Source organism: Pyrgilauda ruficollis, unplaced genomic scaffold (genome assembly GCF_017590135.1).
Source record: "Pyrgilauda ruficollis isolate IOZ18807 unplaced genomic scaffold, ASM1759013v1 scaffold55, whole genome shotgun sequence".
Taxonomy (NCBI): Eukaryota; Metazoa; Chordata; class Aves; order Passeriformes; family Passeridae; genus Pyrgilauda; species Pyrgilauda ruficollis.
This window is the reverse complement of record NW_024527155.1, coordinates 8,778,509-8,850,597: the sequence shown is the minus strand read 5'-3', so window position 1 is coordinate 8,850,597 and position 72,089 is coordinate 8,778,509. Positions and strand designations below refer to the sequence as shown.

Below are 72,089 nucleotides of genomic sequence, written 5' to 3'. Positions count from 1 at the left end.
ACAGCCGTTCCAGTCTCCCTCTGCAGCACGCTCTTACACCAACAGAGAACGGGACCAGCCTCTTACACTGAAATATTGGGAGTTTGGAACTTGAAGATCTGTGTTTTTCCACCAGAGCTCACGTCCCTCAGAAATGCCCTGGAAGGGACTTGCCCCCCCCCAGGCAGACAGACCAGGCAGCATTTTGGTTTCCTTGGAGCACCTATCCAGAGACCTTCAGCAAGGGACTGACCTCTATCCCCATCTCTGCCTGCAGCTAAAAGGGAGGCATCCACACTGTTAATCATTTACCTGGCAGGGCCTTAACATCCACCCTGTGGCCTACTGTGGTTTCATGGGTCCCTTGTAGCAAGGAAGAAATAGGTTAAAAAAGAACGTGGGGTGCGCCACAATGAAAAGGTGGAGAGCAGGAGAGGCTGAGCCCCGGCCATGGGTGTTGAATCAGGATGTCAGCAGTGCCCCAGCACAGCCATGCCTCTCCTTCCTGCCCTGGCTGTCAGGACACTGGGGATGCATCCTGAGGGCACACAGGAGGCAGCACAGTGGGGTAGACCCCAGCTGCCTTCACCCAGAGCTTGGAGACCTGTGGTTGCATGGGCTAAGTGCCCAGAGGCTTATCCCATGTCCCAGGAAGGTTTGGCTGTTGGCCACGTACACACAATTGGAGTGCCACCAGTACCTGAACACACCAAATGGGAGCCACTTGGGTGCAGCTGCATGCCCACCTGGCACACTCTCTTACCACACAGGTTGTCTACCTTGACAAGATAGGTGCACAATTGCCCAGTAGAGAGGCACAAGATCTGATCAGATGTTTCAGTTTGTCTGTCAGGGTGACAAGCAGTACCATGCAAAATTGTGCAAGCCAGTCCAAACACCAGAAGCAACATCACCCTTAAAACAGAGATCCACCTAATGATGTAAGAAGCTAGCCCTGCTAATTAAGGAGTTAAACAGCCCTGGGCAGCAGGTGAAAAACCACGGGGGATGGATTTCTGCTGCACTCTGTGTTGTGCACAGGCAGTTCAGCAGAACAGCTGTGCTAATTTTGTGGCCACCCTGCTTCCACAAAGCCTGTACCCAGCCTGGCTGCTCAGGATGACCCAGGGCACCTCAACACTGCACCCTGTCCTGAGTCACACCTGAGCTAAACTTGTTGGCTCTGACATAGGGGAAGCCCCAGGACATCACAACGATTTTCTTGAAAATACAGCTCTTACCAACATCACCATGTTCCTCACTTTTTCTGCTCATTTTTGAGGAAGATGTATGAGATGTACCTTGCAGAGGGCCTGACTGCACTGCATAACCCTACACAGTCCATGCTGGGGTGCAGCATCCCTTTGGTGGGTATCACAGGGTTTGGGTTACACGCCTTAGAGCCCCATCTTCATGGTTTGTATTCTGGCTCATGCCTATGGTGAGGGCCCAGAGGGAGGTGGGATGGAAGGAAAAGCATTGACTCCCAACACTGAAGCTCAAATAACTCACCATTGACACATTTAATAAAAAGAAATAAACATCCTCAGTGTAGGTACATGGTGGTTGAAAAAGTTAGGACAGTGAAGCGTTAAAGTGAAGCTAATTAAAGAAGCAAACACTGCTGAAACTCAAGTTGTGACTAGTTTACAATAGAGCCAGGGTTTTTGTTAGCCCCATAAATATCCTAAATTAGACACCAATCCAAACCTCATTTAATGGGATGTATGGAAATACTGCAAAAAGAGCCTGCCAGTGCTCCTGACTTTGGAGAGTTTGAAAGTTATACTGCATGACTGATTTTCCCCACCATGTTTGCTCTTTCAATCATGATTGAAGCCAGATAACACAAAAGGTATGTTCAAATGTTTTTTAAAAGAAAGCTTTTCTGAACCATTATTATATTCTGAACCACTTGTTATGAGTGAAGATTTAGTCTCCCTGAACAGGTTTGTTCTATGCAGCAACCAAAATTAATTATTTTCTCAAGTCTCGTTTTAAAGGGCAAGGAATGAACATATTTTCATTAAAGAGGAAATGCACAGAGACCATAGGCTGCTCTGATTTATGGCTGGGCTGTCTGGCGTATGTTATGGCTTGGATTGACATGAAGCTATTGTATCTTAGAGTAAACTAAATAGGGACCATAAATGGAAAATATTTAAAAGGCCATTACATAACTGAATAAATGGGCTGAAAATCTTGTCTGCATGCCTCTCCCACACACATTACCTGGGGATGACGGTTTCACCTGAGATTGAATCTCATCTGTTGCCGCTATATGGATTGCCAGGCTACAGCAAATATTACTAATCACAGCTAATTATTTTTGAAAGAGCAGTGAAGGAAAAGAAATACAATCAGATAAACTTACTCCTTTTGCAACTTCACCAAGTTTGCTTTAGCATCATTGCATGTAACATGGACAACAAAATGTTGGATATTAATAAAACTGCCTTTTTTATGTAGAAACTGAAGGGGACACTTACCTGGGCATAAAGCTTTGCCTCCCAGGCACTTGGCTTCACACCCACATTTCAAGGTAACCATTGGGTTATGCCACCAGCCACCAATAGAGAAGCCAAGTATTTTGTAGCTCACATGGAATGAAAGCAGGGTAAGAATACAAGGGACTGAGAAAGAAAGCCATTAGCTATGCCTTCTGCCCAAAGCCCTGTCACCTCTGGGAACATGCAAGACTACAGCCTAAAAACAAGGGAAACAAAGTCACCACAGGAGAAAACTGCAGCTCCTTTTGGCTACCTGACTCAAAGCAACCACAGCATTGCTGAGCAGGCACTGGAGGACAGGGACAAGCTTGTGTGACCTACGGGGACTCTGCCATACGACCAGCAAGTACCCAGCCTCCACCAGGCACTGACTCACTGCTGGGATGTTGTTCAGAAGCATTGGAAAGGCCATAGAGATCCTAGTATTACTCCTGGGCAGCTCCCTAGTGACCTGCACTTGCTTTCCCAAATCTTTCCTCCAAGCCTTTAAAAAGCAGTTGTTTGCTGGTATTTTCTTGGGGAAAACCTCTCAAATGCTTGATCACCTATGTTTATTTATAAAATTCTTCCACTGCTTCAACTACCTGAAAAATTTCACCCATCTGCCAGGTTTTTGTTTAGACTATATTCCTCTATATGATGAACAGAAATGTATCGGATTAACAGAAACAAGCCACAGGAATGTCCTCATGCTGGCACTGCCTGTGTGGCCTGGGACAGCCCCAGGTCTCCCCTGGGCCAACATGCAGATCTGCCCACAGAAAAATATGCTGTTCTTCTCTAGGCCATGCTGAGTTATGTGATGTGTGCTGGGATGATGGTTGTGAGGTGCTCAGTTATCCATGTGTCCCATTTATGGATGGTTTTTTTTAAAGTTCAAGTATCAAAGTGCATTGCCTGGCATCTCTGTGCACCTCTTCTTGTCAGCTTCTGGGAAGGGTTTAATGTTTCTCCATCAATTGTGATGACTGATTCTCCATGTGCCTCTTCATCTTCACTTTACAACAACAAAGTAAATCTGTTATCAGCTAATAATTAAATAAATATTAATCTAAGGTGCTTCATATGAGTGCAAATAGCTGCTTGTGAAGATTTCTCCCATAACCAATTTGGCATGCCTCTTAATTTTTATTTTTCCTGACATCTTCATTTCACTGACAAATTCGACTGAAATCCAGTCTGAAAAGCTATATCACATCCTAGGTTCTGTAAAGAATAAAGAAAACTCTTAGTGAGAGAAGTTCCCAGTTTCTTTGCTACAGTGATTTTACAAAGCTCTCAAAACATGGCTGAACTATCTGGTATGGCAAGAGGGAATCCTATTGATTCATGGTTAACAAATTGCCCTCTTCCCAGAGAATCAAGATCAAAGTGTGCTTTCATTAGAAATTTAAAACCTTGGGGGGTGTTGGATAACTGAGCAATGAGTAATTGGGATATGGAATCTTGCACCTGCATCAGTCAGCTCCTATTCACAGCTCATGTCAAGAATCACTAAAACTTCTTGCTGGATGGTGCCTATGCAGAACCATCATCCCTGGAGCACCAAGCTGGTGCCTAACAGGGCTGCCGTCTCCAGCACCATCTCTCCAGCCCTCCTCCTGTATACTGCAGTTGAGGAGGGGTGAGGCAGGATCCGATTTTAAAATGACAATAAAATCTACAGAGAATCATAAGCAAAATTTTACCTTTGCAGTTTCTGGACATAAAACATTTTGTGCCAAAATATCATGATTGCTTCTGGTCTCGAGCAGGGGAGGACAGAGTTATTCGCAGGCTATGGGGTTTTTTTTTTCTCAGAATGATGGAAACATTCAGAGAGTCTTAAAGCTATATCAGAACCATAAGCAGATCATTCTGCCACCTTTCCTACATTGCTGAAATCAACAGCCTACCCATGAAGAGAAACAGCAATTCTTTGAGAATTTATATATTTGTGATAGCTCTGCTGTCTTTTAGCTTTTAAATTCTTTTCATTGACCTTTTAGGATTTCTGTAACTTTTTTTCCCCCCAAAGAGTGAGCATATGCAAATTTTTTTTCTGCTCTATTTCCCTCATTAGTAATATCTAACTCTGCAGGCTTGTGTATTTAAATCCACACCTATAGCATAGTTTGTGGTCAAGATGCCAACTTTTCTTTCACATACTTTTAATTTCCTGGGATGAAATGCTGATTCAAGTGGACTTAATAAAGAAGTAAATCATTTAAGCATGGAAATGAAGCTGTTGCATGCGAGAGATCTTCTCCAGGCATCTCACCAGTGCATACCAATGGTGCAGTTTAATCTCTACATCTTTTGTTTGGTCTGATTAGGCATATCCCAGTTCCTATTAGGCATCAGGAAGAGAGCGAGTTATCCTCAGAAGATACCAGCATGAGACTGAGTCCTTGATTCCTGATATATCCAAGCCCGGCATCATTTCATGTACCTGAGGATGACAGAACCAAGTGCCAAATCCATTTTGCTGTGGTCTGGCAAGTGCAGAAAGATGCTTCCCTCTTGTTAACTCTTGGGTCATGTCTCTCTTTTGATTTTGCACTGGAATTCTCCAAATGCCAAGGTAGAGAGAGCCTTGTTCTAGGTAATAGAATTAACTTAGTAGTGCTAAGTAAATTAGTCATTAGCACTTATCTGTTGTTGCTACAAACTGATCTGATACCGCAGCCGGCATAGGCTTGCTCTTTCTTTGCATAGGATTTTTACTCTTCCTGCAGCGTCGTGCAGAGTGTGCTGCTGACCTGCACTGTTTGCCTGCTGACTCTCCCAACACAGGCTTTGCAAATCCAGCGTGTCCCAAACCCACATGCAAACACAAAAATTGTTCATTCACTACAGAGCATACTCAGATAGTTGACCTTACTAGGCTGCAGCCAGGCTTTTGTTACTACCTTCCTGCATAGCAAGTATCACTCAGCTTAGAAGATGGACACCAGTGCATTTTGTTTCTATCAGCTGCATTTTGGATAGCTAGATCTCCTTTCCTTGGTGCTTCATTGATAGTGATATGTAAGTTCAATGGTAAGATTTCTCAGCTTTTCTCTTTAGCTGAGAACTCAGCTGAAGACTAAAACTGGAGAGTGAAACCAGAGAACGAAACTATTGCAAAAGAGGTGATCTACACATGAAAGAAAAAAAAAAAATAGCACAAACTCCTTTAACTTGTTCTGTTTCTTTTGAAACAGATTCCACATATTCACCTTTCACTGGGTGTCTACGGCTGGTCATCAAGAAGAATGGGATTGGCTAAAAGTTTCAATTTTCATGAAACAAAAGCCAACTACGCAGGCTGATTAACTGTATGGATGATCTTCTTTGTCAAACCAGAAACATCTATGTTACCTTTCATTTTTTAAGGTTAAGAATATTTTTCTGACAAATAAACAAAACCCATTTAACCTTATTTTCTAACACTTTCAGCAAAAGCATTTCACTAGAAATAAGAGTGCTTCATGACAGCTAAATGAAAGGAAAGGACAATCCCAGCACAGGGCAGCTGCTTGTACCTGGCAGATGCATTTGGATTCAGGATTTATTCATATGTCATTGAGGAAGTTGATTCAGCTCAAGTCTGCACAGGCATGTACATAAGCATCTCAAAAACACCAACTAGAGACTGGCATTCTTTTGTGTATAGAAATGGTGTGAGGATTATTGTACTTTTGTTTCTGGCAAAAAATATTTTGAAGACAGGATTGAAAGGTATTTTAGGATACTGCAGCAGGATGGGGGATGAAATTGCATACAGGAAATTTTTCGTTGCATCTTTTTGTAGATAGGACAGCAGTTATCTGCAGCACATGATGCTGCCAGTGTACAGACCAATCTAGGTTAATGCTCTCCACAATGTAATGAGAACAACCTCTCAATTTCTTTTAACATTAGAACTTTCATTATCACTCACCTGCAGGGAAACAGTACACAGTAAACAATTACCTAACAGATAACAGGTTAGAAAGGTGAGGCTCAAACATGACTCAGAGTAGGTTGTTGTGAGCTGTTCTCCCACTTGTCCTCTGCACCCAGTTTGAACACTGCACATATTTGAATTTAAAATGTTTGTCCACATGTTACTCTTCTGTCCAAGAAACACCTATAATTTCTTGCAAAATATAGAAAAAAGTGACCAAATACAACAGTGAAATCCTAACAAAAGCCAACTTCATGAATTGTCAATGCATGTAGCTTGGTCAGAAAAAAATATTTGAAAAAATATTTGAAAAAATATTTTTTTCATGGAGACATTTGTGTTTCATCAATGCTTACATGATTAATGAAGACATATTGCAGAGTCATAAAATGCCAGGCTGGAAAAGATCTAAGATGATGCCAGTTCATCCCTCACCCAAAAGAAAGATCATCTGCACTTATGTAATTCCCTAAGATGTTGGTCTAACTTGTTCTTACAAATGTCTGCAGTTGGGACTCCTATCCACATCATCACAAATCTCTTGCGTACATGTAACCTAAATTTCATTCATTATAATTTCGGCTTGTTATTTCTTTTTGTCTCACTAGTATTGGGAAAAGATTAATCTTTTTGTCTCTCACAACTTTTTACATGAAGACTTCTACCATCCTTCTGGAAAATAACCCTGGTTTTCCAAACTTTCTTCATAAAACATCTTTATTCGCTCTCCAGTCCTTCTTGCTGCACTACTGGTTTTGTTTGGGGTTTTATTTTTTTAATTTTAAAAGAACTACAGTGTCCATAGCTGAACATGTTGCTAAAGCTAGTCCCACTTCTGCTGAGTAGGCTGGAAGGGCAGTGTTCTTATCTCACAGTTGTCACACCTATTTATATGTTCTCATCTATTTTTTTCACAGCAGCATGGCACTGCCAACTCGTTTATAACCAGTGATCACTGCAACACTGCATTCCTTCTTTTTACAAAACAACCATCCAATAAGTCATTTACCACCTCATATTTGTGCAACTTGCATATTTGTGCAACATATTGAGCCACTGCTCTTGCTTTTGTTTGTCTGGAATGGCCTTTTACTTATCTACTTATCACTTTTCTAGTGTATCATCATTGTCCTGAATTTTCACCCCTTCCTTCAAAGGGCTGGCTGGCATGACCTACAAACTCAGCAAACTGACTCTGCTTTTCTCATAAGCAAAGTCATTAATGAAAATACCAAATAGTACTTAGCCCATGAAAGATCACAGTGGAGTCACATTTAATTCAACTTAGTTTGACAGTGAATCATTAACAGCCACTCCTGGAGTACAATTTTGCAACTAGTTTGAGCACAGTTTAGAGTAATTTCATTAGGATCCTGTTTTTGTACTTTGTTTATGAAAGTATCTATGAAGCAGTCAAAAGCCCAGCACAGTAAACCTAACACGTTTCTCTTTCCTGTTTATAAAGAAATGTCAGCCTATCACGATAACACAGCATAAAAGTGGTTGGGATTGTGCTTGGAAATCCATTGTGGCCTTACACATGTTTTGCAAATAGAGTATGGGTAGCAATTTTGGAGAAGCTGCAGTTACACTTTCTGACCTACATTTGACTTGGTTCTCTTCTTTTCACCATCTCCTTTTACAGTACAGTTTCTGTTTTTACATTTTCTGTTTACTATAGCTCTGATTTTCTTCTTTGAACACACTGTTAGCTCAAAGATCACCTCAAACACCTTCCTAAACCATTTGAACAGATTTTGGAAAGACCTGCTGATGTGAAACATTCAGTTCATATTCTTTTAGCATTCCATTCTGAGGTGTAATTTCTTTTTTTTCTGAACTTAATTTTTGTAGGCATGCTGATCAGGGGTCCAACCAAATTTCCAGTGAGAAAATTTCAAAAGGCTCTCACTAGTCAGATGAGTACAGAAAGAAAAAAATGAAAGAAATCTAAAAAAAAAAAAAAAAAAAAAAAAAAAAAAAAGCTTTTTTAATATATTGTACTATAATTTTTTTTAAATTTCAAGATATTTTTTAAAAATAGTATGTTAAAACTTTAGAAGTCATAAGTCATGGTTGCTTTTACTTATTTGCAACATGATTTCTGGATAAAAAATAGGCATAAAACCAACCCAAAACAAAAACCACTGTAATTAATTTAAGAACCTAGTATTTCTTTCCTTTTTTTTTTCCCCTGAGACATGCACCAAAAAACCTTACTAGCAGAAATTTTCCACTTTCATACCATGCTCAGTACTTAGGTTATAGTTTCTACATGGTGAAAAAAAAAAACTGACAGGCCCAAAGCAGAGTTAAAATTTATGAGAAAAAAACTCCAAAGACCATTACCCAAGCTGTCTCATCTGTGGGCTGTATTGAGTCCCTGTGGCAAACTATTGCTTTCCCCACATTAGAGCAGAAAATAAAGCTGTATAACAAAGCAAAAGGCATTGCAGAAATGGTCTTTTCAAACATATCATACTCGAGAAATAATTGGGCAAGAATAGGTGTTGCAGCTGCATCTCCCACACAGACATTTGTCATAAGCCAGCTTTGTGCTTCAGCTGCAATCACCTGAAGCACTGAGAAAGGTTTGTGTCTGAATACAACATGGCACAGTGATGAACTGCAGAGTCTATGTCTGGAATCGTTGGCACCATCCACTACAAAATCCCTCCAAGTGACTGAAATCAAAACAGTTCTTTTTATATTCCTGTGCACACAACAAAGTCTTTTAAGTACATAGCACGTCACAGAGGTATGAGCACATCAGCCTGTTTATCAAAAGCAGAATTTAGGAGAAACACATTTACAATTAGACTAAAGGAAAGAAGAATGAAGCCATTATCTCAAGACAATAGCCAGAGGGAAAAAAAAAATCAGCCTTTGCCAGTGAGAAAATGAGAGGACACATCCTGAATTGATTGGAAAGTTTGGACTCCATATATATGACAATTTCTCTGGGAACCCACTCATGTATGAACACATGTGACACATGGGTCATGGGTACATTTCCACATCCAGGTCATGATCCAGCTCATAGTTAGGAATTATGCTTTATTGCATTTGGTAGATATGAACCAACATATTTCAGAACATCTCAAGACAGTAAAACTTGAACTTTCAATGCTATCCCTTTCCACTGCAGTGCATGGACCTGCCTTCTCACCAGGACATAGCAGGAAAAGGAGGATGGACGCTGTTACTGCATACCTTGGCCTCCCCAGCTGTAAAAGGATCCACCTTCTGCTACCCAAACGTTTGGACCACAGACCTCTTAGTACCTCAAGCACGATATAAAACGATACTTGTAGCCATCTTGTTTCAAACCCATAAACTTACCTGGAGTCTCATTTTCTTTCCTAATTTTCCTGGAAGGAAGCAGCAGCATCTATCCCTCACAGGGCAGCACCCATCTCCCAGTGTCCCCCACCCGAGGCAGAGAAGCATTGCTGTCTCCACATGACCTCTGTGCCCAGAACAGATGTCTGGCCTGGACACCACACCCAAAACCAAATGTGTAGCTGCTGCTCAGCATTAGGTAGGAAATACATGTTTCTGCTTCACTCCTTTGGGCAGATGTGTAAGCCCTTGGAAGAATCTAGCCAAAATAAATTAATTTTCTGCAACCAAGCTTTTGCAGGGGTGTGATGATCCACCCCACTTGTGGTTTCTTTGGGTTTTTTTCCAACGGGCTGAGGAAAGAAGGTATGGGAACTGGCAAAGGAACTGAGCTGCGTGGGGTGACTACAGAGGTTTTGTTTTTTTTTTAATATATTTACTAGCATATCAGGTGAACACAAATAGTGCAATCCCAGAAGTCTGAAACCGGAAAAATATGTAACAGATCACAGCTATCCTATCCTGCTGGTAGCAGTTTGTTATCTGCAGTTTATTTTCCATCTTGGTTTTTCATGGATAGGTGATTGCTCACTGCCTCTGAAAATCAGGCCCTACTGGTGCTCAGTGACAGGGCCTCAACTACTTCTCTTAGGAGGGATGCGGTAATTGTTCTCAGATATTAGTAGGCAAATGCAGCATCCAGAGTTCAAAAGGATTGATGCATCACACTGCAATTTCAGTCATAACAGTTATAATAGTTTTTAATTCTGATTGTGAGCTGCAGCATAGTGAGCATGGAGCAGCTCTGCAGACCAAGCACCTCCAGTTACTCAACCTGCCCTTCAGAAGGACAAGTTTCACATTCAAGAAGTTATTCCCAAAATTCATCTTTGCAGTTTCTCTTTTTAAAGTTATATTCCACCACTTATATCTCTTTATCTTGGTGATACAAATAAAAAACACCAACATCATCCCAAGCCCATTTATCAGTAGTTTTGAATCCCCTTTCTTCCCTCTCTCCTCAGGCATGGATGCCAGACTTTCAGAGATCCTTGTGACTCGTGTGACCTCCTCACCTGTGAGGACACTCACTAGTGGGAGGTATCTTTCTCAAACAAATACCCTGTGTTACAGACTGCCTAGAAAACTTGGCTGTGTTGCTCAGCAGAGTAAGTTTGCAATACCCTTGGATTGCCACATATTGTTTTAAAAGAGTTTCATGCCCCAATCTCACTGGTCCCTGGAGATTTGTGCTTTGCTAAGCACACAAAAACACTCTTAAGGCCAGAGAAACATCATCATAAAAGTAAAGCACAAAATTATCTCATTAACATATACAATTAACAGAAGGGTGTTGCTAATTTAGATATTTACACACTTCCTAGGCTCTCACACACATGCACAGGAAGTTTCTCCATGAAGCAGGTGATCACTTGAGGTTTCACAAATTGACTTACACTGATCTAAATGAAGGAGTTGCTAAAGGGATAGGAAGTCATCTCCCACTCCTGTTCCTCTGACTGCAGGTTTCCAGTTGCTCCCTTGAGCTGGGACTAATGATCCTGTGGCCTAAGTATATGGAGATCTAACAAAAAGACTTACCCTTTTTCATTTCAGAGTAACTTCTGGATCTAGCAGTGCTGGTACAAACACTAGGCAATAAACCGGCACAGAGAAACAAGACAAGGGAGCCAGAGCTGCCCTTTCAGCAGGATTTCAAGTCAGCTCAAACAAGCTATGACTATTATCTGCAATCAAGCTCAAGGTGTTTCACATGGGGAATGAGCTGGGACATATGTTCATGATAAGGCTCAATTTTCAGCCTTTCCTTCCTCCAAGCTGAGGAAAGGCTTGCTGGTGTACACCTTTTTTGGGGTGGGGGATCTGCTTAAAGCCTCTGTGGCTACGGGTCCCTAGTAACTCTTAACCTTGATACCCAAACAAAATACCAGTTTTTAATAGCTCTCCCACAGTATTGCTGGCTTTTACAGTGTGTCTTCTTTTTCTGAAACATAAAGAGTCTTTTAAAATGCTGATGACCCTTGGGCGTAGCTGCATGGAGTTATTATCTTGTGAAACCATTTATTTAAGGTGACAGCAAAGCTTATTAGCTGGCTTTGTTCTCAACCTGAGTATAAACAAATGGGTTATCCATGCATAGTGAAGTAAATTCTTTCTACACACCAGAAAAAAAAAGTTTTAACACCACCACATAATTTTTCATTGTATGTGTATTTAAAAATTACATCAGATGAAAAGTCTGGGGAAGTAGGAGGGCAAAGTATATTGTGTGTCATACAGTGGCAGCAAAGCAAAAAAATTGGATTAGCTGTATCATCTGATGCTAAACTTTCTTGAAAGTAAGTATAACTTTTATTAACCCTTCACCTCCAAACCTACTGGAAAACGTAAAATGTGTCCATAAGACAAATGTGATTGCAGGGCAGCTGCTGGGTATGCCATGTGTCCCCACGCAGAGTGCCCTTCTCCATGCAATGCCTCCTGGCATGCCAGTGATTTCAGTCTGAACATGCTGAAATGTTTCACTCATGAGCTATAAAATACTGAAAAATATTGGTCTGGCATGAATAACTGGTGAATCATCAGCATTTGTAATTGTTTGGGGGTATGGAGGTAGTCTTGGCTTATTTGTATTCTGATTTCACATGAGAACATTGATATGAAACAGCAATAATTGAATCTGATAAGCTCTGGCGAGCCTTTCCCCAGGAGAGGAGGTATGATTTAGAGAGAGATATAGGTGTACAGAGGGAATTCTAGAAGGATGCATGGAGAGTTGCAGTTTGCCTCACATCACAACTCCTAGATTTTATATAGTCCTAAAAGGAGTGATCATCATCTCAGGCAAAGCTAATTACCTGAGACATTATGATTCTATCTGCTATGAGCAGAATGAAATTCAAGGTGATCTCCTCTTTCATTTTTTAATTAGTTGTCTGTCTATTTAAGCTTTCTTTGAAAATGCAGGGATCTTAGACAGCATAAGATTCCACTCTGTGAGTATTTGGTGGTGAATGTTGTTTCTCCTTCTGTCAGTGCTTGGGCACAGGCTTCACAGGATGACTGTGCTGAGAAGTACCACAGTCCACAGGAGGCTGGGCAAGATCAGACCTGTGGGGTGAGCCTCCATCTTCTCCAAATTTCAGCAACTCCCTAAGAGAGCCCCTGGTTACAGATTTGGGTTGCGCTTTTGAATTTCCCTACTTTGGCAAATTAACAGCCTATAAAGATGTGAACTAGAGCCAGAGGGTTTGGTCTTTGTCCATGAAAGCCGACTCAAAAGACAAAAACTTTCTATCCCCTTCCAGGGAAAGAACAGTTTCCATGGGTACAGCCAGTGATGTTACATCCACAGCACTCGGGAAAAGGGGATGTGAGAAAAAAATGGGGACAGAAGCTGACAAATAGAGAGCAAGACTAGCAAGACTTGAAGAAGGGAGAGTCCCCTTCTCCCAGACCACCTCTCCAGCTGGTAGTTGTGTCTTAGTATCCTCATGTCAGCATCACCTCCAGGGACTTCAGCAGTGCCAGTAACCCTCTGACCTTTCTGCAGCGCTCACAAAAACATTTGGGATGCATTCTTAAAAGTCTCCAGCCCCTCTTTGCCTTGGCACATTGAGAAAGGCAGATGAAGGTGCACAGTGGCTCTAGACCTCAGTACAGAGCGAATCCTGCAGTCTCCAGAGGATGCAGCATGGATTCAAACACAGCACTTCTCCTCACCTCTGGTTGCTATGAGGCCATCCTGCGTGCTCCCTAGTGGGCTGTGAAGTACAATAATCTCCTTGCCACACAATGCTGAAGGCTTCATTATTGTCCAAAGCTTTCAAAACACAGGCAGGAGCTTTAGAAAACAGGATTTAAGGTGTTCAGCCTCTCAACATACTCATGTATAAGAAGGGGGCTTTCACAATCTTCATGCTCCGAAGGTCTCTTCTCCACTCCTGCACAGGGATGGGGAGGCTCCTCTGCAAAATTCACAAGATGTGTCACTGATACTGGTATTTATCCCTAACTTCATATCTTGTTCCCAGGGACAGTATAAATGGTAAGTAAGGAACCAAAAATTTAGAAAGAATAAGCTACAGTTTGCCTATTTGCTTTGAAATACCTGCTACAACAATACAGATCATCCATCTCCTTCATTCCCTGTGTTGAGACTGAATCTTACTGTAGAATTTCAAACCAAGATGAAAGCAAAGAGGGTATCACACCATACTGAATACAGAGGGGAGAAATTCTTCAACAGAAATAATGCTTCAGTCATTTTTCATAATTAATTTTTTTAGGTACACAAGATGATGCAGTACACACAGGAATATTGCTATAATTTCTTGTTCTTCTGTAAGTTGTAATTAAACTTGTAAACACTAATTTATGTTTAATTTTTGCAACCAACCTGTGATGTAAAGACTATAAATAGATTGACTTGGATGTTATTAAATTTTTTTTCACATACAGCCTTTGTATTTCCACACAGAACTTTTGGTGCATTAAGACCTGGTCATCTACCCAGTCACTTCTTCCTGCTTTATTTGTTTCTTTCCCTATTATCTTCCTTAACACCGAGGTGACTGAAGGAGTTAAATACCTGGGGAAAAGGTGGTTGCTGGAGAAAATTCTTGGCTTGCACAAAGTTTGGGACTTAGACTGCATTGTGCAAGTCTTCATCAGCAAGCGAGCAAGTAGTGAAAACCCAGATAGATAACCTATCTTTCAAATTATTGTAACTAACCCGTTTATTGGAAGCTATTAGTATTGGTGACGCTTAATCACCTTTTTTTTTTTGCTAGTACCAGATTTCACTTACCTGAAGCAATTCTTACTTGTCCTTGATGCAGATATGCACCCAAATTTATATAAGGTTAAGATGTAGGTAGACTGTTTACAGCACTCCTCTTATTTTTTCTCAATTTACACAGGATTTGTAAACTGAATTTTGCCTTGAATTTTTATTTCATGTGGCCTTAGACTGCAACTGAAAGCTTCAGTTTTCCTCAATTTTAAGTGACAATCAAAAAAGAGTTAAGAGGTTTGATTTGCTTGGATTTTTTTGCGGGGTGGGGGGAGTTTATTAAGTGTGCACTTATTTGCATGTTTCCAAACAATATTCTCATCTGTATTTGTCGCAAATATTGGCCTCAGCTTGCTTGAAACAAAAGCCCCAACCATTTGCTGGAAAACCAGTTGTGCTTATTTAAATCTCAGCCTGAACTTGCCTGAAATCTAGTTCCAATTCATTTTGAAACCTACTTTGGGACTCCCAAGTTCTCAAACTATGACCACTCTTGGAACACTGATTTTGCATGCTAAACATGAGGTTTGTAATTGTGTTCAAAATTCAAACCCATTCTCCTATTTATGTGGACATAGTGTTGGAGCCCTTCTGAAATTCCAGGTTTAAATATAGGGCTGATTCAATATAGACTGAACACTTCTAGAGCCACCGTCCTCAAACACCCAAATGCATCATCTCAAGGGCAGGGGAACCACCCACTTGCTTAAAATTATGCACATTTGCAGATGATAGAGTGTGATGGTGTGGTTTATCCTATTGCAGTGAAGCTCCTGATTGAGATTCCAGCCCAACTCCAGGTGTGCTGGCACAGCAGCAGGCTCAGCTCTCTGTCAGACTGGCTGCCCTGCACCACCTCATGCTGCCAGCCCGGGACACCCAGCAGGGCACCACAGGAGCTACAGGATGGCCACACACGGCACCCTCGCACCCAGCTGGCACAGCCACAGCCCCTGCACTGCAAATGCCACAGGAGTCTGCCTTGACTTGCTTTTAACCATAGGCATTTTCACCTTTTTACCTCAAGCTGAAGAGTAAATCAGGAGAGATGTCCCCTTTTCATAGCCACCACTTAGATGGAAAAATAACATGAAGGACAGGATTTCTTCGTTTTAGCTGCTTTGACTCAGTAAAGGAAACGCTCGGTTTGAGTAATGGCATCCTTAATCAGGCTAGCCCTTGCACACACTTCAAAATACCTTGAAGTTAAATCAGTGCTGAAGTCAGGCCTTTGTTAAGTTTAGCAGCCAAACGAGAAAGGCAATCTAGCTGTGTTGACATAATCCATTATTTCGGTGAGGCCTGTGAGACATAAAACAGGTTTGGAAACCAAGTATCTTCACAATAGATCAGGTATTCAACATATTAGTAATTTTAAGCTATTGGATTTTGTTGTAGTCACAGCAGTCGTTTCATAAATATTAAAATATTCTTCAGTACTGAAGGAATTCACATTAGTCACTTCCAATCACAAGACAAAAAAGGAAGATAAACATTAATCAAATATATTCTTTCATGAGTGTTTTATTTGAATTTGTATCATATTCACAAAAATAGAAACAGTCTTTAGAACCATTTTGTGAATACATTGTCTCCAAGCTGAGATTTACAATGGCAATAGTGAAATATCTAACTTGGATTTGTTTCCACACGTAGATATTGAAGACGATGCTGTGAGAAGCAAGCAGGAATTATGCAATGTGCTGCAGAAAGAAACATGAAAATGTAACTAAACATTTTAATGTCTATGTAGTTCAACAGCCTACATACAGTTTCTCAGGATGTTTTTAGAGCAAGTTGCTCTAATTTTGTGCAGAAAATATTGAGAGTGCTCATGCCAACCCTTTGACGTTGTGATTTGCATCTGACTGTATAAATACAATATACTTTCCTATCTAGAGCTTTATACATACGAAAAATTATGGTACAATAAAAATCTATACACATGGTGCTACCAGTTCAGCAGCTGCTAACTTAAAGGATACATCTAAAAATGATTGCTCAGCCTCTGAAACACAAAATAAAAGAGCAATCAGAAATGCTTTTTGTTTAAATAGCAATTTACATAAAATTCATCTCTTCATTTTCTCCGTTTGCTTAGGTCTGGTAAAAAGACTTTTTGGTTGGTTGCATCTGTCTTGGCAAGAACTGTAATTTTAAACAGTCCTTTGTGTTTGTCTTAGGCAAAGGTTTGTGAAACAGAGTAAATGTTGGCTGGCTTCTATTCCAACTTTGTGCTATTGTAATGCAGAATGACAAGTACCTACAACACTGCAAAGTTCTGCAGGGTGGAAACAGAAACTTGCATGTATTCCACGTGCTGAAAGATGTGACAGTGGAAGAACATTTATACTGCACCCCAACATAAACCACTCTCTCAATTTATACAGAATGCTTCTAAGTACGGGTTCATCTTTCAAAACCTTTTAAAAGCAGGTTGAGCTGCTGCTCAGCAACCAAGTGGTGACACACATATATCGCAGGTTCATTTTATCTCCCAAGAAATTTTGTGAGAGATCAGGTAGAAAGCAAATTCATGAAGTATTACAATTCATTGCTATAAGATAAATGTTAACCTAAGATAAGGTACAACTGCATTGCAGATCTGTGATGGTACCACTGATCTCAGATTTTCACCCAGGGTGTGGAGGTGGTGTGAAGAGCATAGAGCAAAGGGCTACAAACAACCATCAGGTAAGGGGAAGAAATGGTCTTAGGAGCAAAGTGAAAGTGCTCTTCTCATCTGGTGGCCTGATCCTTGTTACATGAACTACAAAATGATGATAAAGGAAGTGAAATGTAGCAAATTAAGCTAAAAAATGAAATTATTGAATTTGCAAAAGCAAGCAAGGCTAGCACAGACAGTCAAAAAAGAAAAAAAAAAAAAGAACCAAAACCAAAGAGAGATAGACTGAGAGAAAAAAAAATCCTTTGAAGTACACAGGCTTATTATTTGATTTGTAAATAAGATGAAGCTCTCTCCACCCAGGTTATGAAAAGTAAAAATTGTCATGTATGGGTAATTGATGGTGACAGCTCTCGCATACACAGTGTAGGAGGTGGTGCTATTGTTTAACATGCCCTACATGTGTAGATAACAAGTTAGGCTCTCATGTTTGCCTACAAATTGTTGCTAAGCACGTTTTATACCCTTCATATTGATACTTCTGTTGTCTCTTGGTTTCATCTCTATTTCCTTTAAAGACAAACAAAAATGGAATATCCTGCAACCTCCAGCCGTATCTTGATGTATTTCAAGATAATACGGATTCAAACCCAGGGGATGCCTCAGGAAATAGATATTGGATGGATTTAATATTCTTGATTTTCATTTTTTTTTCCTTTTCTTTTTTTAATTTTGAACTGCTCAGTCCTTGTTATTGTTTTCCAAATTCCAATCCCTGAAAAAGTCATTTGAAATTGATCTTGGTTTCACCTCTGCTAACATCACCAAGACAATCCTGTTTCTCGACTCCCACATCTCACGTACTCAGTGACCTCGTGAAGTGCTGCCTCCTCTAGATTTTATTTCCCTGTGTTCTGCATATGCTCAGTGCTGGCAGAAAGCATGTGTGAGTTGGAGAAAGGAAAAGCTGCTGATGAACGCTCAGTGTCTGCATAGTGCTGCTAGAGGTGAACCCAAAATACTGACCCAGATCTGAATGTCCCTAAAATCTCAGTGTCTTTATGTTAATGGGGCTTTTCCTCCAACTAAGAATCCCAAGCACAAATGACAAATATAAGTACAGTATAGAGTTAGACTTGAGGAAAGCAAAGGGAACTAATATTTTACACACAGTTTAGCTTTGCATTTCTCAAAGGTTTTTTGAAAGTAACTGTCCAAGTGAGACTTAACCTTCCGGGAGGACCACAGCTTGAAGTGACTGGGGAGACTGCTTCATCATGCCAAGGGATTAATAAATGTTCTGCTTGCCCACCTCCTCACTGCTCCATATGGCACAGATTTGAAAGCTTTAATTAGAAGTGCAAGAGGGTGAGAGGATTATTAACATTCCTACTGGGAAATCAGTGCCTTTTAATAAGTTTGCCCAGTCAGAAAACAATCTTCTTTCAACAGCTTTTGGTCCCCAAGATCTACGCTCTTCCAGCAGTTCACCCCAAGATATTAGTTAACCAAAAATAACTTTTTTCCTGAGGTGAGCTGAATGCTCTGTGGAGGTTAGGGACAACACTGAGTATCAGATAAGGTCTGGTCCTAAATATCTGCCCACAAAAGAAGGTCTCAGTGGTGGAGGTAGTATGGGTTCTCCAAGTAAATGCTGACAGCCACCTTGTAGAGCCACTGTTCTTGTGGCTGGGATAAGCCAGCTGAAGAGGAACCCACTGTCTAATTCAAGAAAAGCAGCTAAAGCCAGCAAAGTATTAAAACACTCAGAAATCAGAGGAAGGAAGGAACAAGTGGTATTGGCCAAGGAAAGCTATAAACCATCTGACTGTGTGGAAGAAGGCTACTTGGCTCAGAGATGCTTTACTGTTTCCTCCACTTATTGTTGCCTTCCAAAGTGGATTATCATACTCTCTAAATGCCCTAATATTTAGCTCCTTCCCTTTCTTTACATGACTCATAAATCACATTATGCCTGTATGATTTTTTTTAAAAAAGAGGAGAACTTCACAAGAAGGGAAAAATAATCATAATTCTATAATGTTAACTTATATCACAGAAAACTGTGTACATTTTTTCCCCATACAGGACATACTTCAAATAAAATAATTTTAACACCAATAATGATAATGTTCTTTCTTCCCGACAGAAGTAGAATTGTTTTCTCACCCCAGTTTGATACATAAATATAAGAAAATAGTCTTTGAATATTTACATCCATGTGTTTTAAATGTTATTTCTTGATATATTTAATTTTCATTTTCTCTCCAACCACGGGCATTCTTTCCAAATTTATATACTAATCTCCGACCATCCACACGCTCAAGGATTTCTCTTTTGTAATAGTATCTGTTAAAATAAAAACAGAAAAAGATATAAGAGTAAATTCACCTATGGTCCTAAAAGGTCACTGCCAACTAGACAATCCTTTAGCTAGTTTAAAAAGCCTTGATTTTCTATTAAGATATATATATATAATATCTAATATCATGATAATTGAAAGAGAAGGAAAAATGGATGTTTTCTTTTTCCTTTATATTAATTAGCTTCTGAGTTTGAATTTCACCGCATTTCAGGTCAAAGCATACTGCTGGATTTATCACACACTCTTATGAGATTTCACAGAGGTTTTTTTCCAGATAAGCCAGGATCTAAAAATCAGACCAGGAAAAAACCTCAGCACCCTTTTAAAAATACATTTTGAAATTTCAGAAATATGTAAAAATTCTCAAAATGTTAAATCAAAGAGGAAAGAAAATCCTAACACTGATTTTAAGACAATGGATGTGGGGTATAGCTAGTTTCTGAATGTTGCTGGAAATAACAAGGTCTCCAGCCATTAATGGGACATTTAAACATTCTCAGGTTTCTGCAACCATATTCCCTTCCTACACTGGTTGTTTGGATGGAGCCAAACAGAATTTATATATATATAAACAATTGTTTGTGTTATATATATATCATATATTCTGCAGAAACAGGAGAGGAAAAGAACATAGTGCTACAATCTCAAAACTGGTTTGAGAGACTGTCAAAGAAAGCAACTTCTGCTGCTGAGAAATCATTTTTAAAAGTCAGACAAATTCTCCATCCAGTTGGTCTGTGTATGTGTCATGGTCTTCCTCAGCAACATCCAGCTCACCTCATAGCCCGGCTGAGTTTCTCGTAAGTCATGCTGCTGTTGTTTTTCTTCTTTCCCCACAGCTGAGCAACAGCTTCAGATTTTAAAAATCTGAAGACACCTTCTGATCTGTCTTCCCACTTGATTAATCCTGGGTTTTTCTCAGGATTGAGAAGAATATCTCGAATAAATTCCCAAAGATGAGTTCCTCGAGGGTCTGAAAAAGCAAAGAGTGCAGGAAGGAGTGTCTCAAGAGTTCTCTTGCTATGCTTGCAATTTTTATGTCATCTACAGAGGGTGAACACTTAGGCCATAGTTTCTGGAACACAGGACCCCCACCTCAGAGATATACAAGTGAAAAACACTGGCAGCTTTCAACTGCAGGTAAGCATTGGCCTCAGGCAGGCAGGTAGGAGCCCCAGCAACCAGAGGAAGCAGAGTCCAAACCACCTACTGCTTCCTTCTGCCTTTGGCACTGTTTCTGCCCTAAAGAGAACATATTTAAGCCTTCCCCTCATCTCATTTGCCCATTTTTCCTGATCCCTGTCTACAGCACAGCATGTAACCTGATATTATTGTGTGGCACATGAAACAGCCGAGACTACCATGAAGCAGGCACCGAAACTCCATGCATTTAAAAGACAGACAGAAGGCATGGGAGGTGAACTGCCATTCTGTATGAATGAGTAAGTAAGAAGGTGTAGGACAGTGACAAAACTGGCCAGCCAAAACTGCACATAGAAAGGGAACCAAAAAGTTTGACCATGGTGTAGAAAAGACGAAAACAGATCTCCAAGCTCAACAGGTAGACCTCTCACTTTAATCACAAATATGTCTCACAGTTACTATAAAAAAGTCCAGGTCAAAAAAAAAAAAAGTCCATCAAGTCAGATTAAGTAGTTTACAAATGAAGAATAACAAACACAGTGAGCCAGAAAGACAGCAGTCCTTTGGTTTGACTTCAAAAGCATGCAATTAGATCAAATTAAGAAGGAAACAAGCTAGTCAAAGATGTGAAGGTAACTTGGAAATGGTATGCAGTGCAGTATAAGTAGAATTAGATTTCAATCAAAGAATCCAATATTTTTCTTTATTCTTATAATTGTTTTCTGGACCCATTAAAATGTGGAGGACCTAGCCTACCTGGACATCAGTAACCTATTGTCATGATATGGAGCAGTACTGAAGGAACTGGAAATGAGGGGTATTAACCCAGACTGCCAATGTCACCTGTTGTATATGACCAAGGCTGTGACTGATGAGATGTTAGAATCACAGAACATCTCAAGATGGAAAGGACCTATAAAAATCATCAAGTCTTACTCCCTGCTCCTCACAGGACGTCCTTGAACTAAGCCATACGACTAAGAGCATTGTCCAGATCCTCCTTGAGCTCTGTCAGGCTCGGTGCTGTGACCGCCTTCCTGGGGAGTCTGTTCCAGTGCCTCTGGGTAAAGAACCTTCTCTATTGTGCAGTCTAAACTTTCCCTTGAACACCTCCACTCCATTTTTTCATGTCCTATTACTGGCCACTAGACAGAGGAGATCAGCACCTCTCCCTCCACTGCCATCCCTGAGGAAGCTGAAGACTGGGATGTGTCAGCCTTCAGCCTTGTCTTCTAGCTGAACAGGCTGACAGACCTCAGTTCTTCACAGGTCTTTCTTCAGACCAGACCTGTCTAACCCTTTCATGAACAACCTTTTTATACACACACACACAAACAAAACCCCACCACCCAGATATCCGTGTACAGATATAAAGTTCAGGAGTTCTGCTGGGGTAAAGCAACAGAACAAGAGTAAGAAGAGTCAGGAAGAGACATAATCTGGAGGTCATATTGAAACAGGATGAACACAAATACCACAAAATTCAGTGAAAGACCAATACTAAGCTTTCCTATTATAATCAGGGAAATAAATAGGATGGAAAAGACATACACAGGATATTTTCAGCATTAAAATATCTCAGTAAAGTACATTAATGGTATTATGTACAGAAATCACAATTATGGTATCCTGTCTTCAGAGTCAGGTTGGATAAAAACTTGCAGAAAATGTAGGTGAGGGGCGTGGAGAGACTGTCATATGAGGGGATAAGAAGGTGGCAAGATTGAGGCACAGGTGCTTGCTCGTGATGTCATGTGTGAGAAGTTCTGCAAGGAGATGCTGAGCAGGGTCTGTGGTGTGTGCTGCACCTGGCAGGAACAGGCACGAGCATGACTGTGCCCACGCACAGGCCCTCCTGATTAAATCCTGGGTCTTCCTCATCATTCCTTTGCTCCACTCCACCAGCCCAGCTCAACACAGGGCAGAGGAAGCTGGTTTGTGATTGCTTCCCCATAGGCCCTCACTGATAAAAACAATTTGAAAAGTTTAACAATATTGAGTCCAAAAATGACGTAAACAAGCAGTACAAGGTACTCAGATACTTTCAGAATTCACCCACAATAATGATTTAATGAGTTTTGCATTCAAAATGCTTCCTCTTCCCTCCCAAATAGGATCTGATTTTCATTTGTTTCTTTTTCCTTCAATCAGCTAACCAACCCTTATAAGCATGGATGTTGACTTACTGTGCTTCTTGGTGTGGGACTTTGGGGTATGATCTTGCGATTTTTTTGCATCTGAAGAGTCTGCAGAGAAGGAAAATGAAGCCTATTTGTAAATTTGATTAAAGGCTTTCCATTGACTAGCAGGTTGAAAGAAATAAAACCACAAAAAAGAACAAATATCTCTTCTAAAGATAATCACTTTTCGGAAGGTAATCTAAGTGAGGAGGGAGAGTTTTGTTTTCTGTACTGTATGTTAATCAGCACACTTCTCAAAGAGACCACTGATGAATAAAGAATGAATGCAGAGGTAAACATTTGGCTTTTGAAAGCTAAATTTGATTAACAAATACCTCACCTCATATTGTGTGTGAGAGAGAGAAAAATAGGATGATCACATCTGTAAAAGGAATCCTGAATTGTCCCATTATCTCAGTCTTTGCTGAAGCACGTATCTTTGGGGGCTTATTTGTTTCTGAAGAGATGATCTAATGGGAAATGTATGTGCTGGTACCAATGCACAGAACACCTACCTGACTAAAACATAATGAACTGGCAAAGTGCTGTTGTATAGGGGGGCAGGGTGGGGGAAAGGGGCTACGCTGGTAGGAGTTTTTGGCAGCAGGACAAGCATATATTTTTCTGTGGCTCAGAGCCATAGGAACAAGCCATTTCTCATCAATGGTACTTTATCACCTGCAGCCAGCCAGAGGAGAAATAGGATTTCTGGCACAAACATTTCTTCAGAAATGAAATAAAAAGAAGTTCCGCCTGTTCGTGACTGTAACCTACCTCGCAGTCTGCACGTTCAACCCTCCTGCCCCCAAACCACCGCAGCCTGGCTCTGCTCTTGTACTTAATGAATAGCTTTCATCTGATTGCTCTAAGTCTCACAAAATCTGTGGGATAGACCTGAGAGGGAGCCCCTTCTGTGTTTGCTTTTCAGCATACCTTGTCCCTGAATCCCATAAAGCAAAGCTGAAGGTCCCACGCATGTTTTCCCAGCTTCTATGAATGCACAATTATCATACTTTTCATGGAAACCAGGCATTTGCATGGGAAAATGACTCACAGGAAATATTTATTTGCATAGAAACTTGTCAGATTTGCACAAGCTACTGCAATAACTGCATGTGAAAAGGTAGATGCAAAGTTATTCACACACTTGCTTTATTCATACATAACTGGAAACATAAACTGAACAAGACCGTGGGGATAGGCCTAACCTCTGCTATTCTAAGTCTGATAAATTACTGCCCCTGACCCCCAAGCAGCAAACGTGCTCTGAGTCATTTTGCCTTCCTACTCTCAAAGAGCAGGAACTAGCCTGAACCTCACTCAGCTTGGAGGGGGGTGTGGTGTGGGGGAAGTAAAATGAGGCTTATTTCACTGCCTTTCCTCAGATTATGATTCCCCATATGTTATTAAAAGCCTGTGGGAACTCCAGGTAACGACTGCAGGACCCAGTTCTTTATTTGCCCTCATATAAATCCTTCTCATTTTAAAATTCCACAATTCGCTTGCAAATGTTTGTTATGCTCCACTTAGATGGAAATTTATTCTTGGAAGTTCAGCTGCCTTCTGCCTAGCCAGTGATTTATTCTGGATTTCAGCTGTGTAAATAGCCTCCTGCTCTGCCACAGCTCCTACATGGAGACTGGCTTCAAACACGCCATGTTAGGAGGCTGGGGCCTGACAGATGAAAAGAGTTATGATGCAGTTTCAACAAAGCCGTCTTGCAAAACTTTTGACAAAAGGTTACACATTATTTGCATATGATTCAGGAATGAGCCATTTTTTTACGGGATATACAAATTTAGTTTTTACAGGAGGCTGTGCCCTTGGCGTGCCGCCCTAGCTCTAGGCTTAAGCAGTCAGCAGATAAACACACTGTGCCGGGATCTGGACAGGTCTCCAGCCCTGCCAGAGAGCCCTGAAATCCTGGTAGCCATCTTGTGAGAGTGGGTGGAGGTGGTGGAGAAAGCAAACAGGGTGTTTGATTGGGGTTTGATTGGGGTTTTTTAAGGTTTGGTTGTTTTCTTCTTCTGGTCAAGTTTTCTCCCTCTCTCATTTTTTGGGGGGTTTTTTTTTTTGGTTTTTTTTTTTTTTTTTTTTTTTTTGTTTTTTTTTTTTTTTTTTTTGTTTTTGGGTTTTTTTTTTTTTTTTTCCTTTTGTTTTGGTTTTTGTTTTTTTTTTTTTTGTTTTTGTTTTTTGTTTTTTGGGGTTTTTTTTTTTTTTTTTTTTTTTTTGGTTAATTCGTAGCTGAGTGCTTTAGTTTAAACTGTATGTCACTTGGCCAATCCAGCTCAGGAGGCTGGAGGAGCAGGGAATGGCAGGCACAGGGGCTGAGGCCACGGCCACGTGCAGAAGCACATGGCTGCCCCCAGTGCAAGGCTGGACTACAGCAACACACTCTCCTTTCTTCTCCCAGGACTTCCAGTGCCTTCTCCCTCAGATCTCTGCTGAACAGCCTCCTAAGAAGAGCCCGCCTTTCCCTCCCTGCTTTCTCGCTCCCCTGCCACCTCGGCTTTACTCTTCCCCCACGGCCTCACCCGCCTCCATCCTGGTGCCCGGACAGGGCCCACAGGGCCCTCGCCACGTGTGATCAGGCTGCACTTGGGCCAGGCGCTGCAGCGAACAGGTTTGCTGTGTCTCCTGCCCTTCAGCAGGCAGATCTGAGCCCTCCCTCACGGAAGGCAGGGGGGTTCAGCGAGCTGTCAGCTCAGAGAGGCTGCAGGAGGAAGCCCTTGTGCCGGCATGTTTGGGCCAGGGCTTGGTGTCTGCCCTACAGCTGCCCCAGGCCAAGCCGAGCCCGGCCCCAAAGCCAGCAGCCTGCTCAGCATGAATCACGGGCTCACCGGGAGCACGGCCGCTTTGGGGAGGAATGGGACACTTGTTTGCCCCGTGCGCTACACCACAGAAAAGCGTGGTGTAGCTGGAATGTCTTGTCTCTCTGACACCAGTGTTTACCCCTTTGACTCAGTCACTTTAAAAGATATGTGGCGATTACAGATTATTTGATCATCTTCCTCTTGACAGAGAGAAGACAGAAGCATTTCTTTAAAGACAGCTATTGTAATAATGACAGCTAATAAATCTGTCAGAATTGTCATTGCTTGGTTTAAAATTACTGGAGGCTCAGATGCAATCCTACAACAGAAGACCACAGAGACTATTACATGTCGGTAGCTCTGGGACAAGTGACAAACAATTAAAAATATAATTACAAGTTTCTTACCAGGAGATTGGTGACTAGGTGTCATCATGGAAATCTGAGCACGACAGAATGTTTTACTGTCCAATAACTCTGGGAATTAAAAAGAAGACATTTAAACTAATAGCCTCAGACAACAATAAAGCCATCTCAGAATGCATGAAGTATTGTGATATTAGTTACCTACTGTGCTACCATAGCCACTGTCATAAAGATAATTCTCTTCTTTCCAGGACACCATTAATGATGGATCTGAAGGTAAAGGACCAAAAAGAAAATTGGATCACTAAAAGCACAGAGCACAGAGGTAAATATTGACCACTGAAAGAATTTAAAATGTGAAGAAAAAAAAAAAAAGAGAACCAAGAAGTGAAGGGTCTATGTACAAAATTATTTCCTTTCACTCAAATTATGCATGGAGTTTTGCATATTCAGGCAAATGTATTTACAAAAAGCACTGACTTTGGAAAGAATGTAGTATGCTCTTCCTTTTCCTGACTAGTATATCATTTATGCCTGGCCTTGGAGGAGGTTTCCTATGCCAGATCAACTATAATTCTACCCAATCCAGTCCTGAATTCTCAGTCCCTGATGATTATGACAGTGCGTTGGAGCCACACAGATGAAAGTGTTTTCAAATATCTAGTAAAAAAGAAGGATGCTTATGATGAGTATGTATTTCTATAATGGTAGAACTTGAAAGTCCTCTCTGAAACACAGCTTCTTGTTTAAGCACATGGTGAGAAACATCAAAGCCTAATTCTAGATGAAGGGCCATTTTACTCCAGGCATACTAAGTCCCCAACCTTAACCTACAAACCACCTTCATGATTAAAGAGGAATAATTTTTAGTGACCTTCTAGTCATATGGATCAATATAAGCAGAACAGAAGTAGTGTCTTTATGACCTGTACACTGGTCTGGAAATTACTTCCTTCACAGTGCATTTTTAAGGTCAGAAGCCTTAGAAATCTCTTCTTTTGAAACCAGGTCAGAAGGGATGAGATAGAAGGTTCAAATCTAGGTTAAACCTAATTTTTTTCATGTTCATATAAATGAAATCAAAAACCCCAAAATGAGTTACAGCTAAATAATCATGTTTGGCCAAGTTACCACTTATGACATAGGAATTTAGCAGGCATGCTAACTAATAGCTGCATGTTTGGGCACCCAGACCTTGCGTTCCTACAGTAGCACACACCCTTTGCTTGCTTGGACACCTGATCTGCCTAATGTTGCCTCTGAAAACGGGGCCTTACCCAGCCAGAACACGGGAAAAGTGTTCACCTTTGTTCATTTTGGCCTTTTTCAGTACCCATGTCTTTGCAGCTTTGATGGTTTACTGGAGTGAGCCGAGCTTCCCCTCAAAACCACCAGCCCTGTCCCTGCGGCTTCTCTTAGAGCTGCTGGGAAGGAGTAACTTTCCCAGCAGTTCTAATCCACAATTCTTGCTCCCCCACACGCAGAAACTTAACCCACTCTCACTGGCTGTGGTTGGCACCACCAGAGGCCCACCAGGCCATTCCTGATTCAGCACAACCAGGAGAACCACCTGCCAGTTAGTCCTTTCCAAGATGTGCAGCTGAGGTGCTTTGCCCTCATCTCTAGTAGAAGGAGGAAATAACATTACACCAGGATCTCATAAATCAGGACTTAAAGGATTACTGGAGTTACCTCCACGGAAAGCAGCAAGGCTGCCTCATGCACATCTCCCATATCAGGAGTGGATTGCACATTGCAATCCCTGCCTGCTGCAAGGAGAATATGGGCAATGTTCCTGGCTGGAGAGGCTGGGCTCCAACAGGTTAAGTGGATAAACAGGCTGACAGTATTTGTTGGAGACACCACACGCAACAGATCAGTATTTGTTCTGCCAGCAGATATCAAAACATGGCTCATGGGCACACCTACGTACAAAGGCTGGGACTAGTGGGATAGAGAGTGTGTGGATATGGACAGCCGTGATCTGGCAAAGGAACAAGGAAAATAATTGTGCCTGAAGAGGACGGTTGAATCAAGCTGAAGTTCTTTTCTCAGTTAAACAAAGCCCTGGGAGGAAAGGGATCTAGCTATAAACACACTCAGGAAAAAAAACTGCAACGGCAAAAATGCAGATTTGATGAAACCAAACTATTGCCTGAATTTCAGTTTCATTGAAACCTGTGAAGAAAATGTAACATTTAAAATGTAACATTTTGTTTTGCCTCCAAGTTGGTTTTTGGAAATCTCCTTGTGTTTCAAACACTAACAGCACTTCACAACAAAATATTTTTTCTCCCTGTCTCTCTTCCTTTTTTTTCTTTTTTTTTTAATGGAGCATATTGTTAAAATAGTTGTTTTGAAATTTGCTGAATGAAGTGTAGAATGAAGTCCTCTACAAAGCTGCCTCCATGGAGCACCTCAAACTATTCCAACTCTGAACATCAGTGTAGACTGCTTATACTGCAGAGGTCTCCCAGGAAAAGTGGCCACATGCATGTGGTATTACCTGAAACTTCAGAGGTAGGCACTGACTGACATTTGTGTTACTTCTTTAATTCTGCATGATACACTTTCCATTTTATTTAATGCCACCTTGATTTGTCTCCCTTGGAAGAGGGGTCCCCTCTTTTCAAAGGACATTTTACCCAGCTGCTACTCACCTGTTTGCTCTGTCTTCACAATGACATTATGAGATTGGTACATGTCACTTCCACACTGACCTGCAAGAAAGCAAATTGGCAGATAGGAAGTATGAGAATAAGCAGAGAGGAATCAAATGTATTAGCTTCAAGCAGCAACTTCTACACCTGAGCCAGAGGGCTGATTTTGGAGCGGAAAACATTCTCTCTCTTCTTCATCCTTTAGATTTCTGCCTTAAGTCATATCCAAGAAATTTAGCAATACCATAAATGAGCTATAAGCAGAATAGCAAACAGAGCAAGTATAATCTGCCAGGCAGGCTTCTGGGGAGCGTAAATGACTTCTGAAGATCTCAGAATTCAGACTAATGTGCGTGTGTCTCTCTCTAATATCTATTTACCATTCCATTTTAGGTGTTGGAGGTTGCTGTAAAGCAGTTGTCCTGCTGTCCCAGCTGCCTGAGTGAATTCCTGCAGGCTCATACTACACAGATGTTCCCCATTGATATCAAACTCCTGGAAAGGTATGCAGTTGGCATCCAGTTGGTTGGTATCAAGGAGGTGCTGCAGCCACTCCCAGACTTGAAACTTAGTCCAGTACTGCGGGTGTATTTCGTGCCACTGGGTTCCATAGAAGCTACTGGATACTGGAAAAGAAAAAAAATATTTACTATCTCTGATAGCATAATAGTCATCAACAATAAGATCTATAGCCAAATTGCATGTCTTGGAAGTCTACAGATCTAGACGCTTTTCTCACTCCTTAACATTGGCTCAGTAGCTATTGCTGGAGAAGATATTGTGGGGGTTTTGGCCTCAGTTTTCCAACTAAAAATTGGGCATTGTTTCATTACACATGTCTTGGCTGATTGATTTGCAGGAATTAACTTATTAATGTTGGCTAAATACACCAAAATTCTCTGAGGGAAGATACTTTACAGAAATACTGTTGAAAAGGGATGTGTGGGAAAATTACTGCATCAGAAAATGATGGAAAAGCCTTGCAAAACTCTCATAAGGTGACGTGAAAACTTTCTTTGAATAAGAACTTAGTAGGGGCTAAATATTAATTGTAGGGTTAGGAAAAGGAAGGTTAAAGGCACTTTCATGCTGCTCCACAGTAAAAGCCTATCAGTGTGGGCCATGGTTTCATGACAGAGATGGCATTCTGATGGTGCAGATTATTGCTGTAGTCATGTAAAGTGGTTTCTGAATATAGTTATAAAACTCATTATTAGCTATGGAAGCTGCCTAATTTTCTTGTTAGAATGTCTGAGTCTTTTTTTGGCAATCTCTTAAATTGCTCTCAGTTGTATGTCATTGCACGACAGTAATTTGCATGTGCAAATGGAAGAAATTGTACATGGGCTAGGATCATTATGTAAGATAAGAGCAAAGGCAGGATTGCTTTGTCTGTCCTCACAGAGTTCAGTGCAATTTATTCCCTGGGAAAGGAGGAAAATGGACTGGAATGCCAGACAGAGGTGACTGTGAGATAAAATGTTCACAAGTGCAAGAAGGGTTTAAGGATGAGGGAATTAGAGATTGCAGAGGGAGGAGAGACTGCCATGGCCTAGCTCTGCAGGGACCCCGCTCCAGGATATGGCACCAGTCTGTTCCCAGACTCCTCTAGAAAAAAATTAACCACACAGTGAGAAATACTAACAACAGTGGATATTGCCAGGAGGACCACACGCACCAGAATTGGCACATTTTAGGAAATCACCTTAACTCAGGTGCATTAGACCTCAGGTCTCTTCAGATGAGGTACAGGACACACTTTCCAGGTAACACAAAAACAAACCCCATAGTTATTTAACTTTCTTTATCAATATTAGCCAACAAGGCTTGTGTAAGTAACTTAGGGAGTTTGCAGGACTGTTCCTCATCCTCCTATTGAAGGATGTGGGGAATGAGTGTGGAAATTATTTAAAGTGTGGTATGTCAGAGAATAAAGGTTTGCTGGAGCTGTCAAATATCCCCTGAAAAAGAGGTTGATTTGTATTCTTATCACTTCAGAAGAGTAAAGTGATTTCAAAGGTCACTAGAATCCCAATATTAGGAAAGATACTTTTGTGAGAGGAGAAAGTAGCTTAGGTAAAAGTAAGTGCAGTGGTGAATTACTGTGCAGACTGGTCTGAACTTTGAGCTTCCTGTCCCTCTAAAACGTAAGTGAATCCTGAGGGGTTTCACCCTGGAAATTTGATATAGACCCCCACCATTTCCCTCCGTGAAATCCTGTGGAAGAGTGAAACTCAGACATGACTTTTTTTCTGTATGACACTGTTATAGAAAAACAGGCACATTTTTTAAGCACATGTTGATATATTCCTGTGTATTTAGAAATTACACATAAAAAGAATAAGCATTTCATGAAGTGGGAACTTTAATTGTAAGTTTTGATGTAGTATTTTCTGGATCTGAAGGACAAGAGCAGCATATGATTGTCCACTTAGATTTTAAGTTTTACCTGTCCACTGAATAATGAAAAGAATTCTAAAATTATGTCAAGCATCTATAGAGATATACGTTTATATATATTTTTATACTGAGAGAATATATATGAATACATTTCTATATACCCGGATATATAATCAGAAAACAGTAAGGAGAAAAAAAGAGAAAAAAATCACAAGCCACAAGCTACCTAGTGCTCTAATTCCAGTCTAATTAGAAAGCTATCTAGTAATCTGGACCAAAAAAGCAAATACAATAAAGGACCAAAAATACTATTCCCCTGTAAAGCCAGAGGGGTGATTAGCATTAAATGGTAATGTTGGTTCAGAGGAAGCACGAGGGGTAAAAGTACGAGAGAAAGAATTCTGGACTGAGAAGAGAGAACTTCTGGCACTTTCAACACCATTACATTTTAAGAAAGAGAGCTAGTAAGGAAATGAACAATAAACTGGTCCCTATTGTAAGTTCAGCTTTTTACAAATGAAGTAACAAATGAAAATTTTTCTTACCAGAAGTAAAACTCCGTAAATTAGTACTACTGAAAAACAATACTTGTACATGCTTAAAGGTGTAGCAGCCCATTTTTCCCCGGCCTCCCAAAAGAGAATATGGCTCAGAGCAGTTGAATTCCTCCTACCATTGCATGTGGAATATCCATCTGTCCAGGAAGGCTGCTGGTGGAGTAGATTGCTGCTGGAATTGATACTCATCCTGCCAGCTCCTTCCAAAATCATGATCTGTAAGTGAATCAAACAGCTTGCTTAGTGAGCGGTGTCTAGTCCAAGAGGTAAATGGCAAAAAAAAAAAAAAAATCCACTGAAGGTGAAGCAAGGAGGCCTATTCCATTTGTAGAAGATACAACTGAAATCAAGAACATGTTGACACAACCCCTTTTCCACTGCCACAAAATCTCCTTATGATAAACATTACCATGATTAATTTGCATACGCAAGAAGCAAGTTTCTACAGCTGCCCATCCATAAATGAATAATCTGTAATCAGAAAAGAAGCCGAATGAAAAGACAAGGCTCCTGACAGAGCAATACATGAAAACTGCCAAGCTTTGAGAAATTAAATACTAAATAGTTTTACTTTTTTTCTGCTTTAAAGAGAAATGTGATTTAAACAAGTTCTTCCTTTTTTTTTTTTTTTTTTTTTTATCATTCAGGAGACTGAAAGAACTTTACAATAACTGCAAATGAAACTATACGGTAGACTACAAGCCATGCTCAGAAAATCCTTCACACAGAAGGATACACATAATGTTACAGGGAGGTAGCCTTACAGGGAATATCTTGTCAGCTGACCCAGTTTCTTATCAGATCTGTGTCAGCAGTGTCTATAACACTACTTGGTAACAAATATCACAGATCATACATTTCAACCCACCAAAAAAATCAGATGGTCAAAGATCTTGTAAATGAGACAGCCATTCTTGTGCCTCTCTGTACAGAATCAATATTTTGGAGTGACACCACCCCCAAGACAGCATTCCTCCTTTCAAGTAAACTTTCTTTTCCATGTATCCTAGCATTAGCACCATGAGTAAGATTGTCCTGTCCTTTTTAAAGACAAAAAACCTACATGTATGACATTCTAGAAAAATGTTACATTTATCCCATGTTTAATCATTCCAATGAAAATATACAAAATTCCCTAGTGATGGGTATTCTTAATATTTTACATTATCTTTCAGTGGTGTGAAGTTGTAAAGCTTAAAAATATACATAATAACCAAATATATTTCTGAGGACATTGGGAAAGTAATTTGTTAAATATTACAAGGGCTTTAGATTGTAATTTTTATATACACAGGGGAAAAAAAAAGAAAACCAAACCCCTGTTCAAAAATATTGAAAGCTGCAAAGTAAAAACAAAACATTAGACATCAGGATGGCATGTGCATGCAACTAGACTTCACCCTAGAATTAAAAAGGTTATGAAATACAAAATAGACTTGTGAAGGGTAAAGTCACTTGTCTTGGCTGTTTATCCACTGAGGCCAGTGAAAAAACATCCACTGAGAGCACATCTCTACCCCCTACAAGCTCACGTCAGCAACCTTTTTGGTAAAAGACAAGGATTCAATAGAAACACTTACAACCTTGGTTTTAAAGGAGCAGTCTGAAAATTACTTGGATTGGTATTTTCCTCTGTCATTTAAAATAAACCATGTAACTTAAAACTTACAAGTATCTACTTCTTCCCCGCTCCTCCCTGCACCCCCTACCCCACTAAGTATCTAGAGAGGGAAAGGGAGAGAGGTTACTGACAATTGCTTAAAAAGCCAAAGCCCTAGGAAGTTTAAGGAAGTTTATCACAGAGAATGGTGTTTTACAATATAAATAGTTTAGGGCTTTTTTTTTTTTTTTTTTTGGTAGCTACACAGAATGGCAAAATCAAACTGACAAATGGATGATTTGTCAGTCACTTTCCACTTTTAATTCTAGTCAATCAGTGATTCAGTGACCACTAGCAAGGAGGATTTAATTTCTCATAGTAGATATATCAGGTTATAAAACATTAACGATTGAGATACTTCTTGTCCCATTCTGGCCAAATGAAAGATGATTATCACATCAGTCAGTACATTTATACAAGTTAGAAGACTTCTTTCAGCCCTGTGCAAAGGCCAAGCGACTTAGCACTGTGAGTGACAAGGTATGAGAAAGAATTTTAATTCAATCTCATGACTATAAACACATTCAGCCTACAATGTATATAAATTATATACTTGATGTGTAGAACTTTTAAGCAATAATGTATGTTTGACAGTCAATACATACACTTCTGAGGCTGTAAAGGTTGATGATGTATCAAGTTATTTCTTTAAATTTGGTTTAAATCATTAAAGAAAATTAGGTACAAATTAATTAAATATTAATGAAAAAGACCTTATTACAGTATCAAATAGAGGTGAGGTAAAATACCAGCTATTCTAGGAAAACAATAAAAACTGAGGATTAGGAAAACACAGTTAGAAACTTAGTTTGTTGAACTTACTTATTTTTTAAAAATTGTAATATGCACTTCATACACACTTCATAACTTAAATCCATTGATCTGAATTCACATTTTCAGAAGCTCTCTCAGAATTAAAAGTACTGCGTTATGTGGTTTTGTATTCCACAACTTCTGTAGCTTCTGGAATTCAACACAGATTTCATAACTTGTGTAAAAGGCTTACAAGTACGTCTGGGAAAATGTGCATACGAACCGAAATTATTTCTGTGTAATTTTGTCCTGAAAATTTAGTTAATTTTTTCTTCTTCATAACTAATCAGGAGAATATCCAAGCCAAAAGATCCCATGACACTTTTATTCAGCAACTGAAGCCATGGATAATTAAACAAACAAAATCATGTGTGTTGCATTAGAGATCTGAAAAGAAGAACTCTGTCAGCCTCTTCCTGAGATCTGGATTTTAGTTATTTTCCTTTAAAATGTCCTCTCCCTGTCACAGTCTAACAGACAATTGGTCTTCATCATATCCCTGAACAAAATTAATATTATTTTCAAATAATGTCCATGGAACTTGCTTCAAAATTCAATCAATCATTCCAGTTTTGGAAGCTAAATAAATTATCACAACCTCAATAACTTAATTAATTTCTAGTATCACCTGTAGGAACAATTGTGCCTAAGAGGGAGAATTAAAAATATGATATTAATCACAGAAGGAGGACTGGATTTAGCTTTAACCTAAACTTTGCCTAAGTTCTGCGCATTACTCAAGGAACAGGTTTTCTGGTGTCTTGAAAATTTTCAGGTCACCTCCTTTATCTTAATGCAAGGGTGTTCCTTCTTTGGAAATCATTCTAGCACTTTGTTCAGGAGGATTACAAAGTCCTACTAACAACTTCCACACCTTTGCTTGGAAGCATATAGCATTATGCTCAACAATATATTCTGTATGAAAACTGAACTGGGATTTTCTTCATGTCGTCCTGTATATGCCTTTCTTTGCTAAAAAATTAATGGAAGATTTATGCTTATAGCAGTGGCTCATCCCATACTTGAAAAGATTTTGAGTCAGGATATTGGAAGCAGCGTGTTCCTTATTAGTCCAGAGCCAAATGCTCAAATCTCCCCAGTGTACAGACCAATCTGGTTAAAGGGTGTGAAACCTCAAGGGGAAGGACACATAAGATGTTCAGTTTTCTTTTAATTATATTCCATGTATCAAAGTGAATTGTGGAACTAATGAAGCCTGGTTTCCTATGAATGTGCATCTTGTGGTTGGATTCTCTAGTGTCTAGTAAGATGTGAGTGCTGATTGAAGTTTTTCCCACGGTTGGGGCATTCATAATATCTCATTGTCTCAAAGCAGTGAGCTCAAGCGTCACTCTTTCTTTCAGATCGAGTATTAATGGAGTTTCCTTCTGTACTTGGCAGCCAGTTTTCATTAATCTTGTAAAAACTTCCTATCTCTGGGACTTCCACCCCCATATCAAATTTAATTAAAATTGGTGATGAAACTCAAAGATTGTTATAGGCCATATGTAAAAGCCAAAACACAGAATTACCAGGAAAGCTTCATTTCCTCTGGAAACTGTATTAAAAGGGATTCTAACTGAGCTGATATTTTGGAAAATAATATAAAAAAACATTGAGATCCTTCCCTCTACTGTGACATGGTACATTATAAATGAAAGCACGGATGAAATATCATTTGAGTACATAATCACATGTATTTTTATAGACATACACACATACATGTCTATGTCTGCATGGCAGGTGTCTGTACACACAACCTCATTCTGTTCCCCTAAAGAGGTGCTGTCTCTGGAGTTATAACACTATACAAATCACAATTTACTCAGCCAGCACAGTTAGATATAGTTGTGCACTGGTGTTCAGCAAAATTCCTTCTAGTAAGAGTCCTGTTAGAAGGGATTAATGCATTTAAAAAAAACCTCTTTCACCAACATTCATTATATCAGGTGGTATTTTAAGACCAAACCCTGAAGACCTCTCTTAGTAAAAGCTCTCACTGGAGTCTGAAGGAGCTTTGGCTGAGCCACAACCCAGCAAGTTGGCACTTAGAAGCAGGTCATTTGCTCTGCTCTTCTTCTCTTCCATGACCACCTGACCACTCTGAGTAAACAGCAGTAATGGAAAGAGCAAGGAGCCATGGCCTGCCTGTGGAGCAAATCCAGCATTACAGAAAAACATATTTACAAATCCTTGAACCTTGAACACTGTATAGTGCACTCTATGCGAATTATTTTATTGCACTACAGGTGTGCTCTGAAAATAAATTACTCTGATCCCCATTTCCACATTCAACCCAATGAATCTTAACAACCATATAAAGAGTTTCTCCTTTCTTTGAACGAGAATTCGAGAACACCTTATAGAAAATGACATGAAAAATCCAAACAGAGGAAAGGTGAATAAGCGGTACAGAGAAAGCGACTGAATCCTGTAGTACAACCAGAGTGATTGTTCTGGTATCAATTTGTGTAGTTGCTCATGGACACAACTCTGAAGTGAACTAAGGGGCCATGGAAGGGGAGCCCATAAGAGAAAGGGGTCCACAGGGGAAGGGGCCCCCAGCCCTCCCCATGGACTCTGCACAAAACACAACAACGTCTAGGGCAAAACAGACTGAAACTACTAAGCCATGACTCCACCTGTAAGCTATGCAAAGTCTAAGAGTGACTTCTAGCTGAGACAAGCTCAGTGCAGCTCCTCCTGGCGTGTCCAAAAGGGTGGATCTCTTTTGGCATATTTACCCATGGGATTGTTCCCCATTTTTCCCCTTTTACCATCATGGCTGAACTTCAAATGTAGATTTCACCTGGGCCTATTTTCTTTGAAGTGTGTTATGTACACAGTGAAGACACAATCCCTGCTTTTCAGGGCTTGGAGTTTATGGAACAAGTATCTACAGAGTATGTTAAATATTTTAGATCATTACTGCATCTTGGATTACAGTCAAAGACTTACACAGTAATCTAAAATAAATAATACCAAGTGATAATTGCAACTGAAGAGTAACAAAATCTGGATTTTTAATACTTTTCTCGAAAAATCAAAAGACTACTAAATGGGCAGAGTTTTCAAGACGTCACAAAGGACATGTAGGACATAGCACGTGGACTTGTTTTACACATACGGCTGCTTCAGAAACATAAATGCCTTGTACTTGTAATGTATATGATCAATTAGCTGCTTTGCATTCCAACCAGCTATTTTACATCTCCAGTGGTGGTAAGGGCAGGCACAAACTGAATATATGAATGTTGAAAGCCTGTTTGCATGTTACTGTGAGCTTTGGGTCTTCTGTTATGGGTTTTTTTTATTCCCTTTCATTTAATGTGCATTACTACCAGGGCTCCAGGGTCCTAGTCTGAGGCAGTGTGTCTATACATACAGCCACGGCTGACCCAAAGATTGCCCTGTGATCTTTATCTGTCTAATTTGCAAAGGTCTCAGGTTCATGCCTGGTGTCTGTGCCAGACTCCCACATAAGGTATCATGCTTGCCATGGCTCACTTTCAGATGTGACCTTTTCTGCAGCATGTTAGCATCTCTTCTGGCCATGTAGATTCAGTTATAGCTAGCACACACATCCTTATTTCCATACCTATAGTGCCTATAGAGCAGAGAGAAGCCTCAAAAGAAACAACTCATCTGCAGGCTGACTATGCACAGGCATCTGTTTCACAACAAAAAGTCCAACTTTGGACTACTTTGCTGTGGCCTGCAAGGTACCATTAAGGGGACAGTCTATGCAGCTTGACCTGTTTGATGATAACCTCAAGACACACCACTAAGAGAACTGAAAAAGTCTTAGAAATCTTTGAAGAAAGTTCATATGAAGACACACTCTGATCACACTCAGTATTTGTTGTAAAACATACTGAGCATTTGAAGCATTTCATTTTTAGTCCATCTCATGTGCCCTTGGGCCATAGTAACAAAATCTGGTTACTAAATCACATTATGACCATAAAGTTCAAGGAATCATTTTTGTAAGAAAATTTACTAAATAATCTCCAAAATTTTTAGTATTCAGGATTCTGGTTTGGGTCTTTGGGGTTAATCTCATTTCCTACTAGAACTCTTTGAAGGGCACGATTCTGTGCTTACGTATTTTTGGAGTACAGAGCTGTGCTTCATATGCATAAACCCACCTTCACATGTGCAAAACTGGTGAGCTCTCAGTGAGCTTTCAGAGACTATAGTGAGACCTTGATCATTTACTGTTGTGGGCTTTGGAAAGGAAGACTTTGGTTTATTCTTTTGTTTTCTTTGAACCTTGTACATTAAATGTATACATGAAGGTAAACTGAAAGACCAGAAAAAGGAAGATGAATAGGAAAGGAATGTTTCTACATATACCTACATTACAGATAGGATCATGATAAACAAAATCAAATAAAGCTTGATTGGAATATTTTATTACTAAAGATCTTATTTTCATGATGCACTACAAGGCAACTTTTGTAAAAGATATGTGGTGGTTGTTTAAACATGTTCATATGGATGCTTCAAAATCTTGCATATATATTTTAACTAAAGAGAACCTTGGGTAGAAAAGTTAGGATCTAGATCTGTATCTGAGCTATCCCTCTGCTCCAGGGTTTGGGTTTGGTTCTTATCTCTCTTTTGATGATGTAATTTAAAGACAAAACCATAGTTCAGTTTCCTTTTTGAGAGAGAACAAAGTTCACTTTATGAATGCAAGGAAAAAAAAAAATTGATGATATGCAAAGTTTCATAGGTTGTTTTTCTCTGACCCCTTTTTTTCCCCAATAATCTTCATATGAACTGACTTCAATTTTCAAGGTACTCATTAGTAAAATGAAAGGAAGAATTTTAAAAGAGGAGGTTTTTTGTTTGTTTGTTTTTCTAAATCTGAAGCAAACAGAAGGCAGATTGTGAACAGAGAATCTTCAAGGCATAGATATGACTGACAGTGTTAACTACCAAGGGTTTGTACTTCAAATTTTCCCCATTGTCATGTTACTTTAGCAGAGAAAACAGTGAAATGGAACCTGCCACTTAACAAAGATCTGGTATTTCAGATCCATGCTTTCCTGTCACATTACAGGCTAGATGTGCACCTTCTTGCCATGCCACTAGTTTTTGAACATGAAATGAATAATATCATCATTTATTTTACTGTCAAAAACCTCATCCTCCTTTTCACCAAAGTACTGTGCACAGATCCATATAATAATATTAGTGAAATAGCTATCATAGAGCTGATACAAAAGTGAGTCAAGAAAAAAATTTATTTCTTGTGATAGATATTTGGATTATATTTGCAGTAATGTATTCTTAGAATGTCTGGAACAAGTAGATAGATTCACTAAAAACTGGCCAAAAATAAGTGGGCTATTTTCTTTTTTATTTTTCAGAGTTGGCTTTGACTGCCATATAGCAATGCTTTCATTACTGTCTGTCTGCACCACCTCAGCAAGTTCATGATAATTTGGGTCAACCATTTTTTCCTGAATATTTAGAAGTCATTTGCCATAGATTCATCAGGCTAGCCTCAGGGATACAGAGTCTTGGAAACACAATAATGGGAAAAACTGCCTTTGCTCTTTATTCTTCTTTCAGCACTTAATACCACACCTCATGGAACAACTCCACACCTCCTTTCATGTCCTTCCTATCTCTCTGGTACATCCTTCCTCTAACCAGGAGCCAGCTCATCTCCCTAATCTCCTTTTGCTAAACACCTTTCTTTTGCTTACAATACACTAAATATACAAATGGCCAAAAAGCACTCTAGATGGCCCTGTAACTTGACAAGCCACACGTCTATAATTACGCATGAACCTCATCAGCTAACAAAATATTACCATCATGTTCTAACACCTTCTCCTTCTCCCTTGGCTCTGGTTCCCCAACCACTTCCCTCTACCTTCCACGACAGCTTCTCTTTGCATTGCTTTAAAGACCAACAGCGTATTGAGGGAAATGTTTTCCATGCTGCTAATATAGCCTGTGTGACTGTTCAGTTGTTAGTGAATAATGACAATAATAACAGTAATAATTCTGTTTGTATTCATGTTTGGCTCTTATTAGATGCTGACTCGGTGCTGACATAACAGCCACTTAGATACATGCTGCAGCAGCAGCCAGTATTTCATGTGGAAGTTCACTTTAACCACTATCACCACCAACACTTCTCTTTTGTTATGGGACTTTTGTCTGGTTTTCAACAGTAACAACCACTAATTTGCCTACTTAAAAAAAAAAAAAAAAAAAAAAAAAAAAGCAAGTAATTGTGTTTTTTCTCTTTTCTTTTCCTAAACTCTGTTTCATATGTTTTTTTTAATAAAGGGCATCTACCTGGAAACTGCAAGGTTCCTCTTTAGGGCTGGTTTCTAGCAAGAAGCAAACAGAATCAGGAACTTGGGATGGAGACCCAAAGCAGCAAGTTGTCTTGGGGAATGTGCAAATTTTCCCAGTGGACTACTACTTTTTACATTAGTTGATTCATTCAATCAACAAACTGTTTGTGCTCCTCATTAAATACGTGAGGGCCGCAGCACAGATTAGCTAGGGCAGAGAAGCTGGAAATTAAGCACAAAGAATTTTATGCTAAACTATGCAGCTTTCTGGGGATCCAGCCTAGTTGATAGAAGTATTTCTACCATGTTACAACCCACTGCCTGACTAACCACAATATGATCACACTTTTTTGCTGATGGGATAGAAAAAGCATGTTTCAAAGAGGAGATGTAGCAGAGCTAATGCAGGGTTCATGGTGGGAAGAGTCATTCTGCAGAGCTGACAAGAAAGGGTTTATTTTGCTATTAACTCCTCTGCCACATACCCTCTCACCAAGCTGGGACTTGCTGATCCCACCTATGGGATAGCTCCATCCAGGATACCTGCTTGCCCTGCATTCCTCCCCAGACTACCAAGTATCCTAAGGTGAATCTCTGCAAAGGAAATTGTCCCCACGTGGGTGGTTATCACTGAAACAGCCCAGTGGAGCCCACTGACACCGTTTCAGAAAGCTGCTGTCAGACCATTACTTTTGCTACCACGCAGTCTTTCACATTTGTGTGGTTTTGGTAAACATTTACTTGGAGCCCAGCTGTATCTATGTGGTTTCTTCATATTGTATTTGTTGAGAAAAGAGTAAGAGATTGCAAGACCACTTCCCCAGCATCCCACTGCAGTGGCTGCTGTACCGCTGGTGTAGCAGCAGGCTCGCTTCCCCCTTGCTCCCAGGCTTGTGAGCCTCCCAGAGCCACATGTCACTGGGACAGTATTTTACATATATGCCACCACCTGTTTATGCTCACTGCCTTTATAAAAGCAAACAGAAATTAGGGGAATGAGGTTTCCTTGCTCTGTAGCTGCTTTCTACAGGTAAGCCAAGAAGTTGTGGGAAATGATGTCTCCCCACCTCTGTAAAAGCCAAGAACACCTTCCCACCTTCCTTGTCTCCCTCCTGCCTGTGGTTAGAGGAGCAACGCTTCCGTGGCGTCGCTCCTTCTCACCTGGCACAGCAAGAGCTGCCCATCCTGTTTCCATTGATTTCTCCAGTGGTTGCGTTAAACAATACAATGGAGTATTTATGTGTCAGTGTTAGGAGCAGGTTATTAAGTAAAACCCACCGTAAATAGAGCCGTTAATTCAGTTGCTGGCATGGCTCTCTGTTATCTCCTCAATACCTCCCAGAGGGTATTAGTCTTACCCTTTCGTTTGAGTTGGCAGCGGAGTTATTTTTTTGCACCTGCTGCTCTACTCCGATAACAACACAGGTCAGCTTTGATTTGTTGGAATATAAACAAAAAAAGCAAAGGCAGGCATCTGCCTCAACAGCCGGGGCTGGTTTGACGGTAGAGCTTTTCCCACTGGGTTTTGTACAAATGTGCTCTTTCAATTCTTACGTGAACTCTCTCCTGTTTCACAAACTGTCCTTTGCTACAGAATAGCCTGGTGTCAGAAAAGGGCTCAATACTATTCTTTTCCATCAATGGAACCAGTCAAATCAACGCCCTGTTCTAAGACTAAAGTCAGAAGTATTATGCAAAATACACAAAGAAAAAGCAGGTAAGACATGGTGGTTCAAAAATTACTAGGAAAAAGCAGCAAATTAAGTGTAAATAGTAAAGTAACTTTCTTGAGAGATAAAACCTCAAAGACTGGGAAGGTCTGCTTTCCCATATGAGCCCACACACACTCCATCTCTTCATTTACTATTTCACAGGAAAAAAAAGAAAACCACCATTGAGTCCATGAGAAGTAGGTACTCAGCTGGGAACTGAGCTACTTTTAAGTTCTTCTGAAAATTAAGCCTGCAGGGCTCATCTACTCTAATAGCATCTATGGTGATGGAAGGACTGAAACACTGACAACCACGGAGCAGAAAAGGAAGAGTCTACACACACAGCAAAGGCAGTAAATAGCACAAAACATAGAAATGAAGGAAGGAACCAACAGTGCATCCACATAGGAAACAGGAAAACTGAGACACTGAGCTGAAATTATTCACTTAAGACACGTAACAAGTCAATGGAGAAGTCAGTCCAACTCATATCTTCCAGCTCAAGCTCCATTGCTATCCATTGCATCATGTCACTGGGAAATCTTTCAACATGCAGATGAGTTAGGTTGAATGTGGTTTTTTTTTGAGGGCAGAAAGAAGGTATTCAACAAGAGAAATTCTCAAGGAAAAAAAAGGAGACCTGTTCAGACTGAAAACAAGATTCTTCTATGCATCATGGCTATTATATGACTAGTAGAGATTTGAATGATAAGTTAGCCAAACAATTAAACCTACACTTGAAGTATTAAATCAAAAAAGCTGCCCTTGACCTATGTATGATCCTGAAAATGAGCTAGGAATTCCTAAGCAGAGCTGGCTGAAATTCAAAATTTCTGTTCTGTGGAGCTGTGGCTATTTCTACAGGGGTTTTTCCTTCCTTCCTTTTGTTTGTTTGTTTGTTTGTTTGGGTTTTTGGTTGGTTGGTTGGTTGGTTGGTTGGGGTTTGTTTTCTTGTATGGTTTAGAATTTTTTTTGTTGGTTGGGTTTTGGGTTATTTTTATTTTCTCTTTTAATCACAATGGAAGAAAGGAATTTTTAAAAGAAAGTGCCCTGGCAACAGAGAATCATCTGACATGTAAAAACGTATATTCAAGTTGTTCAAGGATCAAACATGCAACTCTGTTATGTGGAATTGTTTGTGAAAGACAGAAATGTGAAGCATAAAACTGAGGTACACAGGCAGTAAAATCACCCCAGAGCAGCTGCGCTGGGAGCAATAAACTCACCTAACATGGCTGCTGTGCACATGGTGACCAGAGAACCCTCTGCAGAGCCCAGCCACACTAATCCTGAAATGCAGGCAGCCTCAAAACCAAACTAGGATGTGATGTTTGTGATCCTGGTCATTCTTTTTCACTGAACACCTCTATTTTTCATCTTTCTGCTTATTTCTTTTACTTTTCTTTTTTAAATTTTTCTTTCCTTTTTTTCCCTTTCTCTTAAATTTTTTGCCTTTTAATTAGTCAGACTGACTGACCAGGACAAGTGATTTTTCTTCAATACACCATAATCCCGTAACCAGTAAAACAGAATAAAATACCATCTTAAATTATATATCTGTGGCACAAGAATGCCAGGTCTTACAGCAACAGCAGAGTATATAGCTGGTCTCTGGGAGGGAAGCTGGAGGAGTCAGAAATCAGAAAAAGAACTTTGCTTCCTCCAGTTCTTTTTGCTCCCCTGTACTGCTACGTATCTCAGTCATCAATGTAACTGGATTTCCCCAACAAAACCGACAAAAATATTTCCAGACTATTTCAAACAACTATTTTCCTCAAAAGTAGATTTTTTACAATGGAATTATACCTATTTTAACAATGTTCTAAGAAAGGAGTATTATCAGAGATCCTTATAACAGCTATTTGCAGGTGCCGGGGAGCTTTTTCTTCTTTTTATCTTTAAGGATTAAATCTTCATTTTATTTTTAAAGATTGGAAATGTTTCATAGCATAAGGAAGGCTGATGCTTTGATCTGCTGCTTATAGCCCACAGTTTGGGGAATGGCAGCCCTGGGCACCCTAGCTCTCAGGCCATGCACGTGTTCCTGCAAAAAAAAAACCCTACTGCAGCACAGGGCAAAACCTGCAGGTACGGAAGTGGAAAGCAGCTCTGTCTAGGACTCCTGGCATGAACAGCCCCTCTCTCTCTACAGGACAATGCCAGCCACTCACTTATACCAACTGACACAACAGACATGCCAAATAGCAATAGCTGTGCATTTTAAAGGATTTTTAAATCAAGGAGCTATGCAGATTAGGAAACAGAATTGGTTGGAATTGTGAAAAAATTTGAATTCCTCTTTTAAAAGTTAAGGAAGAAAGACTGTGAAGGAGATAAGGGATTTTCAAGTCTTACGAGGAGCATCTGAGGGAATTGGGGTTTTTTAGCCTGGAGAAAAAAAGGCTCAGAAGAGACTTTATCACTCTCCACAACTACCTGAAAGGAGTCTGGGTGTCAGTCTCTTTTCTCAGGTGACGAGTGACAGCATGGGAGAACATGGTCTCCAGTTACACCAGGGGAGCTTTAACTGCATATTAGGAAACGTTTCTTGACCAAAAAGGTTAGCAGGCGTTAGAACAGGCTGCTCAGGGAAGTGGCAGGGTCTCCACACCTGGAAATATTTAAAATACACATAGATATGGCACTTAGGGACTTGGTTTAGTGGTAGACTCAGCACTGCTGAGTTAATGGTTGGACTCAATGATCTTAGAGATCTTTTCCAGCCTAAATTAATCTATAATTCTTTGTGTTTAGAGCAAGGTGTTTGTTACGACTGTTGGAATCAGCAACAGGCAGACAAAGAAATTTACGGGATTGACTCGTCCAAATATATTGAATGTTTTAAAGAAGGAAACAAAGTTTCTACCTGTTGTTACAAAGTATTACAGCTCCATCATTAAAAGTCTTAGGGTAAGGATATCTGCGAGTCACTAAACGTAGAAAAAACTGCACATATTTCATTTTGTACATTCCAATTTTGATAAGTCTATAAGGATATCTTACTCATCTAATCACCTATTAATTCAGTCTTCTAAAACTTTTTCATCTTCCTCTGTCAGGGCAGGTGCCTGGGAATATTAAGTCTTTTATGTGAGTACTATGTTAGATCTCACTGCAAAAGAGATGAGAACAGCACCCTTGAGTGTGTCAGAATTTGACTCCCTGATAAGCCCCTCCAATCTATGAGACAATTGCTTAACCAAGCCTACTTTGAAAGTGCATCATCAAGATGCAAGCTTTTAAACTATTGTGTAATAATAATTACATGTTGCAGTAAAAATCATTAAGAAAGTTTGGGGGTAATCACTATATCATGGTTCTGATTCCTGACCATAGCATCTTGGGCAGTTTTACAAGGGTTCTTTAACTATATAGCAACATAAATTAATTAACTGCTCACTGCTAAATGAAAGAAAACTGGGAATGGTTTTAAAAAACAAAACCAACTCTTCTTGTGATGGCGCTACTAATTTAGGCAATAGAATACATTTTTACACATAGTTGCTTAATCCTTACAGACTTACAGGGGCTCAGGAGACTATTCTGGCTACATCTGATTGTGCTTGAGAAAATATCTCAAATATTTATGTCTGTATCCTTCCTCCATAATAGGCAGGAACTTTTATTCCACTTTTTTGTAGCTCCTTTAGGTAAAATTACTTTTTTTCCCACCACCACCAAGCAATTCTCTTTTATTTCCCCATCTATTTGGTGTATAACCAGTGATCACCCAGCTCCAGTTGGCTGTTCTGTCTACTAGATCTCATACTCTTTCCTGTGAAGCACATTTCACAAGATCAGCAGAGGAACAGGTAATGATAACCATGTGCAATGTCAGCTTTTGGAAAGGCAGCCTTTGAGGGCTCTTCCTCAGAGGGAGACATGCAAAATGCCAAATGCCAGTCGATTGCTCCACTGGCTACATGACTCCATGTTTACTCATTCGCACCCGTCTGTAGACCAATGACCAACAAACGCCCCAAGTATTTTAGGCATTCATGAGGGATTTGGTGCAAACTGCATCCCCAGTAGAGCTCAAAGGAGCTCTCATACTAAGACTCCTGATGACTTCCTCAAAAACAAAAATAAATCCTTACTTTTTTTTTGTATACCAGCTGTGAGAACAACTCCTTCTTTGCTTAGCCTTTCGATCAGCAGTGTTACTCGTGAGTACCAGTGTTACCAAGTCTACAATGTACCCCTTTCTTGAACACTTACTGAAAAACATCCTGGGATCATCAGAGACCATAACACATGTAGGCTGCAGAGTGTGCTGAGGCAGGGACAGTGAGGGAGAGATGCAGCCATTTGTGGTTAGAGATCTTGAAGTGCCCTTGGACACCAGCTGAGCAGCTGAAGCCAGAGCACTTTGCTGAAGATGGTGTTGAACAACACCAATGCTCACAAGGCACTTATTATTAGGAACAAAATTCCATGAGCTTATGGCTGAAATTCAGTAGTAGTGAAGCTGTGAGATGGGACAGACACTTTACTTCATCAAACATCACAAACTATGTTAGCTACAAAAACAGTGTTTCTGTTCATTTCCTTGTGGATGTGGAAAAAAAAAAAAAAGCCTTTACATTTTGTTCATTTTGTTCTACCACATCCTAATATTGTGTGTCATTAGTAATGACAAATGACAATGAAGTTTGTGGCCGTTTTCTTTTTATGTGTTGCTTGTTGCAGGAATGCCTATACCTCAGCAAGAATACCTACTTTACAGCTGTAGGAAGGCTGATGAGAAAGAGAGCCCTGTAAGACCAGAAAATCCTACAAAGGGTGGGCATATTGCCTTCAGATTAAGAAAGGGTCATTCATCTCTATCTGTATCTCGATCTCAGCACACTGACGAATTTTTAAGCCAGACAGGTCTGTCCTGGAGCACCCACCTTCCAACCTGTCTCTCCGTACAGTAGGTCATCGCCCCAGTTCACAGAGATGGTATTCATAGTATTGCAGAGAGAGGTCAGACAATTTTGTGAGGATTGAATCTGAACAAGCTAACAGCAACAGAAAGCATGTGACTGTAGACTCCACAGAACAGATCCAGGCTACATTATGGTTAGCGAGAAGTTCTCCTGACTTGGTCTTGTCACTAAATTAAATATATTTATAAAAAGCATGGAAGGGGCAAACAAGGAAGGAAAGCTAAGCGCTGATTCTGGTAAGGTGTCATGGCTCGTGGGCAGTTCTCTGAGTTTGCTGAGTCAATAAAATCATTAATCCTTTTCTGTGAGAATTGTACATAAATACACACTTCTTCAGCAGGTGTAGAATTCCATCTTCACAGGGGAGTTTGGTGCAAATTGCTGTGGGACACACAACAGACCAACATATCACTGCTGCCTGAACACAGATGCACATACAGAAATCCTTCTTTTTCCTCTCTAATCTCTCTCCATCTGTGTTTCTGGATGATTATTTTTTTAGTTTGAGCTCTTTCCACTGCAGCTTGCTACCTTGCAACTTCCCAGACAGAACAAGATGTTAACAAGAAAATTCACTGGGAATGAAAAAAAATTAAGGAAGTTGAGTGGGAGCCAAATGATTTAATTTTTCACTTCTTCTACTGTCCTATTGTCTGTTTCCACCAGTGCTGATAACCCACAACACCCTGAGAATATCTAAAGTAATAAGAAATTACTGTGGCAATACCACAGCATAGTCTCTCAGGTGACAAGAAGGTAATAATATTCCGTGTAAAACAGACCACATTCTACTACCTGATCTCACCACAACTGGGGTAAATATATGGTTCTCACTCTTTAGGTGGCTGTGGAGTGTGACCTAACTTGTGCTGGGGCAAGCAAAGAGATATTCTGATCTGATATGAGAGCCTTTATTATCAGGACTTGGGGAAAATATGTATTTTACCATTGTTATAGGCTTTACAAGTGACACTTGGAGTAGAAAAAAAAAAATAGAAATGCTAAATACAAGGGAACATTGACTCTGCTAATGAAAACTTCGTCTCTGCATACAGGACCAGTGCTCAAGGGGGAGAAGGGTGTCTGGAGGATGGCTGCTCTACAAAAGCCTTGGGCACACTTCATAAACCCCTGAACTGGAATTCCCAGTGTATTGACTCATAATATCTCTGTTTGGAACTCTACAGACTCTGATCTATCCTGACATCCAAATTTCATAGCTAATGTTGAAAAATTAGAGGACAGAATTGAAGTGATTAAAGGATGGAAAAGTTTACAGTGAAACAGGTTAAGATCCTTCACTGTACTGCAAGTTTCTCCGTGAAAAGCAACAGGCTTTGGAGCTCAGACTAACACAATTATCAGAGACTAGGCTAAGAAAGGACTTGTCCCCTGCTAACTACACAAGGAACAGAAATTTCCAACCCAGGGGAACTTCTCAATAACCACCTAAAGACAACAAATCAGGTGGCTGATTGTTAAAGCAAGACCATGTCAGACTGAAAATTAGATATTTTTAGAAGAATGGTATTTAATTGCTGGGGGACTTAAAAACATTCTGGGGAATTTCCCATCACTGGACTTCTGGACTTTTTTTTCACAATTGGAAGTTTTCTAAAATATAAGCTCTACTTGAAGTCACACAATTATCTCTGAAAAATTCTGGCAAGTCTTATGTTGTTATTGCAACAATCACTTGGTTTTGAAAATTGTACGGGGCAGGAATTAAACTGTCATTGTGATATTTGTAAGTGAAACATCTTAATCCTGTTGTTTTTCTAGTTTTAATTGCAGGCTTTTTCTTTAGTTTCTGCATTTGCATTAAATAGACAACTGCTATATTTTCCAGCTCTGATATTTTCTACAGTGCAAAACAGATTTCAGACAACTGGCTTAAACTACACCTGCAAATTTCCTATCAAAGCAAAACTTAAAGGAGCACATTTTTTAATTTTACTGAAGTTTTCACAAATTGCAGGAAATACTGGGGCATGTTAGATCTGTTTAACATGGCATCAAGTGAGACAAGTATAAAAAAAAAAGACTAAATGAAACTTTTACCTCAAGGTACATTTCTGTCATTATGAGCTTGTTTAATTCTAATAGTTGTTTGGTTCTAAAAAATGGCAAAGGTAGGAAAGAAAGGATGTTGAATGTACTCTAGAAGCAAACACAACATATGTCTTTAGATGAAGTAATCAAAAAGCACATTACTGATATAATTTAGTAACTCTATAACAATGTACACACAAGTATGTGCCTAAAATCTCTCACAGGGTGAAATGCAAACATTTGTCACTAAGTCCATTGCACATATTTTACGAAATCAACACAGATTTGGAGCAACTTTTTCTTCACATTCTCTTCTACAACTACCTTAACAATTGTGTCTATACCTTAAGGCGCCAGTTCTGGTTCTATTAAAATAAAATTACTATTGGAAGAGAAACAAATTAAACAAGCAAAAACACTGCGGGCCTCACACTATATTTACCTACCCAGTGCCTGAGCTGGGTTCTGTGCAGTTTTTGCTTAGACAGAACTAAGATCAGCAGAATCTCCTTCACCACACAACTGCCAAGAAACTGCCTTGAGGCTGAAACCAAGCCAAATTATAAATGTACTTTAGGGGTTTTTGTTACAAACCCCATGTCCATCAACATCCTCATCACTAAAATGAACTGAAACACGGCCATTCTATCCCGATTCTGTGACACAAAGGCTCTCCATAGCATTGAGAAAGTCCACTTTTTCACCCCTTGTCTTACTGAACAGATGACAGCTCTGCTGACAAAAGTAGCAGATTTAGGACTGGGAATATTATTGGATTCATCATAATAGAAAAGATTCTTAGGATCTCGTCCCACTCAAACAAAACACAAGAGAAATACTTAAACAGAAGATAAAAGTTCAAACCAGGAAAGCAGAAATCTTTATTGCAAGATTAAAAAGCCTTTTGAATAAATGACCTCAGCTGCTGTTCCAAAGTGGGAAGGGAGAGGTTTGGTATAGTGGCCAGGAGTCCAGCAGACAATTTTTTTCTTTTTTTAGTTATTGTCACTGGTGTTATTTTAAAGGAAGTGCATTTAAGAAAAAAAAATTAATACCCCAAACAACTTACCTCATTTAGCTGCAGATTCTGGAGTGGAAATCCTGAACTGAGGCAATGGGAAAACTGTCTACAGAATAGTAGGTTGGGTAAGCACAGGTACTAGGTTATGTCAACTAAAGACTCCCAGGAGTGAAGATAAATGGATGTGATACTAATTTTAAAACATTTTGCTGAACACTCAAGCAGCCAATAGGGGAATTCCTTAGGTCACTTCCTGTTCATTTGATTGGATCTGCAACGACAACAACCAAGATGAGGTTGAGAGCGTTTGCATAAGGCCAGCTCAGTCCTCGGCATTCAAAGAGAACAGGTCTAACCGGGTTACACGCGTGGCTCCAGAACAAAAGAAAAACCTGGTAATGGATGAGGGATTGATTTCTTTGTAGTTGTTTTTTTTAAGACCATCCCTTTATTTTTATTTTATTTTTTTTTTTAATAGAGGTTATTTCAGGTAGATAGGGAGATCATAATTAGAATGGGGAGAAGTGAAAAGCAGGAATGTCCTAAATTAAAATTAGTCTTGAAATAACATTAGGAGATGGATGGTGTGAAATAACCCTGTGCTGGCAGGGAGGTAGACTGGGTGAGCCCATGTGATGAGTTCAATCCTTTCTTGTCTATATTGAAAATCCTGAAAATGCATGAAAGGGGAGTTTATTGGTCTTCCAGCTTCTCTGGGTATTTGGGAGTAGGTAAGAAACAAAATGAGGGAAAAAATAATCAGTGTGTGGGTATATGGGGTTGAGTATGAAAGTGAACCCTGCATAACCTATATGCAGGTTAGCAGGGCAGAGAATCAGTAGACATGCTCAGTCCAAAGTTTTCCTTGACCACATGTGAGTTACTCCTCCAGCCTGCAACCATGAACCTGAGCAAGAAACCAGGTGCCCAAACGAAAATAGGAAGCCTCATCTGTTTTTCATGATTTCACTAGTCAAACAAGGCACCGACATGGAAACAGTTAAAAATGCACTAAAATGTGGGCAGGTTCTGAGGTTTCATTAATTTGTATGCACAAAGAAATGCTAAATATTATTATTCAGTGACTGTTCAGTGGTCTGTGTGAAGTGAATTTTCTAGTCTTTGCTCATTTTTGGTCCCAAGTCTCATCATAAATCTTCCCCTGACAGATACTGACAGGAGATCTCAGTGCTAGATTTACCAAGCACAGGAAATGAATTGTCCTTCAACATCCAGAGACACTATTAATTATTAATCAAGACTCATTGTCAATGTAGGGGAAATATTTCACAAATACTATTTATGCTGAACCTGATTTCAAGATAAATAATGGATCTCAGACTCAAGGAATGTCACCTTTGTTCCTATCATCCACACTAACACCAATTAAAAACTAAGTTCCTTTTGTTCGTGTAGATAAGGTGCACCTGTGTACAAGTGTTGCTTGGGAAGATTCAGTTATTTCTCACCCAGGTTAGATCAAGTTCCATGGCTTCCACTGAGTCTCAGCTATCAAAGAAAGTTGTCCCTGAGGAAGAAGGAAGACTGTAAATATTCATCTTGGAGAGCTTCATTGTCTTGCATTTCCAACACCAAGGGTTGAAGTTGTCCCTGCAGACAGTTAAGGAACTATTTTGATAGGCCTAGCACTTACAAGATTTCTCTAAGCATTCATGTCACTGAGTCCAAGTATTTGCATACCAGGTCATGTCTTGGTGAGTATTTATAGCTTTCATCATCAAAATAATGCCTTAGCATGATATCAGCATGAGCAATCAGTCCAGAGCAGGAAGAGCTAAGAAGCAAAGAACTAGCAAGCCTTAAAGAGCATTTTCATTCCCAGGAAGTGTATCTTTAGGAAGAAACCCAAGTCTTACAATTGTGCCACTGAGGAAAACATGGGAGATTAAAGAATCACACTGAAATTCATCTATATGCTGCAGAAGCACCATAGGAGGATGTGACCAATGGATCTCAACAGGGAAAGCAGAATTTTCCTATTGCTAGAAAGGACATCAGCAATAGCAGAAGATAAATGGTTCCAATGTGGTACTGAGATTGGAATGTCACTTTCTGTTTGTGTGACTCTTGGCCTTTTCTGTTTCAGCTCCTAAGGGCAGAGACAGCTTTGGTCACTAAGACGCAGAATACTTCCAGACAGACAAAAAAGCGCATTGTACCAACAGGTCTGGACAGGGTGAAGCTGGCTTGGTCGGCACACCAGCATGCATTATTTATTACTGTGCTATTTTCAAAGGCAGGGTGCCACACAGGGTGGTGGCTCCCTAAATTTACTACCCTACCTGGCCAACTATGCTGCCCCCATGCTCCCAAGTATGCTTATTGACACTTACATGTGGTTCAGCACAGAGAGGATTACGGGTGGCTTTCGGAGACAGTCAGGCCTTTTCCTCTACATATCCTTCTTTAGCACTGCAGCCACAAAATTAACATGAATTTGGTCCCCACACAGTTCTAGGTGGCAGAGAAAACATTAAAAACTTTATAACTAGGAACTTGGAGGCCACAATCACAGTGTGGCAGAAGTGCCAGTGCAGATTCCCAGAATTAATTTAATTATAGCCATCAAGCATCAAGGAAATTACCTAAATCTGTCTAGATTCTTAAATTGGCGTCTCTCACTGTGATGTCTGACACCTGATGAAAACAGACAACAAATGTATGGAAATTTCTATTTTTTCATTAATATTAATCTCTGCTTCATTTGTTAAATTCCAGTGGAATATCAAAAGGTGGGTATAAAGCGGATGTGTAGGTTAGACATGCCAAGCAATTTGAGAACACAGAGTATGAGATTCCTACCTTCATTCTGCTGCAACAAAATCAGAATTGATTCATAAACTTTGGAAAATAATACAGTTTCTGTAAAAACAACACTAGAGAATCCAGAAGAAATAGGACAGACACTATTTCCAAGCTGTGTTCTATGTTATAGGCAAATGCCATCTATTACTAAGGTTGCCCATTATTTAGGCTTGCAAGACCTTGTAATTTTTTCTTCACAGTTTGCTAAATTTTAGCCTTTAGCTCTTTGGCTAAATTGAAATTTTCCATCATGGGCATTTGCTATGCAACAAAATTTTGAGTAATTTTCAAAATTACTAGTATGGGTATACTGGTATATGTTTTTCTGGCAAATTCAAAAAGGCTAAGGAAAGTGCTCTACTTTGTATTTATAGTTTGTATTTATATTACTGCCTTTTCTTTGGACAGCTCAGGAACATTTATGTTTGAAGCACAGATTGATTACAACAGGGTGTCAAATTACTAGTGTACTATTTACCATTCCAAATAAAATCCAACCAAAGTTAGCCAGTTTAAAGCTTTTTGACAAATCACAGAATCATGAAATGGGCAAGCTTGGAACGGATCACAGTGGGTCTTCCTGGTTCAACCTTCAGGGCCATCCCAGAGCACATGGCACAGGATTGTGTCCAGATAGATCCTGCATATCTCCAGTGAGGGAGACTCCACACCCTCTCTGGGCAGCCTGTTCCAGTGCTCAGTCACCCACGCAGTAAAGAAATTCTTCCTCGTGTTCAAGTGGAACTTCTGTGCATAGGTTTCTGCCCACTGCCTCTTGTCCTATTGCTTGGCACCACTGAGAAAGGCCTGGCTCCATCCTCTGACACCCTCCTGTCACAAACCTACAGATATTGATAAGGTCCCCTCTCATTCATCTCTTCTCGAGGCTGAACAGGCCAGGCTGCCTCTGCCTTTCCTCCTAAGTGAGGTGCTCCGGTTCCTTAATAATCCCTGTAGCTCTCTGCCGGACCTGCTCCAGGAGCTCCAAGTCTCTCTTGCCCTGAGGAGCCCAGAACTGGACACAGAATTCCAGATGTGCCTCACCAGGGCTGAGGAGGGGGGCAGGATCCTTTCCCTCGACCTGCTGGCAATGATACTCTGATGCACCCCAGGATCCCATTGGCCTTCTTGGCCACTGCTGGTGGTGCTGACAATGGACAGCTTGTTTTCCACCAGGACCCTCAGGTCCTTCTCCACAGAGCTATTTTTTATGATCTCAGCACCCAGCCCGTGCTGGTGCAGGGGGTTGTTCCTCCCCAGGAGCAGGACCTGCACCTGCCTTTGCTGAATTTCAGAAGGTCCCTCTCTGCCCATCTCTGCAGCCTGTCGAGGCCCTTCTGAAGGGTTGCACAGCTCCCTGGGGAATGGGCCACTCCTCCTGGCTCTGTGTCTGCAGGGAAGCTGCTGAGGAGGCCTCTGCCTCCAAGTCATCAATGAATCAAGTAAACCAGGGCCCAGTATTGAACCCTGGGGGACACCATCAGTGACAGGGCTCCAAGCAGAGCCTGTGCTGCTGATCATGACCCTCTGGGATCTGCCACTCAGCCAGCTCTCAACCCACCTCATCCTTCACTCAGCCAGTCCACACTTCCTGAGTTTGCCTATGAGGATGTTGTGGGAGACAAGTTGAAAGCCTTGCTGAAGTCCAAGAAGAGAACAGCCACTGCTCTCCCCTCATGATGGATTCATGAGGCAAAGCCTTGTTCCCTCAGCTTTCTTTTGGAGCAAGCGTTCTCCACTTCCTGGCTTCACAAGGCTTTCCTAGCAGATAAAAAAGGCTATTCCTGTACACACACCAACTTGAAAAAGCAAATTTTCTAATGAGTCCTCCATTTGCTCCAGCAGCTACTCTCAGTACAGCGGCAGAGGTCTGCAGGGGGGAGCTAAAGGACTCGTTCATGGGCTCAACCCACAGGCTACTCAATGCCGAAACAGCCATCTCTGCACGCCGCTTATTCAAAACCTAGGAACTGTACACAGGGAACTGAACTAAGAGAACATTATTAACCTTGGGACAAGCTGGGAGGCGCAGTACTTAGGGCACAGACTGGGGGCTACTCATTCAAAGGGAAGCTACCCAATACTATGCATACAGGGAGTGGCCCTGAGCTGTATTTGCTGCACATGAATCAAACTTGTGCTGAAAACTTCTGTTCATTTCCTCATGAGTTTTCTTATGCTGTTCATCCTCCTGGTATTTTAGGTATTATAGTTACACATGTACTTATAATGTAAATAAACATTTAATATATGTAGATTAGTGTATTACATTGTACTAATGCGTTAGCACTAACATTACAGTATTAGCACAAAAACATTTATTGATCTTTATGAATCCCTAGTGGGGTGAGAAAGTAATAATTTATTGTCCCTATTTTAATGGAGAATCCTAAAAATATCAAGACAAAGGTGTTTATTAATTCAAGGTATCAATTTTGAGCTGCCTGAGCACCATGTGTTTAAAACACTTATTATTCTATAGTTATGTAAAGTACTGAAAGCACAGCTACCATTCATTCTCATTTCAGATTTTAGTACTTACCAGTTCTGTAAATCAAACTCCTTTTCAGACAGAAAAGAAGGAAAAAATGTTGTTTTTTTTTTTAATATTACCAAATATTGGCCTGAGTCTATAAAACAGCCTAAGCATTTTGTCTGTGTTTTTCCGAATGTAGTCAATCTCAAGAAAAATCCATTACAGTTCTGCCAATCACTGTCTAGACAAATTATAAGTAAAGAAAGGAATGATAAAGAGTTTGGCAATGGTCACAGCAGAACATGAGCTTTGCAGCTCATATTCTTCCCATTTTTATGAAGATTCACATTTTAAACCAATACAGCTACATATGAGTATTTCTACAGCTTCTTCATGTGCATATTAGTCATTAAATGGACCCCAGCTTTCTGTTAGTTGATCTGACTAACTGAAAATCATTGAGTACAAAGTTCCTTGGTTCTGTATGTTCTACCCAGAAGAAGGATGTATCCTGAAAATCCAGATATGCCTCAAAAGAGGTACTGGATAACCTGATAAACAAAGGGATAAACCAAACACCCTCAAATTCCTTTCCCAGAAATGTATCTGCCAACCAGAAAATACCATTTAAGCACCACTTCTCCTATTACTGGAGAGGACCCCCACCACCCATTGGTCTCCTTGCCACACAGATCAAGAGTTGGATTTTTTCTTGAAAACATTGCAGTGGTTTCTCTCATCATGTTAGTTTAAAGGTACAGAAAAGGCAAAATCAAGTGTGCATCCATGAATTGAAGGATTTGCATTAAAAAAGTTATATAAGAAACTTCGCAAGGATCACTGAAAAACTGTCTATGCTCTGAGAGAGAGATTCATAAGAGAAAAAAATATAGACAGTTGCACTGAGAAATAGAATGGGGATAGGGTAGAACAAAAAAAAAAACACAATATAAATATAAGTTTTCCATGGAAAAGATAAGGGTAATAAATGGCCAGAATGAACTGTCAGGGCAAACACAAATTGCATATACAAACATTGAAAGAAAGAAAGAAATGCAAATCCTAGAGATAATAGGCTTACAATTAATTATTTATTTATTCTGGTATCCTCAATGTGCATGTCAAACCAACTCAATGCATCATTGTTGTGCAAACCTTTGGGAATAAACTTGTGTGCGAAATAGGGAGACAAAGATTAATATTAATAAATAATAATAAACAATGACAAATAAAAATATATGTAGCAAGGAGGAGGCCATTAAATGCAGGGCAGCATGAATTATGTTTTGCTTCTGATTTGAAGGAAAAATGTTACAAATTTGTAAGGACTCCACACTATCAATTGGTTAGAAACTATTTATAAGACTATCTTTTGCCCATATGAGCTGACACAGTCACCTGGATTTCTGTGATATTTTGACAACGTATATCTTATAGTATCTTTATGTAGCTGTGTATACTGCCTTTTCAGGACTCCCAAAGATTTATTATGAGGCAATACTGACTGTGCAATGATGTCTCAGAGGAAAACTTCTTAACTATGCAATAGAGGGTGTTAAACAACAAGCAGGGCAAAATGACCTAATGGGTCTTTTCTATCTGTTGTGTTTTGAATCTCTTAGCAAACACTTTGAAGCTGCCAGAACTAAAGCAAAATCATGAGAACATAAAGAAGGCAAACACAAAGTAATGCACAAAGATTAAAAAAGAAAGGAGCACAGATATCCTGAGATAAACTGTAAGTAGGCCTCAAATACTTCTGTATTTTCTGTAAAAATTAATAAACCAGGACATGCTAAAACCACAAGGAGAGGCATAACCATTCCTGGATGTTGCATCTCTCACTCCCAAAATTTGGTGAATATAGAAATTATAAGTTTGTGCTAGGACCACAGAGACAGGAACTGGAGCACAGCTATAGAACTGAGAAGAGGTCTTGTGTCATGTGGGTACTTTTACATTGCAGTACAATTGTGAGCACAGTAGGAGCAAGCACTGTACCTAGTGACTGTATTTCACTATATACAGAATATGTCAAACATTTTAGGAAACCTACAAGTGGGTAAATGGCTCCCAAACACAGAGTGCTGATTCTTATGATGCAGTGTGTCTCACCAAATTAAACTTTTCCTGTTTCAAGAGTGCTGGATTCCCTAAGAGCCCTATGTAGTAATTTAAAATTAAAATGATTGGAACTTTCCCAAACTTAAAAACTGTTCAGGAAAGAGAATTTAGGTTGAGCTAATCTCAGAGAATTTGGATTGTAGGTCTCTAATCTCTAGAAGATACCTACAAGGAGCATGCATAATTTCTGTTATGTGCTGGGAAAGCAGAGAACATATTAGGAGCCGATAAAAAATAAAATTGGATTGGCAGGAATGGCAGGGCCAGTTACATGAAAAAAATGGGAATTGTTCACACTGTAATCAGCTACTTGCAAGGCAGTCACCCTTGTAATCCATACAGCATGGGAAAATGAAACAGAGGTGAGGAGTCAAGGAGAACCCTGGACACAATTACCTATGTCCATATTTAGATCAAAAGCAGTGTAAGGACAGGATGGCACAACGCATGTCCTAACTGAGAATACAGAGGCAGACAAATTGAGATGCAGAGCACCTGACTGAGAGATTCGAGATTTTATTAGTTAAGAGGGATCTATAGTAGCACTGCTACTCCCCTGGATTGCTCCAATAGGAATACACCCAGCAAAGACCCAGGACAGCAGGAATATGTGGCTGCCCGAGATCTACAATATGAGCCTCTTACTCTTCGTGACATTGAAGAGCAGGATTCTGGATGAGTGCGTTTTCATGCACGTCTGCATGCGAGTGAGCATTGTATGACTGAATGACTGCAGAGGGGATAAACTGAGAAATTTCTTATGCACATTTCTGTCTTGGTGTATGAATGTGAGCCGAGTGAATTTAAAAGAGTACATTCATGCATTTGGGAAAGGATATTAAAGAAGACTCCAAGATTTCAGCATTTAGAGTCAGGCAATAGATGTATCTGCCATTAGGTGAAGTTGGAATAGCTTCACAGAAATGAATGGAGGGGGTCTAAGAACTATATAGGTACAAAGGACAATAAAAACCCAACCCTTCATGGTTCAAGTTAGCCTTAGGAGTCATACCAGAACAGATCTTTTGAGGGCATCTCAAAGCAAGCAGCTACCTGCAAGATAGAGATGTGAACAATTCACAGGCTAACTTCCAATCTTTGTGATTATGAGAGGATTTCCTTTGCCAACATCTGAGCAGGGGAGTGAGGGTTAACCCTTGAACATAGCTATAGCAGGCAAATCTTTTGAAACCAGTTTATCCCAGTTCCAGTAACTACACAATGTTCAGTGCCTGTGAGATGCAAATATCAAGTTTATGATTAACTGTGTTAAATTCCATGGAACTGCAAGTACTTTTATTTGTTTGTATAATGGAATTGAGACAATGCACCCTTTCCTTACTATGCTTTTACTTTAATAACATTTAAAATAAAATATTTCACTGGATGCATCTGCTATATCCTTGTATTTCCAAAGAGTTTTCTTCACACCCTTTAGTTGGAAGGGGAGTTAGTTAGACAACGATCTGCCAGGGAATATGCATGTCTGATGCATGCATGACCAGGGGAAATATCATTCTAAGGAAGATGGGGAATAGAATAAGCAAATATTTAACACTGACCCCATTGGAAGTCAGCTGGTTCCGACTACAAAACTTGCACTGTGGAGAGAGACTTTTTTCTAAGCGGGAGAGAGAGGACTTCAGAGGCCTGGGTTATTCCTCTGGGTTCTGTCAAAATCTTTCAGCAATTTGCCTCTCAAGGTTTCTCAGTCATGATGCTAAGGAGGCTACCCTGCTTGAAACACTATAAAGATGTAACACTATAAAGATGAACACATTCCTGTTCATGAGGCATTCCAAGTTCCAGTGGTTATGTCTAGAGATGAAGACTCTGCAGAGTTTATTAGTGATGTCATAAAGGGAGATCTTGGATATGCCAGACTGTGTACCAGGCTATTGTACTAGCATTTATCATGATAATTAAACTCGAGGAGTACAGAAGTTCAGCCTTTATCCTTGGAGTCCTGCTGCATTAGTATTTGAGGTGGGCTGTTCGTGTCTGATACTCCTAATATTTTCCAGATGCATTTTACTCGGCAAAGATTTCACATGTCATATCCTTACGTCTGGCACGTTGTTCCCAGATTATAGCACATGTACATCACTTTTTCCAGGACAAGGGGCCAATGTAATTCGGTTCTGTGAGTGTTTGCACTGAGGAGTTTCATCTGCCTTTTACAAACCAGACTATTCAATCTGGAAGGTGACCATGTGAACAATATCACAGGCACTGCAGTGAGACACACTGACATGAAGCTGGCACCTCATCACCCCTGTATAGGGTTGCTACACAACATTGCATTAGTCAGAATTAATGACTTTATTTATTTAGAAATAAAAACGTTCTCCCAGGTTTCTCCCATGCCCTTTCTGAAATGGCTTTTAGCAGCTGGCATTCTACATCTGTGGGAGGAAAGAATGAGAAGAATTGTAGTGACTTTAATAGGATTTATTCTGTGGCTTGCAAACTGGGCTCAGTGACCCAGAGCAAAAAAGCCCTGAATTTCAAAGGAGTGAGTCTCTCCTTGAGCTGCTCCCAAAGACAGTGAAAGCCTTGGAGCTGGAGTTGTGATCTCCAGGAAACTTCATCACTGGTCTCATGCCCTGCAGGAGATGCTTCTGCTTACATGCAGACATATTAAGAGGCAGCAATGCCTCTTGCAATCACCCCAGTCCTGTGAAGCAGTCTCCCACTGATTAAGGAGACAGGTGGCTTTATCATGCACCCCCACACACATACACACACTGCAGAAATGCCTCTCCAGAGCACACCTGAGGGAAACACCTACTGGGATTGCCAAATCTGGAGGAAAGAATAGACACAGACTTTCAGTCAATTTCTGTACTAGGAGATTGCACCATTGCTACTAAAATTGATTGGATATTCTTTTCTTTCTGCCAAGTACATAATTTAGTTCATGGTCTTGATGGTCTAATCTAATTGGGGGGCAGGCACAAGGTCTGTAGGTCTGGGCATTCTTGCATATGGACAAAAAGAGCACAAAAAGCATGTTCTCAGATCACAACAGAGGAAACACAGGAAAACAAGTTAGTATTCCCAAAATTTACAAAAGAAGAAATGGAGTGGAGAAGAAAAGGGAAGAGGCAGAAAAAAGGAGGAAAATACAAAGAGAAGTTTCAACTTTATAGGAAATTGTATGGTCACTTTCCATATCTTTTTTCGCCACCATACATTTAATTGTATGTTTTATTTGCTTTTTATATTTATAGATAGCCTGCACTGGTCGTTTCTCACCTTAACCACTCTGTGATTTCATAGGACACTTCAGACTCTCAGGGACCTCAGAACGTGTCTAGTTCAGCCTCCTGTTCAATCCAAAGCCAGGTAAGTGATCAAACCAGGTTGCTATAGGCTTTTGGGCTATTTTGTCCCTTTAAAGCAGTTTCTTGGTCAATCATGACTTGGTATTTCATGAATTGAAACTATTGTTGTAATTATCATTGTAACCAGTCTATCATCTAGACTAGTTTTAAGTGTTCCTCAGAATGGTGCTCATACCTCTTCCTTTACAGGCTCTTCAGAGATTTATCACATTCTGGCCAGAAGTTTATCTGGCTCAGTTTTGCCGCAATCATATTGAGAAATATACTCCAGTTATAATCCACTGTATAGTCCTCTCATCATGTCATTTCATCTTCTAAACTGTGCCCCATATCTCTTTTCACATCTCCAATAATACTGGTAGGTATAGGCACCAAGGCACCATAAAATCCACTGTCCATAAGGATATGAGCTGAAAGAAAGCAGCCATCTGTTCGTGTGCAATTGCGTGCAGTAAAAAAATAACAGAAGCAAATTCCTCTGAAAATAGTTGTTAATTATATGTGAGTCCAACCATTGTTAAATATTACCTTCAGCATTTTTCTCCACATAGCATAGTTGCATAAAACAGATTCCATTCCCAGCACCAGGTCTCATCCCTGGAAAATCAATGGCAGTGGAGGCAGGTAAGCCATGATATGTTCATACATTGTTTCATTGAAAGATACAACAAAAAAGAAATTATACTAGAACTCCAAGGCATATCAGCCATCTTACTATTCCAAACATTTCATCATATAAATACTGTAGCATATGAATTTGATGTGAGTTTCTAATGACATAATTCTTCATGGAATATGATTTGTTTATAATAATAAGAAATACAGAATGTGTCATAGAATCCTGGCATAAAATAATTTGGTATGCAACTTCTAAGGCAGGAACATAATGTTTCTATTTGCTGTCACTGAACTGTCATTATTAAAATAATGAAAAAGATGGGGGAAGGAGGGGAGAGAGACTGGCAATGATCTATGAAGCACCATTTGGTAACTATTACTATCCTTTGAGATGCAAGTTGAAAACCTGTGTATAAAATGAAGACCACGTTTTAGAATCACCATCAAGATCCGATTTCAATAATTTAAAATTCAGAATTAATTTATATTTTATAAATGTACATATTTATATTTTTATATATATACATGTAATTTTGAAGTTTATCTGAATAGAAGTGATCATTTGCAATATTTGAAAGTGAACAAAAGCTTTAAACTATACCGTGTTTTTGTGTAGACAGCTGAGAGACGATAGAAAGAATTTTTTGCTGTTCAGTTCTGACAGAGTACACTGTTAACAGCCAGGCTAGCAGATTCAAAAATTCACCTTCACTGGATTTTTTAAATGCCCTGTTAACATGGACTCTCATTCCCAGTCATGGGTTTCCCAGCCTGGTTGCCTGGGAGCAGCGGAAGGAGCCCGAAGAGTGCAGCAATGCTCTGATGATACTCAGTTCAGCCCTGGGGCTGGCTCAACTCTTGGGTGCTGCATTTGCCTGTTTAAAATCAGCTCCTCTTTACTAATACCCAGTGGTGTCATGGCAAATAGCTACATCACCTGGCATTTTTCAAATTGTTTCAACTGTAAATTTTATAGACAGATGAGTCCCTTGGACAGAGGTATGAAAATAACAAATCTCCTATACGAAAGGACAATAAATTATGACTCAGGTGTCTCACCCCCTGCACAGAGGACAGAAAATGAAAGAGTAAGCCTTGAATAAGAACTGACTGAGACCTGAGTGAGGCCAGTTACTGAGATAATTAGCTAAGGTCTTTTCATTTATACATTAATGAACCAGAAGATCAAAGACTTTGGCTAGGCCTGTAACCACAAATGCAACATTGTCTTGCTATGCAATAATGAACTCATTATTGGCTGCTTTCATAAATTACATGCGGTAGACTATTTTATTTTTAATACTGTACATAAAGCACAAAAACAACTACAATGTTGCTTTAGAAAATTTTAATTGCTAAGCATGCGCTTTCATGTAATAAGCACATTCTTACTTTCAGTGGATTGCTGCTACGAATTTTGTCCTTTCACTGGAAATTTCCTGACAGGTGGCAAACCTTCTCTTATTTTGTGGAAGAAAGGGGAAATAAGTGACTGAATGACTGAAGTGAACTTGAAGTATGTTGCATCACTTGACAAAAATCTATAAAATCTACCTCAGAGGTAGGAAAAACAGATTAACATGCTAAGGTTATGTAAGATTGAGAAAAGTAAATGTTCTAACACTCAACTTCACCCTGTCGTTTTGTGCCAGCATGTTTCTGCTATTTAACATATTAGGGACAGTTATGTCTGGACCCATGACCACAGAGTTGATGTTTAGCTTGAAAATTGGGTATGCAAGGCTCTGAGTTGATCTTAGGAAATCTGGAATCTTTTTCTACTGTAGACTTTCTGCAACATTGAAGACAGGTTAGATGATATTTATCTTTCAGGTCCAGAGCTGTAAAGCACTGTATCATTTTACACAGCTGCTGGAAGAATAAATGTATAAATGTTCACAATCTATAGTTGAGAAAAGTTTACAAGCACACATCTAATTGAAACTTCCAGATAAAATCACAGCAGTTCATGAAGGAAGTTGTTGACTGTTACTGTTGGCAGTAAGATGTGATATGGAGAAAAACTTTGTCACAAATGGGCAAGTTATTATGTGGGCATGTTAGTATATGCTCTCTTTTAAAATGGCATAAGAAAGAAAGGTATTTTATCTATTGGCAAAGATTCTGATGCAAAAATGATATATATATATATTCACATTTATTTATGACCCACTCAGAAGATCTGACACTGCTGGGGAGAAGTTTAAGCTCAGGCATTAAGCCATCAGTTGCTACAGTAACAGCAATTATTCACTGCTCTGGGACATAGGGTAAACCTGACACATTGATTGCCACCCCCTCCTTCCCCCACCCCCCCCTCCACCCCCTAAATTTTTTTACTTAATGATTTACCTTCAAGCTGATGATCGGATGATTCACAACTCAGATGAAAATAAGGGCGAGTGAAATCCCAACATCGAACAGTTTATTCAAGAACTCTTTTCTCCTGGAAATTATCCACAAGGTAACATTTTTCCATGTCCTTCATTAATTTGAATTGCTCTGCAAACTTTTGTCAACCCCCACAGTTCTCACCAAGTATTCACCAAAGCTTTTGTTTCCAGCATGACTATTCATAATGTCTTATTCATCTGTGACCTCAGTAACATGTTATGGTTGTTTTTCGCCCTAACTGGATGACTTGAAAACCCACAAAGAAGAAGGTTGCAGGAACACTTCCACCGAAAATACTCGTGCGTGTTAGAGCATGCCATTGCAGAAGTGTGGCTAGGTGGATGTTTATGGCTTGTCCCTATTTCACAAACTCTATAGTAAACAAAATGGCAAAGCCAAATGCAAAGCCCAGCAAGTACAGTCCTGGGTTGTTATTAAAATATCCATTCCCAAAGCTCTTTGAATGACTTCAAAGTTCCCTTGAGAAAGACATGGAGAAACTCATCATTGCTTCACTAATATGTAGGACCTGTACAGTGCAGTTTTGGTGTGCTCTTCTCATGTCCTCGAGAGAAAAAGGGATGTGGTTGAGAGACCTTCAGCTAGATGTAGCTCCCCAGGAAATGCTCACAGCCTCTAAAAGGTGCTTCACCCATAGGAACTTTAATGTCCCAGTGGGTGCTGTCACTGCCAGTGCTGAAGAGTACCTTCTACACTGTCTTTGGAAGTCTTTTGTGAGGATTTTAGTGACGAACAAGAACTTGGTCTAGTAGACATTGAGCTCTTTTTGCTAAACAAACAGAATGTTTACTGTAGTGTCTATGGAAAAAAAAAATTAAGAAAAGAAAAACCCCAAGAGCAAGAAAAGAGCCTCCTAACACCTAACACCCAAATCTAAATGCAGGGGACAAAGTCAGAAGATCTGTGCCATTAGCTTCAAGGACACCAGCTATTGATACCATGGCTCCATGCCAGGAGCACTGCCCATCTGAGCTGCATAGTTGGAGGCTTTCTGGAAAACACATTCTTTTTTCATCACCAGCTCTGAATCACAGCTGTTCCTTGGTAATCTTTTGGAGGCAGAATCCTCTCCTTCCTCAGAGGGTCCTGCTTCACCCCACTCCAGCACTAGCTTCTCTAGCCTGCTAAATTCAGTGTTGAGGTAGAGCTAAGGTGTTAGCTTAACCTGCCACTCCCTTTGTCAGTGCTCATTATATTATGTGAGTCTATGAAACATCAAAAACTGTTTATCTCTGTAACTTTTAGCCCATTAATTATCAGTAAGCATCAAGAATCCGAATTGTTCCAGCCCAGCAATATGCTTCCATTGTCCCCATTTGGCTGGTGCAGGGAGGAAGCAGGATCTCTAGACCTGTTCCAGATCTTAACATTGCCTTTTCTTCTGCCTGCCCATGCCTGAAATTGGTAATGAGAAAGCTATTCATTCCTTTGCTCTCAATACAAAGCATTATATTAGCTTGCTGTCACTTTGAGTGCTAGCTTATCTCTCTCCACCTGCAATTAAAATGTCCAAGGAAGGGCAGCACAGTCTTAAACTGCACCTTGAGATAAAACCTCTTTTTGTTGGATTAACTCTTCTGCACACACACTGCACAATTTGCATTCTTGCATCACAAACAAGTATTTCCTGCAGTCCTATTGTCCCATCCTCATCAGAATTCTGGCTGTTTCTAAATAAATTTTCACACCAACCACTCAATACTCAATTTGTCCTCTGGCAAAAATCATTCCCAAAGACATGTGAATCAAGCCATTCTGAATGGAAAAGAAGGAATACCTTTAGCCACAAATACTCTAAAGGGCTCTGGTTTTTTTTTTTTTTTTTTCTCTTGGGTAGTGAACCAGATGAGAGCATAAATTCTTCCAGTAATTTTCCTTCTCCTATAAATGCATCATACTATTAAGGCAGCTCGAGAGTGAAGATGAGAACATTCCAATGAATTCTTTCTGAAATGAAGCAAATGTCTAGGTATAAAAAGATCAAAGTGAAATAGGCTTTCCAATCTGTACTAACACATTGATCTTGAGCCATAACATTTACTGTCATTAATCCATTAAATATTTGGCACAAAGACATGCAATGGCTGTATCACTAATCATTACTGTGGGAGTGTATCTTTTCTCCTGTTGACTTAAAAGTGGATCTGACCGTGAAGGTTAGAACATCCAGGCATTTGAAAATGTGGGACATACAAACCTCACAACAGATGACATGATCTGATGCATGACCAAGACATCAAGGAAAATTAAGCTTAGGATGAGTCTCAAGGTCTGTGCAATCAGTCTCCATTCCTGCACATGGGCAGATTGTGTAGAAGCTGTTTCTAGGACTCCACTGCTTGACAATGAGTCAAGTATAACGATTTTTGCTATTAAAATTAAATATCTACAATTGCATGTCCGTAAGACAATCAGGTGATGAAGAAACATTAATCTCAAGGAAAAAAAAAGGAAAGTAAAATTTTCACAGTTGAAAACTCTTTTTTTCCACTAAACAGTGGGAAAAAGAAGAGAAAGAAGTAGAATGGAATTTTAGTTCAGCTTTTAGCAGAAGTCCCAACTGTTTTTAAGCTGGCTCATAAGGACTTAGGTGAATTAGCAACATCCAGCAAGAGAGAATAGGACATAGCAGTTACAATGTTTAGGTTTGTTATAGTCATGTGGTTTCACTGGGGTGTTCTTTACTTATTTTAATTCTCTTTTAAATCATCTGGTGTTACAGAGTCCCTAAAATGCATTATGGAATTGCAAGCTAAAGCCAAGGCATACCCACTCAACAGTGACTCACTGTGCAGCCTGGGCAAGTGTCTGTCTCAGTTCAGGAAGAGGTGAATGGGGCAGTGATAGTTCTCAGTCCCATAAAACACTTCAACAACTTCCTGTGAAAAGGAGTAGCTCTGTCACTACAGTCTATTACCTGCCTCCTTCTTAGCCAAGTAACATAGGAAGAGCAAAGGACAAAAGCCCTGCAGAAAATGAACTACTCCTTCTCAGCATCTGTTTATATCAGATGTTGGAACCCCCCACCCATCCCTTCCTGACACATCTGGTAAGTGTATCTCCTCCACAAGACCAATAATGCACCATCATGGGGGAGTGGGAGGTAGGGTGGGGACTGACAGTAGGATAAATATACTGACACGGAGAAAGAAATTAAGGGAAAGCTTACAGCAAAGTATACGTTCAGTTATTTCACGAGTCTTAATAGCAGGTCCTTGAAAAAAAGCAGAGGGGAGAGCTATGGAGGGCTGTGAGCAGGTTGAGGATACTGACAGCTGAAGAATGGGGCTGCAGCTGGATCTGCTGTGCCCACCAAGCATCCAGTGGCTGGAAGCTTGTCAGGTCCCAGGAGCATTACTTGTGGGTCAGTGCCTTTACTGTTTCTGTGCGGTGTTGATCCACACATCTAAAATGACAGAGAAAAAGTAATGGGACATGGTCTAAACTTTTCATACTTTTAGTAGAGATAAAGAAGTCTTTACAACATCCTTTTCTGGCTGTCCTCCTCGTCCTAGATAAAAGTGGAAGTTACAAGAGTACTTTGGTGATCTGCTCGGGTGAGCCAAAGTGCCTTGGTTCCGGCTGGTGCGAGATCAAGCCTTTCACAGGGAGCAGTGTCAAGGTAAGAGCAGCAAGTGCACTGGAAAACACAGGTTGCAGACACTGTAGAATCAGTGCTGTTTCCTGCTTGACTCAGCCTTTGTTTTTAAGTTGGTATTGTCATCCACTTGTTTACACTGATACAGACCTAGTCTGGATAAACCAATCTGTGATTTCCAAAGAGCTAACACATTCCATCACAGGTCAGAATCCCACGCTTGATTGATCCATCATGGCCTATAACAGTCATGCTGGTGTGTGGAATTGCACCCATTTCTTGCTCTGCTTGTCTCAGACAGTGCCACAAAGGTGAATGTGAATGGTGGTAACAAAGCATTGGGTTGTAGTGACGCAACGTGATTGGGCTCAGCTGCAATATCACAGTTTCATAATGCAGAAGGCTTTGAAGAACCAAACAGACCCCAAACAGCCTGTGAAGCACAGCTGCAGGTCAGAGCTGGGAGAGCAGTGGTGGCCAGAGGGAGACACTCAGAGCAAGGCATCCAGCTGTATGGGGTGTGTAGAGACAGATGCAGAGGGTCTGATATGGACGGGTATTACTTGATAGAAAGAGCAACTTCAGGACAAGGAAGGGAAGGAGCACCATCTGGTGGAAAACAGGTCAAAATTAAAAGCAATGATTCTCCTGATCTTTTCTTTATCATCAGCTGGCAAAAAACAAAGGAATTACTATTGCCTCTAACTCACTTTGTGTAGCTCTGGGAACCCCTGATTTACTGTTCACAGAATATCAGATCCATCTCAATGTATGTAATGTGTGCAGCTCATCACATGAGATAAAAACGAGTCTCTGAGTCTGGGGAAGCTTGAAGTTTTAGGATGGTTCTGATCTGAATTCTTAAGCAGAATCAGATCCAGGTATGACATGTTTGTTTGTTTTTAAAAAAAAAGTCTCCTCTTTTCTCACCTGACCATTTCCATTGAACCCGTGGTGTCCTTGGGACTCCTACTCATGTGTCAAATAAATTTAAAACTGGTCAATAGCTAAAAAAGGTCCAAGGAGGCAGACAGAAAAGATGCACATGAACTTAGACCAAACATTTCTTAGGAAACAAGAGTCCAAATAGAAGACCCAACATTTCTTAGGAAACAAGAGTCCAAATAGAAGGAGCCATTATCTCACCCTCTTTTTTTGCAACACATAGATCTCAATCTGTCGATTTGAAATCGACTGCAGAGTATTTCTGCAAAAGTATTCAGCATAGCAGCAAAAGGATATCAAGCAGCTAATTGTTATACAAGTCAGAAGAACTAAACTGAACCAGACTGTACCAAGTTTCTTAAACTGTTCCCTCAATTGGGGTCAATTTCTTTTCCTCCCTTTGATTTCAACAGCGTTTAGCTGTCCTGTACTCTGTCCAGCCACTTGCTTACTCCCCCTTGGTGGGAAAAGTAAGAAAACTCATCGACTGCAATAAACTCAGTTTAATAGGTAAAGCAAAAGCTGCACACGCAAGCAAAATCAAACAAGGAATTAATTCACCACTTCCCATCCGCAGGCAGGTGCTTGGCCCTTCCCAAGAAAGCAGGGCTATGTAACAGCTACTTGGGAAGACAAACGCCCTAACTCTGAACATGCCCCCCTTCCTTCCTCTTTTTGTGGATTTATGTGTGAGCATGATGTACATATATGGAACCTGACCAAATCTCACTGTCTTACCTTTGCTGTTTACCGTGCTGGGAACCACTTGTTACACAACAGTAACAATTGCACAAGGAAACAAGCACTTCTGTGTTTTCACAGTTCTAACAAAAGACAGTTGCAGTCCTTTAAAATCCACACTCTAATTTGGTTTAGGGATGATTCTTTTGCACTTGTGTATTCCTTCACTAAAAAAACAAGACCTCCTTTTGTTGTTGTTGTTGTTTTTTGGTTGTTTTTTTAACTGGAAAATCACAGTTCCATGGATGAAGTACCTGGATTATAATTTTGGACATCTTCTGCTCTAAGAAGCTGTTTGCCCATCCTGCTGTTGCCACTTAGCTTCACATATTTGAACCAGGTAGAATTCGTCACTATCTGTTTTGACCAAGAATGTAATATTCTTTTGAAGTTGATATATTTTCACAAGATATTGCAAATTTTGACAAAAGGTAATTTTCTGGTGGAAAAAATGCTGCCCTGGCAGATTCGTCACCAGCACTGCATTCAACTAATTACAAAAAAATGCAATGAGTATCTAAAAACAAAATTCCTAACCTCTTCCTAGGAACTTGGATCTTTCGTCTCACCAAGGAGTCATAAAGAGGGTGGTTAACCATGAGCTACATTCCTCAGTGACACACTGACCTGCTTGGGAAGGCAGGATACACGCCTCCTACATTTGCCCATGTGGCTTATACTGCATCTGCCAAGCAGTGACTGTATATTCCAAGGAGAAATTTCCAGAGGTAACAGAGATAATAATGAATACAGACATGGAGCCAGTGCTAAGGAAAGTAAGAATTTGACTCAGTTGCTGAAAGTATTTGATCAGTCCAGCCTGCTCCCTGTTTCAGTTTGAGATCCATGCCTGCCTGGGTATGTTTAATACAGTCATCTTGCTTTTTTGCAGGTAATTGTGGGTTCAAGACATGTGTGTGTATCCTCCCAGAAACATTCTCTTCTTTTATTATTTTTATTTTTAAATAGAAATGGAATTTAAACAAGGAGCTACCTTTTCCCACTCTGCAGTTAAAGACGAAGGCTTCATAAGTTTAAGTACATATCAGTTTAAAACTTCAGGCTTCAGGATTTGTATGTAATTATGTTATGATCTCAATGAACACAGACTGCTTGCTTGTGTTCTTTATTGAAAATTTTCTATCCAAATTGAGTTTGAGTTTCTCATTGCCACAAGATATATAATTCTTTCCTTGACCACACTCCTATTCTTCTGTTTGTTGTTTGGGATTATTTTTTTCTGTAATGAGCTAATAAGAGGGATGGTTGCAAAATGAGTCTACAGGTTTCATGTAAAGCTGCTGCAGACAGTCAGTTGAAGTTAGTTTGTAGCTAAATGATTAAGATGCATGACAAGTTTCAGATCAGAGTTCCATTTTGTGAAGAAGCTACATGCATTGGCAGATAGATAGATAGATAGATAGATAGATAGATAGATAGATGACCAAATTTTAATGGAAGGGTATTCAAACCCTTGGAGCTCTAGAACACTTAGCAACATCCTGAATGAGCAGAAAGAAGCCTTTGCCATTGATAATTCTTCATATTTTATCCTTGTTCTATAGGCAGTTATAAACAGGACTTTTAAGCAAATTGGGATATCCAAATCTGCTTTCTATTAAAGTTTACAAACATATTCCCCTTTGAAAATTCTAGGTCATGGATGATTACTGTATTTATTTCAAGAAAAATATTGAAATGACAGATGAATCACTTAGATGATACCTACATTTCTATACTTAATAATGCATGTGTCTTAAAGGAGTTGATTTATTTTAATGGCAATGACACTCTAAAATGTACCTCATGATGTGTCTAAATGGAGGAGGACTACAGTCACAGTAGGTACTGAAGACTTTCTAGGCACAATTTAAAAATAAAGGGATTGTTCTTATTTTAAAACTGAAAAGCCTGTTAAAAGTCCATTAAATGCTAGGGTTTCCTTCCAAAAGGTAATGTTCACAGTTTTACAGGGGAAAAAAAGCAAAGAATAATATTAACTGGAGAGTAAAAACTGAAGCAAGAAGGACGAGCTTACACTGTTGAACATTGCAGAAGCACTATCTGATAACAACTGTATCCCAGTCTCATATGCTGTCTAATCTATGTTTCAGCTGATGCTGTTGTAATGCAGACTCTCGGTTATCCCAAGGGGAAAACTGAAGGTTTGAAAACACCATTGCCGATCCCAACAGTAAATATATAGAAACAAACTTCCCTTATTTTCTAGGGGTTTGGCACGCATGCAGGATGGCAGCTCCCCATTGCTCCCTGCCTCTGCCCTCCCAGGGCACCTCCCTGGCAGCTCTTCCCTTACAGAAATGTACAGACACATATTAGAGCAAATGTTCTCCAAGCATGACAACTGATTACTATCTGGCTTGGCCTTGGTACAGCCTGAGCGTGTTAAGACCTGACAGTATTTCAGTGCTGTAAAAGGAATTCAATGTGCAGTGAGGGCATGCCTCCTAAACGTCACCAAAAGTTGATTTGGGAGAGATCTGCAAGCCAGCATCACAGAAAATTAATGCATGGTAATAGGAATAGTATAGCATGTGCAATCCTAGCTGAGTTTATAAAAAAAAGAAAAACATAGAAATTGTTGCAGAAACTAACATTGTACTTGCTAGCGCCCAGTTCCACTCCCTGGCTTTCTGGCTGACCTCTGTCTATCATCTGTCTATTCAGGAAAGTGGACATGAATTAGTTAAGTGTGTGAAGTTATTTTGTATGTCCTAAAGGAAGTTAAACCTCCAATTCAGTGCTCTCACATAGCCTTAAATCACTATAGCTCAATCCTCAAGAGTAAAATGAAGATATT

At 40.0% G+C, this 72,089-nt stretch overlaps 1 protein-coding gene across 3 annotated transcripts; it reads right to left on the bottom strand.

Moving 5' to 3' along the window:
• Nucleotides 1-19,201: 19,201 nt before the first annotated feature.
• Nucleotides 19,202-50,307, bottom strand: EHF (ETS homologous factor). Of its 3 annotated transcripts, XM_041481221.1 has the most exons (9): nt 50,227-50,307; nt 31,783-31,882; nt 29,090-29,335; nt 28,710-28,769; nt 26,251-26,319; nt 26,092-26,160; nt 22,878-22,937; nt 20,326-20,521; nt 19,202-19,532 (listed from the first exon to the last, which is right to left on the bottom strand). In XM_041481221.1, exons 2-9 carry the CDS (start codon nt 31,877-31,879, stop codon nt 19,433-19,435), a joined length of 897 nt encoding a protein of 298 aa, XP_041337155.1. In that variant the 5' UTR covers nt 31,880-31,882; nt 50,227-50,307; the 3' UTR covers nt 19,202-19,432. The 3 variants fall into 3 exon arrangements, with proteins under 3 accessions (XP_041337155.1, XP_041337156.1, XP_041337157.1); XM_041481222.1 differs by lacking the exon at nt 50,227-50,307 and having other exon boundaries at nt 19,433-19,532; nt 22,878-22,928; XM_041481223.1 differs by lacking the exons at nt 26,092-26,160; nt 50,227-50,307 and having other exon boundaries at nt 19,433-19,532.
• Between the last annotated feature and the right edge of the window lie 21,782 nt (nt 50,308-72,089).

Excerpts from the sequence above, each read along its gene's own strand:
- EHF (XM_041481221.1), bottom strand. The coding sequence starts at position 31,879 with ATGATTTTGGAAGGAGCTGGCAGGATGAGTATCAATTCCAGCAGCAAT. Across the intron at positions 26,161-26,250 it reads TGGCTATGGTAGCACAGTAG|AGTTATTGGACAGTAAAACA; the intron begins GTAACTAATATC and ends TTTAATTCCCAG. Across the intron at positions 19,533-20,325 it reads AAACTCAGCCGGGCTATGAG|ATACTATTACAAAAGAGAAA; the intron begins GTGAGCTGGATG and ends TTATTTTAACAG.